The sequence below is a fragment of the Schistosoma haematobium genome, chromosome ZW, assembly GCF_000699445.3.
Source record: "Schistosoma haematobium chromosome ZW, whole genome shotgun sequence".
NCBI lineage: Eukaryota > Metazoa > Platyhelminthes > Trematoda > Strigeidida > Schistosomatidae > Schistosoma > Schistosoma haematobium.
Window position 1 is genome coordinate 63795897 of NC_067195.1, and position 72089 is coordinate 63867985.

Here is a 72089-nt window from a genome sequence, read left to right on the forward strand (position 1 = left end):
CATTAAATAAAGTGTTCAAAAGCCTTAAAAAATAATATACAAATGTATAAAGTTAATTGGCAAACATAGAGGCATATTCCATAACCTATTGTCAAGGAAGTATAGTCAATTAACTAATCTCATAAAGATGATAGAATAATATAAGTGATAAACTGTACCATCTAAATGCATTTCATGATATAAATTTAGGATTCCTAACTTTATTACTGTCTCACACTTTTAAATAACCATTCATTTTATCATTGATCTGTTGTCATAGTAACCACCGATATTTCGGTTAAACCCTTCATTTTTCCATTAGGCAATATAATTAGTAAATAGAGAAAATTTTTAAAATTTTATCAATTTTTGATTATGTAACTCATACATAAAAGATAAATGATTTGCTTTGTAACTAAAAATCGATTTCACTCAAATAATATTGAGTTATTGAATAGAATGTATACTTATAGAATAGATTTTGACAAGTCAGTAACCTAAAAATGGAGTCCGTCGTCTAAGTGAATTAATGCATATCTTAAATGTTGGTTTAATCACTGACATGAAGAAATCTAAGCACATTCAATTATTCATTCTAAAAAAAATAAACGAAGGGTTAAAAAGGTTTTTGAATGTAACAAGTTTAAAAAAGACTTACACATTTATATTATTACCGTTTTCCAAAATATGTATGTGTGTATTTGTATTTGGAATGTACTTGAAAATCATTTACGACTTTGCCTTTACGATTTAATCAATGAAATGTAGTTAACAGCGAGAATTCAGAACACGTATTCTGTCCTATTTCACACTCATCAGTTGAATGTAACTATATCCAAGAGTTGATATTTACTGGAGGATTTAAATACAGACCCTTCGATTTCAATAGAAAACATTTACAATGCTGATAATTCAATTCATTACAAAATGGATTGAAATTTATACGCCTCCTAGAAATTAACAGCTATCTGAATTCAACTTATAACGAGTTGGAAACGAAACGAACTAAGTTAACAGCAATTCTGAAATATAGGTGTATCCAGTTGATGAGTCCTAAATAGGATAGAACGGCTACATTGGATCCTACTGCTAGCCACTTTCCATCTATTTTATAAAAAAACTTGTGAAACAGTGACTGCTGCATATATACCAACTAAGACGGATCAAAATTTGGTCCAAAATACCAACAACGAAATAGTCCACAATATTTGAAATTAAATGAATCACTTCTAGATTTATATTGAAGATGCATAATTGCTTTATTGTGAAACACCGGCAAACGAAATTCTATGTGAAGAATTATGGATAATAGTTTTTAAATAGGTTACGTTAATACAGCACAAAAAGCAATATTGATTACAGTCTTAATAAACCGAAAATCCATATCACTAGTTGTATAGTTCCTTAAGCACAAATAGGTTTTGACAGAATGTTTTTTGGTTGTCAGTTTATGACATTGCAGTGATTTACCTTCATAGTTTAAACAATAAATGTTCAAATAGACATATACAAAATACTTACCAAAGTAACATAATCAAAAATAAAAAGATGAAGTTTTACATTGACTTATATGCTCTGTAGGAGAATCATTTTCTAATAATAAGGGATCAACTGTCAAATTTTATTAAGATGGATGTATATACATACAATAACTTGTGATTATACAGGTTATCAATTTTCTTTTGAAACTGATGTCAAACAATCATAATCTGAAAAGTGTGTCGTCGACCGTATAATATTCGAAGTTACTCTGAATAAATCTAATATTATTTTCAAAATTTTAAGACACAATGGTGCATTATATACAGTATCAATATTTAACTTTCAAAACTAAGTATGGAACACACAAACCACTTTATATACGTCACAAGTCATTATACATCGTTCATTTTAAATATAACATATCCTCTTTTCATAACTTTACTTTTTAAAAGGTAAGAGTAGTGAAAATGAATGCAGTTGTCATCTTTCTGTAACAATAATCTTACTTAGAAAAGCCAGGACGATCTAGATAGTTGTTTTTTCTTAAGATTTTCATTCACGATCTCACCTAAAATGGAACCGAGTATATGTACATCTCACAGCGAGTGCTTAATCTTCAGATTACTGAGTTAGTATACATTGGTTTACATTTCTAGTTTCAGTCTATTAGCGATACTGGATGATTCTGATTCGTGATGTCAAACTACGAAATTCAATCATCCTCAAATTGTCAATATTGTAAACAATCAGCTGACTTGATAGCGAATCTTATGGATTCTGTACTAAAACTACTTTAAAGCTCATAGATGTATAAACTTTCCAAGGTTATGCAAATAATGGTATGAGTATTGATAATCCAATATTGAGGTGGAAATTTTAAACTCTCAATCCACTTTCTATATGATTTAATTCAAAAATTTGAAACAGATTATCACAATCTATCGACGAAGCTAGTTCACTATCAATTTATATTTGATTATATATAAATGGGTTCAAGAGTGAATTGTGAACTCAACACCTTCAATTGCTGTTCATAACTTGAAACTCAATAATGTTACGACAGCTCTATTTTTCTGCTTCTGAATAATACCTGTTCATATTTAGACGTCTACATCGTTAGTACTAACCTAAGAAAATCAACCTATCGGATTCAGACATTTAAATTTAAACAAGAATTTAATAACAGACATTTACATGGGAAAAATATAAAAAATTAAGTTTATTTCCTGAATTCCATTAACTGTTCCAACCAAACAAATGTTAACATTTATCAGAACAATTGTTCAATCAGTGTACCATATTATTAATACATCTTTTTTATGTCTTCTTTCATCATTAACTGGGTTATATACATTTTAACGTCAATAAAATGTTACAATTCATAACTGTAATTTAATTTTATATTTAATTCTATTTGGCTATAGTTTAGGTTAAACCAATATTATTTTGTTGTTGTTGTTCTAGGAAGTTTGCTTTATTATTTAAATGCTTTTCATCTTTTTAAAAACATTGTTACATTAAAGATAAAACTGTTAGAATTTACATAATACTAATTTATTCCTTCTTCCTCTCCTTCTTCTTCTTGTTGTTCTACTTTGTTCCTTTCAATCTATCATAATCTCAAAGAAGAAAAACACCATTAAATTGAGTCAGGATAAACTAAATAAAATGGTATTCATAATATTCACCTTAATTAATCATTTTTATAGACAAATGATCAATATATTAATAATGACATATTAACTAGTCACGATAGTTACTATTAACCAAAATTCACTTTAAAATTATAAAAATATTTTAATTTCATAAAAGTTTGTTTTATTTGTTTTTTTTTGTTTTTTTTTGGTCAATTTTCAATTTTCTTCTAGATGACAATGTAGAAAAAGTATATATAATTGAGGAAAAATTACTTTGCTTTATAAGAATGAAACAATCGTTTACTATCAAATGCTTTTTTTAAAGTTTGTTTATATGAAAACATTTTGAAAAAAAGTTTTCTGGTTAGCGTTTTTTTAGTGAGTTAGTTTCCTACGGGATGGGTTCGCTAACCCCATGCCCAACCCTGCTCCTTTATCCGGGCTTGGGACCGGCAGTAGCTACCGAAGGGACTCCAGGCAGAGTTATGAAAACATTTAGTTACATTAATCAACAAACAAACAAACAGAAAGTTATGTGGTTTTGTCACTGACTTAAGATTATTTCATTTGAATAGAATATTTAAATGAGCTAATTATTCTTAGAAATTGATATAAAGTAGAAAGATAACTTTATAGAATGAATAATTAGACATTTAAATTATATTCAATCTATAGGTATTTTTATTGATTTTCATTGATAATTTTTTTATAAGAAGTAAAATTATATATCTTTAAAGTTTTCATGCAAGAAAGTAAGGTGTTATCTCAGTATGTCATAATGATATACACTTCTGTCTATAGTAAAGATGATTGAAATACAAATCTTAATGCGTACTACATTCAGTTGTTGAAATCATGAGTCAATTGAAGTCAGACCACCATAGGAAACTTGAAAGCACCGGATGGCCATTTCGTTCTATTGTGGGACTCCTTAACAGTGCGTATTCACGATCCCGACTTGCGGGATTCGAACCTAGGACCAATTGGTCTCATGCCTTAGCACTTAACGACTAGACCATTGAGCCGGCATCCAACGGTGTTAATATCTAACTTCAGCCAAAACAAGAAGTTGCGCCACCGTATACCATTGTCTTCAGTGAGTTGATATCTCACAACAGACCTGGTTTAGTATTACTTATAAAACATAATAACGATTTCTTTAAAATAATTCTCATTTCCATTCACAATCAAATTCATTTATCATAATGAATTGCATATATTATACATTAATTCCATCATTAATTTCTTAGACATTTTTTTTTAATTTTCAAACTATTTTAATGAATAATCTTTTAATCTATTTTATCCATTAATATAATTTGGTTAAATCATAAATTTACTCATTATAATCATGTAAATTAATATATAACGTATATTCAATACATTAATCATTTTTATCTAAATACTATTGTACAATAATTTATAATGAAAAAATAGAAAAGAAAAAAAAAGAAAAAAGATTTTTCTCCAGTTTATTTGTTTCCTGAATGTTTTTCTTCTTTTTTATGTTTTTTCTCTTTTTTTTCTTTCAAACGAATAAAATTTAAATTTTTCTACTGGTCAATTCATTTTTCTTATTATTACAATTAAATATTATGAAAAAGAAAAGAATGTTTTTTATTTTAATTGAGCGTAAATAAATTTAATAAATCTTCAATAATTATAGTTAGAATAAAAAGAATTTTTATTTTGGTTAATAAAGAAAATTACATAAAATGTTGATTTACAAAAAGAAAAAAGAAAAAAAAAGAAAATCGAATTTTTCTTTTTTGTTTTTAATTAATTTGTTTAAATGGTTGTTTTAGTTGTGTGTGTTTTTTTGATTTAGTTAAATTTCAATGAAAAAAAAATTGAATCAATTTATATCCGGTCAAAATTCTAAAAAGATTCCTATTGAATGTAAGTAAATGAGTAGATTGTTAGATGTGATTCTTATTTTTTCTGTTTGTGTGTATGTGTGTGCGTGCGGGCGGACATGCAAAATTTCATTTCTACTGTAAAATAAATACATTTTCTGAATTGGCCAGTTACTATTAAGTTTCAGTCTTTATGTAGATTTGATTTTTTTTAAAAACACTACGAAGATATCAACACTACATGGGTTCCTTTTTAACATGTCTGATCATTTTGAAAGTTTATATTATGTTTAAGACCATTTGAATTGTGAATCACTAGGTAACATGTTATGAAGATATACAAAATATTAAGATAGGGTTATTAGTCTAGATGATGAATTGGTTTTGATATATTTTACACCACAGACTAATTTTATTCATACAACTTTAAAAATCATTTAGGATTAGATAGTTATATTGTTCAAGTTTAATATTCCCCTGTTACATGCCCCTTAAATTGTACTAGGTATCAAACTTTCAGTCTTTACGGAAAGTATTTGGTTTACTATTAGCTTAGTGTATAATAATTTAGATTGTTAACTTGATGTTGGGTTATTAGTAACATGTGACACTTTACATTGTTGTATTACCTTTAATGTAATAATTTTTCTAAAACACTTAAAATGTGATAAAGGGGTTATTGATAAAGTAATATAATATATTATGTTCTTGATTGCTCAAGCATAAATATGTTAATATGCTTAATTCAATAGACAGACAAAAAAATAATTTAATTTAACGCATAATATGTTCATAATACGTTTAGCAGTATCAGAATCAGTCATTAATAAAAAGCATTGTTTCTGTATCATTGTTTTGATTATTTATATACAAGTAATTTGCTAAACTATTTCAGGCATTCTATGATATGCTGTTTTCAAGGTTGTCATAAGTAATTTGTCAGACTGCTCATAATGATAAACAATGATATATGTCAGGTAATACATATCCAAACATTTCAATTGTGGCTCAAATATGTAAATGTAGAATAAACTGAATGAATCATAAAGAAAACTTTTCATGTTTTTTTTATACAACAACTTGTAAAACATTTAAGAATAACTGTCATACGTGTTTTGAAGTGAATTGTTGACCTTGCTTTGACAGCACAACGTTTCTACAGTTGAAAATTAACTAAGATCCAAAATAACTGTCAGTCAACACCAAAGTCAGAATTTTTATTATAAACGTCGAGAATGTTCTGTCGTACAAAGCTGAAGCTTGGTGGATGACTATAATCATCAAAAAGTTAGTTATTAGCAAATACCTATCTACGTAAGATACTCTGTATACGTTGATCAGACACTATCAGCAACAATCTACTGTGGGACAAAATAAACCAGCTTCCAATTTAAGAGGAAATTAGGAAGGGATACTGAATGTGTATAGGACATATACTACGGAAACCATCAAATTACATCACGAAGCGAGCTCTAACTTGAAATCCTTAAGGGAGATGATACGAAGGCAGACCATAGAATACATTAAACCAGGAACCGGAGACAGACATGGAAAGAATAAATAACTCTTGGGAAGAACTGTAAAGAAGAGCCCAATACACTATTGATTTGGGAAAGTTGGTGTGAGACTTTTGTTACACTTGGGGTAGATAAATCAAAAATCAACAGGTATAATTTAAAATGCATTAAACATTTCATAACAGTTTTCTGCGACACTATAACGTAGTTACTAGTTGCTATTTACAATGGTAGATAGTATAACGTTAAGTGCTCAGACGTTTTCTACAACATTGATTACATATTTATATGAATTTAATTGACACTTATTCTTACAGTACAAACCATTTATGATTCGTGAATTGCCTAAGCATTCACTTTCAAAGTAAATCGTTTTAGATGTTTGGTATTTTCAGTAAATCTGTCAAGGTATGTTTTTTTCAAAAAGAGCTTAGAATTTTTTAATAATTGATTAATCATTTAACAAATTCTAATTATCACTTGATAGAACCATAAATATTTCAATTTGCTTTACACTCTTCTTCAATCCCCTTCTATCTAATAATTCGGACGTTTTCAGCCGTGGCAATAACTATCTCGTAACAAAGATCCAATTATATTTTTGAATTGATACAAAGGCATATGGACTTATACTGCTGTAAATGATAAACTTAAATAGCGGTTAAGACAATTTTTTAACAATGAAACCGCTTCTATACATGTTCACACCTCAAAAAAGCACAATTTACGCTATTTATTTGGTACCCAGCTCATGAAGATGGAAAGGTATAAGGAATTCTTGAATTGTTTAACTTTATGTTTACCTGACATCGAAATAATCAACAACAACAAATCTTGAGTTTTTATATACTGTGATTGTAATTAACAATTGTACACGTATTTATGGAAATAAAAGACATTCTTTAGTGTTTCTAATATTAACTCAGTAGAAAGATATACTAAGTTATTTGTTAGTTATAAAACTCATTCGTTTTAGGATTCAATTAGTAGAACACAATTCAAACCGTTAAAAATATAGCTTAAATGATAATTCTTCTTTATGAAATACATAAAAGTTGAAATAATAACCCATATAGATGATAGGTTTACTTTCATATTTAAATGAAAGAAACAATAATATTCATCTTTATAACATAAAGCATTTTTCACATAGTAATAGAAACCTCTGAACTCATAAATAATTGAACATACAAAAGACATAAAGAATTACAAGAACAAAATTTGTACAATATGTATCCATATACAATTATCATCATGACTCAAATCATCATATAATATATTGATGTATGATGTATTTTTATGAGTTTATTGAGATAGCATTTTGTTCAGTGTCTAAAATACGACTTATTCTAGTTAGTTGATGAGTAGATTTTGATGTTTGACAACAAATTAAACGATTACGATATTGTATACATTCATTTCGAGCAATTTTACGAAATAAAGGATTAGATGCCATATAAATGAATGCATTCAATGTAGAATCTAAATAAATTAATAAATTTGCAATAACTGATAATGTTAAATCAATTAATGGATAATCTTGTTCCAAATAAGGATTTAATATTTTACTGAAAAATGCTGGAGTTTCTAAAATAAAAAATGTTATACAAACAGCAAACATTAATTTATCACCTGATGGAGCTGGTCTTTCAGTTAATTCTTTTGTCAAACCATTTGAATTACGTTGTAAAAGATTATTATTATCAATAATGATATTGTTTTTTAAATTTGATTGATTATTTTCTATTTCCATTGTTTGACGTCTTAATAAATTTCTAGCTGAACGTTGCTCTTTTTCTCGATGAAATTTTCGACGTTTTGCTATAATTCTTATTACAAATGCACTTAATACACATACACATATAACCGGACCACCAGATTGTACAATAAACATAACTAAACCTAAATATAAAATTTGATATAATTTATAATTAATTAATAAAGGATAATCTTTAGATACATTTCCTGATATATAACATACAACTATACCACTTTCAAATATTCTTGGTATAACAATTAAACAAGCTAAAAAAAATATAATGATTAATATATAACGTATACGTTCACGTGAAAATGCACTAGATGTACCAATAGGTCGACATATTTGATCATAACGATATGCTGCCAATAATACAACAGACCAATTACGTGATATTTGAAATGCTACTAAAAATCTACTAGATATAGTTGTAATAAAAAATGAGCATATTGTTTTAATATAAGCATTTGTATGAATAGAATCTTGTTGAAATTGATTTAAATGATTTATATGTATATCATAATTAGGATATATATTATTAATTGTATTATTTATATTGAATAAATTTTGATTAGAATGAGATGATGTGGAATTTTGTGAAAATATTAATGCATGAATAAATAAACTTAATCCCATACCAAGTTCAATAATAGATAATCCTTTTAATATTCTACTCATTATTGATTTTTTCCATAAATGATGATTAAATATATGAACGCATAAACCATTTAATATAGTATTTAATGGACCTAATAATAAACCTATAGCACGATAAAAACTGAACAAACCGGAAACCGGTAATGATTCCATTTGAGTACATGTTGAACTTTTATTGATTATAAATAAATTTAAAATAAAAGGATTTAATACATCTTCAGTATGTTCAGTAATATTCATTATAATCTGATAGAATTTACAAATGTGGTAAGATAAGTCGTTCAATTCGTATGTGAATATGGTATATTACGGTATGGTTGTCTTTTTGAATTGTTATTAAATTTCATATTTCCATAACACACTTGTTAGATAAATCCAGTATCTGAAATTAAATAAAATAAAAGTTTAATGTAATTTTTTCTTCATCATTACAAGAAGATATAGTGTTGGTTGTTATGTTAAGCCTACACAGCTTATTCTAGCTTGTGAACAGTCTAATCTTGATGGGGTTTTGTTCTCTGAACTGGATAATTTGGTCGCGAGGCTTCCATCGTTCTTCTGAACGACATCATCTATCTGAAGTTTGTGCTGATGATGTCGTTCAGAAGAACGATGAAGCTTCACAACCAAACCATCCAGTTTAGAGAACAAAACTCCATCAAAATCATCCACCTGAGCTGCAAATCTTCACCATCTCACAGTCTAATCTACTCATTCTTTGTGAGTTACATTTTGACTTTGTTAATTACTCACTTATCAACCTTGACTATTTTTATATGGATGTATGTGTGTGCACTTCTTATCTTACTCATCACATGTTTGTAACTTATTTTTGTTCTGACTATAAATATCGATGCATGTTTGGTTTAATCGAGTTGGCTCACACATCACTAAGCGTCATTTCGCTTTTCTCTCATCTCTTTGCTTCGTACCTCTGATCCTCTGTCCAGATGAATGAGTGTACAGAATATACATAATCAAACATCCATTGTCGTATTGAACTTATTTGATTTAAGTTGATGATTATATAAGAGGGTTTGAGACATATATATTTCAATAACAATCAATCACATGATTTAACTGGAGTCAGATAAAGGGCCACTAAAAATATTTTTAAGAGCATAAACAAGCTGTTGAATCGAAATATTATTTGTAAGAGGATTCAAAGTAAATTTAGTCACAAATCATTATTATCTCGCTCAAATATCTGATTCTTGATTCAGTATACTGAAGGTTCCCCATTGAAATCAATTCTTAGTTTATATGGAACAAAAACGTGGTGGACAACCACATTGTAAAGTATTCAGTGCTAACCACTGAAGTTATATTCTAATGGTGAATATTTCTCATTTAACAAAGCTTGTTTTCTTGGCAACGTATTTTTTTAATTATGTCGCATCTACGTTACCATAAAAGGTTTATGTAATTTGGGGTTCTATTTAATCAATATGATACTTTATGTACACATTTCTGTCAAGTATAAAAACTCATCACAATATTTACTTAATTATCATCGAACCTTTTGTAAAAATTCATTTGGAACAATCATAAAATGTGTATTGTGTTAATTGATGATACTCATATTGAAAAATGCAGCCAATTTTCTCAATATATCTGACTTGTTTAGATAAAGATACTCAATGTTATTTATTGGAAGAAGAATTCCTATACTCATTGATTTATACAATGAGAGATTTACATTAGTTACTCGTCATATATATAAAAAAATTTAAGAATTCGAACAGTTTATTAAAGTTTATAGTATCATATTGTCTGCTCTGTAATGTAACGAATTGAAATTAGATATACAACTACTCTAATGGACAATAATTTCACGTTAATGGTCAAATATCAATTTTAATAATAGGAATCAATTCAGTAGTTTGAATGAATTGGGTAAAAAATTGGGCGAAACTCTAATTTATGGACGAGCCAATCAGAAGCGTTTTAGGGGTTTCAAGGTTACAGAGTCAACTTCAGTGCTCAATGCTAACGTACGCTCGGTTCACAAGGAATTTTGTACAAAAAGTGATAATTGGGCGGCTATAATAAATAAGACGGCGAGACTATAATTTTTGAACGAATCAATCTGGTATACGATAACAGATCTCGGATTTTAACGCGAAAGCCTTTCATGCATTCGTCTAAGTAAATTTCTGGCGTTATAGCTGGTGTCAGTTCGTGATGAAAACCCCATATATAATTCCTAACTAAGGCAATTTTTAACAATTATCGAGAACCGGATAATAAACGCACCATTAACACTGGCTGCAGCCAGGTGCTACAATATATTTGGATGTTTGGAGAGCGTACAGACTCCTACATAGGCTTGGTTATGTGTATCGTGTCGTTATCCACAAGTAGCATTTTGTGTACTCAACAACCGAAGTGCACATAAACAATATTGAAACTATGTGGTCCAAGTTGAAAGAGTTCTTGAGACTTCATCATGGCTCCAGAGGCCGACTATTCTGTAGCTGTATGGATGATTTCCTCTACTACATGCATTACAATTTTAGAACCTCCAAACCTCTTTCTAACCTTGACAAGTTTTTGAACCACGTATAAGAAGTGTATCCACTTTATTTCCTTGTTTTTTCATTATATATTTTTACTCTATACTGACTGTTTGCTGATTGGCTAATATTTCTCAAGGTCACTTGAGATTCGTTCAAAGGTTGTTCATAAATTAGAGTCTCGCCAAAAATTGTTCTATTTTATTTTGAACCATGTTAACTTGATTAAGTTTTAAATCAAAACACTTCAAACTATAATTATTTAAGGCTAAAATAATAAATACAGATTCGAACAATAAATGGTATGAATCATAATTCACTTTAAATCAAAGAGGTTTTTTGTTTTGTAGCTATTTAATTCATCATAGTTTCATTATTGTGAAAAGATTTCAACGATAATAATATAATTAAGCTAATAACTTTATACATTTGTTTTAATGTATTAATTTTTTTTTATGACATTTCTTATAGATGACTGATTTGAAAACACATAAACTTGTGTTTATATTCATTTCATAGTTAAATATGAATTAGATTGATAGAGATTAGAATCAATCATTCATAAAAGAAATTGTTTATGATGAGATTATCAATCTTAAATTTATCAATATAAAAATATAAAAAAAGAAATATTCTAAATTATTTGAAAAAGTAAGAAAAACATTTTATCCAAATATCTATCTTAACTTGTTGTGACACGTAAGTATAAATGTAACATACAACAAAAAAAGACTGGTTAAATGAACATCACCAAAAAAAAGGGTAAACAAACATTATGTAAGTTAGATCAAGTAAATAGTATTATTCAGTTAAATAAATCAAAAAACATCCAAGTACCCGAATACTAATTAGAAAGAATAGTCAGTGATGAAATTAAGTATCTAATAGTAGTGTGGTGTGTGCTACTTATATTGACAGAAGTAGTATATGATGTTAGTCGTAAACAGAAGGTCTGAAAGCAGAGAGACAAGAGGATCGAACAGTAAAGAATGGAAACAGGATGCGATTTTTATGAAAATGCAAGAACAATGAAGTCTGAGTCATTTTGAGACGATCGATGGACATTTCGCAAATTAAGCATTTACTTTATGATTGTTAGATTTTATTAACAAGTCTTGTAATTTTGTGTTAAATACATTCGATTATCCCCCCCCTGTTCTGTTCACTGCAGTAGGGACATTTAACAAATATATTACGATTCTTTACGAAACTTTATTTCAAGTTTGAACTGAATGAATAATATAATGTAGAAAAACAATTCGTGAATTGGTTGAAGTTAGACATTAACACCGTTGGATACTGGCCAGGTCAGTGGTCCAGAATTTAAGTGTTCATGTGAGAAACCAAAGATCCTGAATTCAAGTCCCGCATTCTCGATTGTGGATGTGCACTGCTAGAGGGTCCCGTACTAGGATGAAATGGCCATCCAGTGGTTCCAGGTTTTCCATAGTGGTTTAACTTTAATGGACTCATGATTTCAACCATTAAAATAATATTTGTTAAAGATGATATACGATATTTCAATGAAACATCAATCGATAAACAGGAATATATCATCTGTTAATCTTTTATTGAATACTGTTTAATTCATATGTATCAGCTTAGTATTGAACTAAGACATGAATAATCATTATATTGATTCGATGATACAGCTTTAGAATTACGACTTATGTAATCAGTTTCTATTTTTATAAATCCATTTTCCTATAACAACATTCCTACTTGTTTAAACTCTAAAGATCAGCAACTACTCAATATTTGACTGAGATATTTGCTTTCTTTATTCACTAACCAGTTTGAAAAAAAAAACATTGAAAGTATTTCATGATAATACTAGCACAGCGAATTAGTGTAAGATCTCTCATTAGTATTACAATGAAGTATAACTAACAAACAATGTAATTTCTAATATTTTAGCTTGACAGTGTTTAATACAAATAACGGAGTGAGATTTATCAATTGTTAAATGATAGGAATACGTATTTTAAGATATTTTTAAACGTCAACGGGATGACTTTGAAAGGATGTTAAACAAAAACATCAAGTTTCGACAACCTGTACTTATCTTTTGCTGGTATGGCTTTAACATTATTGATAATGGTTTCAGTATAATTTGACAATCGTGTTCAGTGGACCTTATTGTTAGTATGTCAGAAAATTCTTCATAGTGCATCTAGCGTCTGTCCAGAGTTTACTCTAAAGAGATTTCTATGGCCTTAATACCGGGTAAATAAGTTGGAAGGTTAATGTAAATGAACTCTATGAATGATGTACAGATAATGGCTAACGCTTTTACATATAACTTAAAGCAAAAAGGCCACTTGCTATTGTTAGTCTGTACTAACTAAACTGTGTACAGACATTTTTTTGATAAAGTTTCTTTAGTAATCATTTTTGGACTGAATGGCTTTCGATTAAAGAAAAAGGAATTGAAACAAATTAGTTGAATCTAAAGGAATGCTATGTTGTAAACTAGTTTTGTATGGATGACCTTAACTCTGCAGGATATAATATTGAACTGATCACATGAAGAAAGGAACATACACGGCACAAAAATAGGTCAAATAACATAGTATTAGGATGAATGGTACTGTTTGATACATTTTAATTAAACTTTCAATATATTTTTTTTAATGTTATAATTTATTAACCTATTCGAATAGTTAGCTGTACTGTCAATCATTTTCACTGACTAGAGAATATAATTGCGGTATTTTGTTTAATGCTTTTATTGAAAGTCTTTCTAAATAACATGTAGATTTATTCTATTTTACCGGTTATATTTTTATAACAAAGTTAACCTAAATCTACTTATTGCATGTACTTGTAACTGATTTTCAACCTGATACAAAATTAAACTATTATACCTGACGTTGATAGTTAACTCACTCATTATAGTATTATGTTGAAGAGCTAGTTATATGAAAAATCCTACTAGGTTTATTGACTAAATGGTTTGGATATTATTTATGTAGAGTATTATTTCTTGTTAAGGATTGAGACAAAATGATCCTATAAAGAGAAAGTATATACTTCTTACATGCATGTTTATATGCAGTAAATTAAACAACAGGAAACTATTCATGTTTTATTCATTTTTTGATACAGATTAATGTATTCATATCAATCAGTCATTTTTATATACTCGGAAGATTACGTGTGAAATAATAAAATGTATAGAAGAAAGAAACATGAACTATTCAAAATACTGGTTTTATTTAACGAAACAAAGAAATTACAGGATTTTGTTTATTACATACAAGTATGTTTATTCATCGATGCTCATTTTAACTTTACTCTTTTCGAATTTCACTCAACTTAAATGAGTATGCTGAAGTATATATTACCTAGCTAACAAATATTATAGTAGTCCGTACTTTCAAATATATAAGATAATAGAGATGGATTTTGTTCACAATGAGCTACTTATTAACACTTAACAGCTGACTATGAAGAAAACAATCTTTTGTTAAGTTTGCGTTTAAATATTTATGAGTTTTAACAATGTTTCTACCGTCCTGATTGTTTAAACTTATTCTATGTATTATAAGTATCATGCTCTATTGTTTATTGTCAATGATTTAAATACAAATATAGGTCATAAATAAAATTATTTTTCACGAAATTCGGCAAGACTATAATTTATGGACAAACCAATCAGATATAACTGAGTCTCGACGTTTTGCACGAAATTCATCCATACATTTGGCTAAATAAAGTTTTGGCGTTATAACTGATGTCAGTTCATGATAAAAACCCTAAATCTAGTTTTTAACCCTAACCATCAACTCTAAATGAGAATTCTAACTGTTCTAAAACCTTCAGTGGGCGTCCATTCTCAAGGTCACTTCAGTGTCGCTCATAGGTCGTCAATAAATGATAGTCTCACCGATTTTCTTAGAAAGTACATTGTACAATAAACCGCTACATTTAAATAGTTAATAAACTTTGACTGAATCTTTTATGTAGTCTGGTTATAACTTATGGTTAATTTAAAAGAAATATGCATTTGATTATCTGTTTAAGAATTATTTTGTAAACGATATGTTCTAAATTACAGAAGCTTCATACGTTTTAAGCAAAAGTTGAATTCCTTTTTTCTCAATCAATGCTTAAATAAAATCAACAAGAACAATGTATTTCTCACACGACTAAGTAGAAAATTTCATATTTTGCCTATTTCAGTAAACCATAGATAAATACCTGTCACAGAAACAAATATGGAAATTTTTACCTGGATAAAACTTTATGCTAGGACTGGTGATACTATTAAGGTTGTTAAGCTAGAATTCATGAATCATTATTTGAATGTGTTGCTCAGTGTTTAAGTGTCATTCACTTTAGACATTACATCACTGCTTAATATTTGAAATATGCTTAATGATCAGTTGTGACTATCATTTTAAAAGTCTAGTCAATGTATATGAAATTCATTCATTCATGAACAATGATAACAGATAAAACTACACAAAATAATAAATGTACTTTTTAATGTTTTCATAGGATTATTGAAAAGTGTTATGTTTAAATGAAGAGTTAATATTACGCTAGAATTATTTGGGGAAATAGAGTAAATTACTTTTAATGCTCCTGATTTATCTACCATTCTATTAGATTGGATTAAATGTGATAAGAAAGTACTATGTTACGACTTAGTATCGTCTTTCTGAACTCTGGAGAGTGGTCCTTATTAAGTAGCCGGTTAATTTGACTAGTATTATTTCTAATATCACAATCTACATCGGAATATTTATATCAATTAGTTCACATTGATTTATGAAAGCTTTGTAATTCATTATTTACTCGGGTAAATGTAACAAATCGACTAAGAATGATATACCTTAATTGCATCAAGTTTTCTCATCACGAATGTGCTTAATCTATAATGATTTTTAAGCCAGATAAAGTAGCATAAAACGTCCTGTTAACATCTCTAAGTTTATGTTCGTATAACTTTTTGAAATAGAGGTTGTTTCGAAAGATCCCTTACACTAGAAGCCAATAGATTCTAATGGAATGACATGATTTTAAAAGCATTAGAGTTTATTGAAATATATCATCTTGAGAACGTTTGTGAATAAATATATTTATGTAATGAACACGAAATCACAGACAGTGAAGATTCGTAGAGAACTTCATAATCGTATACCGAAGAAAAAAAATATAAATCAAAAGAATAATGAGCACAACTTCGTATCAGTGCTTATACTGAAGTTAGATCTTTCTCATTGAAAAAGGTGACTAAATTGAATTTTCATCCAGCAGTAGAATAAACTTATTTCCATCCAAATTTACTTGTCATGGTTCAGTAGTCGTTAATTTATTTAACAACAACAACAGAAAAGGACTGTACAAGTTATTACGTAAAACCGACTAACACATTAATTAGTTATGTTATTTTTTATATTCACGAGTGAAATTTATGCCGAACACTTTCACAATATTTAAACAAATAATATGTTTTTTTTTAGAAATTTAAATCCAGTAGTCAACAACTATTATGTCATAGATATTATTGTAAAGCAATAAATCATAAATTCTTTTCCTATATACCTTATTATTTTATAAATATTGTTACAACTGAATAAATTCTACACTCAATGGTAAATCTTTCAACAAAAAAGACATTTTTTTCTAGTTTGTTGTTATGTAACAGTTAGCTAGAATAGATTTTCCATGGAAATAATTTTCACCTATAATCTTGTAAAATTTTGATGATGATATGTTATAGATGTCAATGAATGATTGGATGAATGGTTATTTCTACATTCATTTTCATGTTATCTAAACATAAAAATAATTGTGCTTGTTATAGATTAAAAGATTTTGAAGCATGTGATTGAATGTTATGAAGAATATCCATGTTTATAAAATCGGATCATAATAAAATTTATTCATTATTTTCATTTCAGATCTTAACCAACTTAATCCTTTACATCTTTTATACACTTGAAAAGAAAATAGTTCATGGATTAGTTGAAGTTAGACATTAACATCGTTGGATACCAGCTGACTCATTGGTCTAGTGATTAAGCGCTCGCGCGCGAAACGGATAGGTTCTGAGTTCGAATTCTGCGAGGTGGGATCGTAAATACCCACTGCTGAGAGGTACCAAAATAGGACAAAACGGCCGTCTAATGTTTCCAGGTGGCCTGACTTCAAGTGACCCATGATCTCAACTATTAAAAATACTTTTATTTATAAACTTAGTCATTAATAGTGGGATGGCTTCTACTATTTTTATTTCTAGTCTAATATCTTAATAGAGTATTCTTTAGCACAAATTGAAATTAACAAAATAACTAGGTATGTATTACTTTGTTTTTCTATTGCTTCTTACACAGAGAGCAATCAATAAGATTCATCAAATAAACTAATATAAGGTGATTAAATGATACCCTTTATGAACTGTCACTATGTCCAAAGATGTTTACACATTAAGGTGATTTAATTAAACAGTATATTTGTTTAATAAAACATATGATTCTTAAGAGTTAAAACATTTACTCATAATTTATTTAGATAACTTAAATCATATTTGGTTTATTTCTGTCAACTTCGAAACTATATTTAAGGTTTTATGTGTTCGAATAGTTTGAAAAGCAAGTTTTTTCTCTAACTGTTATGTTAGTTCAATTAATTTGATTGAATTAATAATAAACTATGGTATTTGTTATGTGATTTTGTGGTGCAAAGAAGTTTGTTATCTTTTATACTTCAGACAGTATATAAGTTGTTTTAGTGGCCCGAGATATATTGCATGAATAATTACTGTCGAAATATACACATCGTCAATTCTCGTTTATAATCATCAACTTAAATCGTGTTAGTGAATAACGGAATTAAATAAGTCCAATACGAGCATGGATTTTGAATATGTATATTTTGTACATCCTTTGATCTGGACAGACAGAGGTACGAAGCGAAGGAAGCAAAGCGGAGCGAAATAACGCACAGTGGAGAAGGCGTGTGAACCAACTTCATTTAATTAAGCGTTAATCAATATTTATAGTCATACAAAAATAAGTCACAGACATTTAATGAGCAGGATAACATGTACACACACGTTCATATAAAATCAGTCAGGGTTAATAAATGAATAATTAACCAAGTCAAAACGTGACTCAAGAAGAATGAATAAATTGGTTTGTCCACTAGTTAGAATAAATAATGTAGGCTTAAATATAGTAACTGACACTAAATTGTTTTCATATAGGAAATTTTAAAATGTCCTTATTGAGATATAAAATACGGTATACAAATGCTGTAGGTTTGGACATACAAACATAGATCTACAAATAACAGACAAAAAACTATTCATCAAATATGTACTTATTTTTTGACGTCATTTAGTATATGATCAAATAATAACTATTTAAAACAATTCAACGTTGTTTTATTTAGTTACTACACTGTCAAATTTCTATATTCCTTTATAGAAGTATTGGATACAGAGCACAGAGCACGAAAATTAATGTGGTAAAAAATCTAATGAACAGAAGTACTAAGATTGTTACAGACAAGGAAGACCAACGAACCGAATTAAATAAAGTATTTTCTACTCTTAGGGATAACAACTACCCAAAAAGGTTTTTAAAAAAGATTATTAAAAATGAAAGAAAAACTAAACTAGAAAGTATACGAAAAGAATGGAAGTACACCGTAGTCATACCTTACCGGAGTGAAACATCAGAAGAAATCAAACGGATTCTAAACAAACATGATATAAGAGTGTATTTTAGAGCAAATAACACATTAAGATCGACATTAGTGAAAGTTAAGGACAAGTTAGCAAAGGAAGAACAACAGAACATTGTGTATGAGATTCACTGTCATGACTGTAATGCTACCTATGTTGGAGTAACATCCAGGCAATTAAATGTAAGATTGAAGGAACACAAACAATGCTTGAAAAATGTTCCAAAATCCTCGGTAGATTTAAAGAAACTTGAAAATAAGTCAGCGATAGCGTTACATGCGTTAGAAACAGGACACAAGATTAATTTTGAAGGGACCAAAATACTTCAGAAAGGTTTTAACACCCATAAAGAAAGATTGACAGCAGAAGCTCTGCATATATGGGCGAACAAGAACAGCCTGAACCGAAAAGATGGTATTCAAATGGCAACTACCTGGCAAATTTCGTTTGACAAGTAAATTTGGAACCTATATCTTGTTTAAACCTGTTTTTGATATCACATGCATCGTTATTATTATTGAAAGAACTGAATGAGTTTTTAAACAATACAATTTATGTTTTGACATGTACATCGATGTTTCATTATCAATTTTTCATCCTTGAACTTGAACTTTATTTATTCCTTCATATCAATCTCTCACACATACATACATACACACACACTCACACACATACGATTTGTTACTCAGTTAAGTATTTCCATGTAGTTGAGTTCATCACATGATTTGTAGTCAACTGACTCATTTTATCCTAATTTACAGAAAATCAACACCCAAATATGATTGGTTTAACACAGTATAATCCTGATTGTTAAAAGCTATATATTTCTTTGATAATTTTGATTTTGATTATTACCCTGAAGAAGTCCAGACAAGTTAGCTGGACGAGACGTTGGAATTAGTTAAATTTCAATCGCTGAGAATATTTCAAATATAATTTTCACATATAATGACTTCTCTATACTCGGCGCTCAATTACTGTCAAACTATTCGTTCTAATCTTGACGAATATTCGTATAAAGTATTGGATACTGTTTTTGATCAGCAACTAATTGAAAAAAATGTCTTTAAATGATTTCATGTTGTGTGGTCCTTTCATTTTAGACTAACAAAATATATATACAAATAGTGTATGTTCATCAACAAGTTGGATATTGATTGGCTGTTTCAGGTTGATCACCAAATGTATAGCAAAACACCATACTGTATATATACTGATTCTAGTGGAGATTGTCTACAAAATCATACATTTTTATTAATTAGTAAGTTAATGGTAAGTGATATTTTGATTGCCAAGTGAATTATTGATTATTTTCATATTCAAATGTACTATGGAATCAACCATTAGAATAGACATCAATAGGATATCATATGGATAGGTGACTTCAATGTACCAATTCTTTAAGACACTTACATATGTATACATTAGTGCAGTATTTCGTTGTGTTTTTTTTTAATTGATAAAATCTGTTATCAACTAGTTTATTTCACTACTTATTTAATGCATAATACGTTCCAGTAATATGGAATAAATCATTGCCTGCTGTTTCTGTTTACATACAGTCCGTCATTTTCAAATTCAATTTCTTTAGAAAGCAAACTTGTTAAGTCAATGTAAATAGTCATTCAGATGATTACTATGCACATTATACCTGTTGTTATCGGCTTTTGTCATTGAAAGCATGCAATAGTAAACTGTAGATAAGCATTACATTCTATTAGAATACAATCAACTGAATATGTCAGCACTTTAGTATTATTGAAGATTTCGATAAAAAATTAATAAACCGTTCATCGCTTTATAATAGGAGTGCTATTCAACAGGTTACTAAATTCTCATGTCAAAATGTAGATTTATTGAGCACTAAATCAACAGTGACTTATCAATTTAATTTAAATATTAACAAAAGGAAAGCGCAACCGGCCAAAGGAACAGACAGTTTGGTCTTTAACTATCAATAACAAAATTTGGGTACATAATTTCAAACATATTGAACATTAAATGGATTGTTTATGTTAATTTAAAAAATACTGTTTTTGTTGTCATAGGACGTGGTTGATTGTGTAACGGTAACAGAATGAAATCAAATGAAAAGCTAACTAACAACATTAAAGAAGTTTTACATTGTAGGGGCTACTACTATGTCAAGTCCACGTAGGTTACTCTAGCCTTTGGACAGATCAATTCATTGGTTCTTCTCAAGCCACATTTTTACCCTGTCGCTTATTCACTTATTAATAATGACTGACTTTAATTTGATCGTATGTATGCTAATTACTTGCCCTAATCATTGTGTGTCTGTAACTTATTTTTGTTTGACTATAAATATCAATTCACGCTTGGCTAAATTGGGTTGTTTCGCTTGCCTTTTCCGCCACACGTTATTTTGGTTCGTTTCGCTTTCTGATCAACAATTTTACGAAGTATACGTATTTAAAAATTCATTCTCGTATTTAACATATTTAATTTAGTTATTCACTAACTCAAGTTAAGTCAACAATTACATGCAAAGATTGGCGATATATATTTCAATAACCAGCAGTAAACCATCTACCTGAAGTCATATCCAGGGCCACGATTAACATTACTACTTCTTAAATGATTGTTAGAAAACTTTCACAGACAACACTGAATTCAAAACCTAGTGATTGAATATAAACGCTTCTTATCAGTATAGGGGTTGTGGAGATTGTTAAGTTTTGATTGAGATCATGAACCGATTGAGACTAAAGTCCCTGGGTTCGAATCTGTGAGCGGGACCGTGGATGCGCACTGCTGAGGAGTCCCACAATAGGACGAAACAGTCGTCCAGTGCTTCCGGGTTTTCAATAGTGGTCTAACATCAATCGGTTCATGATCTCAATCAAAATAAACGCTTCTTTTTGAAACTAAAAAGTTAATTATTAATTGGATAATGTTTAGAATGAAATAAATAGTTTAGTAGGAAAACCAACTTAAATATGTGAAAAATTTTAATAAAATTAAATTTAAAAAAGTATCATTCATTGAATTTTAGCCTAAAATATGTAAATTACATGTATACTATGGAATGTGAAGTATTCGGTTAGATATAATCAAAAAGAAAATATCTCAGCAGTAATTTAATTAGTTCCATAATTAACAAAAAAATACTGGAAATACTGCAATTTCTAAAAAGTTTTTAACTAATTCACAAATCGGAAGGAAAAAAACAAGTTTCCAATGTTACCTAGTAACTTTGATGAATCTCATTGATTTTGAGAATTCGGTTTTATTTACTTAAATTCTGAAGTTCTATCATTATACTATAACCTGTTTATATATTTTACTACTTTTAATGGTTGAGATCAAGAGTCAGTTGAATCTATAACACCATGGAAAACCTTAAAGCACTGGTTAGCCGTTTTGTCCTACTATGGGACTCCTCAACATTGAGGATCCACAATCCCACCTGGCGAGATTCAAACACTGACTACCAACAGACAAAAATCCATTTATAAAAGAATCAAAAACATATATTGACCAGTAGGTCTTGGTCTTAAATACTGTTGGAAGTCTGATCAGTCCCAATGGGTTGGTGTCTGACGAAATCTCAGCACGGATTCGAAAAGCTCGTTTGGCTTTTGCCAACTTACGCCACCTATGGCGAAGGCAAGATATCCGTCTCTCAATAAAAGGATGAGTTTACCGGGTGGTAGTTTGTTCTGTTTTACTTTGAGGCTGCGAATCAAAGCCATTAAGAGTAGAAGATATTCGTAAGTTACTAGAATTTGATCACACATGCCTTAGAAGTATTGCTCGCATCTACTGGGATTACGGGGTAAGTAATAGTGAGGATAGACGCAAGGTATTAGGGAATGATGGTAAGTCAGTTGATGAGGTTGTGAATCTTCATGAACTGAGATGGTTGGGCCACGTGTTGCATGTGCCTAAACACCGATTACCACGACGCACAATGCTGACTAGTGTAGGGGATGGCTGGAAGAAAGTTAAGGGAGGCCAAACCAAAACGTAGCATCAGTCTGTAAAGTCACTAACTTCTGGTCTAAGCCATGTTGGTAGATGCAGACTACTTGGTTGGGGTCTATGTGACTATAGTAACCAATGGTTGGAGACTCTTGGTGACATGGCTCAAAATCGATCACAATGGCGTCGGTGTATACACTCTTTGTCTTCCATTAAACTATGAGATTAAAATCGCTTCATATCTTTCTTTCTACAAACTAATTCTTTCTCCGTTTATTATATCCTTATACACGATCTTTCTTTTATATATTAATATCATTGAAGTAACCACTCCTGCCAATTTGGTGTTCATCTTGTTGTGCTAACAAGGTATGGCAACTAGAACCGATGCATTTATGTACCTGGTCCTACGTTGTAGCTGACTGACTGATAAGTCTTGGGTTCGAATCCCACGAGGCGGGATTGTGGATATGCAGTGCTGAGGAGTTCCATACTAGGAAGAAACAGTCGTCCAATGTCTCTAGGTTTTCCATGATAGTCTTACTTCAATTTACTCATGAATTCAACTATTAAATAAGTAACAATTATTCATTTTTCTCAATCGGTTCATGATCTCAATCAAAAGCAATAAATTTATATTTTATACTCAATAACTATTTCCCAATAGATATAACTAATAATTCAAAGAAACATAATTGTTTTGATGTAAATTGTGAGTGTATAAATATCTAATTAATAAATATAAAATAATAGAGAGATGGTCACATTAATTCACTTTTACTTAGATACTAAATTCTGTTTATTCTAAATATTTTGTTAATTTTAAAATTAGTTGTTTAATAAATCTAGTCATATACAGATAGAGAACTTAGTAACTTACTTTTCTATCTAAAACATAATTTAAGTATAAAAAGGGGGGAGAGAAAAAAAATTTCAAAAAAAAATGGGACAATTTCTTGTTTAATATTAAAAAAACCTGTGTAAATCTACTTTCTTTTTCATTTTAGATTAAATACAGATTAAAATAAATGACTTCCTGTCAGTAATAAAAGAACTAATTATACATAATTTCAATGTTAAAATAGTACAAATAGAATTTGCAAAAACAAAGTAAAAAAAAAATAATGTTTTATAACTATGAAGAACTCAATGGAAAAGATAGTGAAATTTCATGGGATATGACTGAATTTTATTTTTCACAGACTGATACCATTCGAAGTACAACTAAGTATACAAATATGTTGAACAACTAATTTGTTTTAGTATAGGATTTCATGACAGTGAGAAATGATGATTTTTTTCAAGGGACCAAATGAAGAATCTTCCTTTTATTGAGGTGAAAATGCTATATTTAGATGACTGATTTGAAATTCAAAGGATCACACTTCTAATCTATATCTCTCAGCGAAATAACACCATGAATATGTATTGCCAATAATTATACTTCCAACAAGGCTGAACTCTGTTATATAACATTTCTTTTTAAAAAACTTGAGAACTTATCAAAAGTCACGAAACTACAGATTACTTGATTATTTTATTGTTACGAGTTTTGTTAAGTCCAATTCAAGGGTAAAAAAAGATCCTTAGTTCTCACATTATTATTCGTTATTAGTTTTTTTAACTAACTCGGTGAACTGTAACCACATCCAGGAGACATTACATTAATTGAAAACTTATGAAAATGTGATAATTACAAGACACAACTTCATCTACTCTGATAGAAAAATGTCCTGACTTTAAAAGAGGATTTTAAATTATGGTGATAGGTCAATATATTTAAAAGCCTCCTCATAGTGCTTATCTGTAGCCTAACTATAATTTAATTGCACCAATTAAAATTAAATCCAGTTTTTTTGAGGTTATATACCGATGTTCTTTTTAATTTTCAGGTGGTTATGTCAGCAAGCCTATTAGAATGGTAGACAGATTGGTTTTACAAGAGTTTTCTAGTACATTTGTGTAATCTCATTCCAAAAGAAGACCATATTTACACAGTTCCAGTAGCTATATTCATAATATCTAGTGAGAATAAATGGTATGCCGTTATGAAGTTCAAGCAGTAATAAAACGAGGAATATAGCTCTCAGTTCATTTTGCAGAAACCATTTCCATCAAAAGTTTCTAACCTGATGTGCGTGTATAAAGGCAAAAAAGTGTTTAGTCTCTACTTGCTCTTATGTAGATAATTATATTAGGATTATTTCACCAATTACGCAAATTTAGTTTTTTTCAGTCACTGATGTCGACTTATCATGTCCATCTAACCTTTAACATGTTTCATATTATGTAACCAATGTTTCTTTTAGTGGTGAATTTTGATCATAAACGTATCTCACCTACTTCATTTGACTAGTTGTTTAGTATTCAAGATATTTATTTTATTAACTCCATTACAAATAGATGAATGATACTCAGAAAATATCAGAAGGGGTTTTGTGGAGATTGTAGTAAGTTAAACAGTTGCGATCATGAGTTAATTGAAGCTAGACCACTATGGAAAACCTGGAAGCACTGGACGGCCGTTTCGTTCTACTGCGGGACTCCTCGGCAGTGCGCATTCACGACCCCGCCTCGTGGGATTATAGTGAGAAGCAGTGACCAGTGGAGTTCAACTGTGTCAGTTGTGAGGTAGTAACTCACTGATGACAATGGTGGATGTGTCGTTCAATTCTGTGGATTAGTTGAAGTTATACATTAACACCGTTGGATGCCGGCTCAGTGGTCTAGTTGGTTAAGCGCCTGGCGCGAGACTGATAGCTCCTGGGTTTGAGTGCCGCGAGGCGGGTCGTGGATGCGCACTGCTGAGGAGTCCCACAAAGGGACAAAACGACCGTACAGTGTTCCCAATTTTTCCATGGTGGTCTGACTTCAATTGACTCATGACCTCAACTCAAAAAATAATTAGCCTGGCACGACTCATGTCAAACGGCTTAAAAATGAAACAGATTTCAGATAGTTAATAGGTCAATTAAATTTAGATTGAAACTAAACCTTTTTTTAAGACTAATAGATTGACAACAGTTAACAGAAACAATACTTAATTATTCAGTTAAATATACATTTGACTTCATTATACTCCATATATATAAGCAGACAGACTACGTGTTGACTATGTAAATGCATTCATTAAAAATCATTTGTTAGTTTTTCTTGCACAAGTTTTTGAAGTATTACAATCCAACTAATGTCAACAATAATTTCAACTACCCAATATACATGCTGTGCAATAAAACATCGAAAAACAACTTATTTGTCATATTCAGTCTATAAGACAGTAAGCATGATTCTGGCTTACACATGGCCATTTACAGTAATAAGTCTTAGATAGATCTTTGAACGAAGATCTTGATTAATTCTATTGACACTATTCCCTTTGATTTTAAAGGTTTTGAAAAATCAGAAAACCTAACTTCACAAAATCTATCCAATCACATTCAACTCGAGGACAGTAAATAACATTCAATGTATGATAAAATTAATTTCTCAAAAGTTTGAAATAAATCATTCCATGTATAAATTAACAAGGAAAATAGGCAGAAACTTTGTCACGATAATGTAGTACTCAAGTTTATTTGGCGTGACTATAATTTGTGGACAAACCAATCAGATATAAGATAACAGGTCTCGAAGTTCAGCGCGAAATTCATCCATGCATTTGACCAAATGAAGTTTTGGCATTATAGCTGATGTCAGTTCATGACGAAAACCCTAAATCTAATTTTCAACTCTAACCATCAACTGTTAATCATAATTCTAATCCCTCACACTAGACTATAAAATTTATTTGATCTTCGTTATTAGGTGAACACTCTCAAGGTCACTTTAACGTCGCTCAAAGGTCATCCCTAAATTATAGTCTCACCGTTTATTTAGCGAATTCCTGATTGAAAAAAAATTACTTATGTCATCTTTAAAGCATCTATAACCAACTATATGACATTTATCAGGATTCAGTAATAACGGCGATATACATCTGTAATATCAAAACTATATTGCTTACAAGTGAAGAAAAAACTACTTCTCTCTTATATTTAACTGAAATATTTAGCTCAAAAACACAATAATAATAATAAAACCTTTAGTATGATCATAATAAGTAGATTGTAAGTAATCGTGTATGTCTTAAGAATTTTGTACACATTAAGCCTTATCAGCTCATATATGCATATATTTAGATATCATTTAAATCTCAATAAGTTTCATATTTATTGTTCTAAGGTTAAGTATTATACTACTTACTTTTAATGGTTCTTTCTTCCGGAATACCATCTGAAAAAATAATGTCTAACTTGGCTTACCTTAATATTAACCATTAACAAATTGACGAACTCAGGTATAACACTTTTCAAAGGGAGAGAAAGTTCATTTACGCACCATTCTTACATTAGTTTCTAGTTTATATTTTCTACTGCACATATTTAATAACAAATTACTTTAAAATCCTTACATATTATCTTCATTTTAAGTCATATAATGTAATAGATTTAATTACGTAATATGCTAAAAGCGTTAGTTTGTTTTGCATTAATCTAGAACGAATTTTAACTAGATTCTAATTTTGGCATCAATGCTTATTATGAAATTTCGGTAGTAAAAGTAAATTTCGAAGTATGAACAATAAGGTAATATTCTGTTTTTAAGACGTTTAGTTATATTATGGAGTGTGTTACTTATATTGATATAAGTAGTATATGACGCGAGTTAGAAACGTAATGTCTAGCAGCAGAAGATGGGAGAAGATCAAGAAAGGAAGAGCGGGAACACAATGAAATTTGTAAGAAAACGCATGAACAATGAAATGTGAGACAATAGATTGATGTTTGCAACGGCAACAGTCCGGTTTGATAAGATGGATTGACATTTTGCAAATTAACGATTCACTATATGGTTTTTTTTCTATTTTACCGAGTAACTGTAATTTTGTGCTAAATACAATCCGATTGTCCCCACCCGTGTTCTGTTCACTACAATATGACAAGCTGGAATTAAACCTTATAGTCCGATCTAACATTCATTAATGAACAAGTGATTCCCCACTTTTCCTAAATAAAAAATACCAATGTTTATTCTAGTACCGAACGTTATACAAACAAATCTGTTATAATACTAGTGAAATTAAATTTTCTAACTGGTTAGTTGCTTTGAGATATTGGTTTTCGTAAAAACCAATCAATCAGTTATCATGCATTATTGTGTGTTATTTATTGATCAATATTGAACCCATTAATTCAAAATATTCATAATGTACTTTATACCATGTTTGGTAACATTAAAGGAACAACTAAATAAAATGTAATGAAATAAATTTCCTAAAGCTTTTAGATATATCTGTAAATGGAATCTGTGATAGAATTCTTTATAACTATTCAATATAGTTTTAACATTATTGAATTACTAATATGATGAGTATAGAGAACATGGAATATAGATAGTCAGAAATAACTTCTGAATTTGACTAAAACAAAAGAGAATGATATTTGCAATTTCTTTTTAAGTTTTGATAGAACAATGAGAAGACAGAGTTGATTTGAAGAATATTAAGTATTTGCGCCATAAATACTTTATATGAAAACTAATAAATTTCAGTTAAATGAAAGTTTAATTAATGTAAGTGATAACTGTAAATAGAGGAGAAAGAAAATTAGCATGATAAGTAAAGAATACAAAATTGTCTCATTGCCTTAAACTATAAAATAATCTTTAGATTACTAGTAAATCTAAGGTTACAACAAATTATTTCTAATCCATATGAGGAAAATTCAAATTTGTGAATAGTCAAGGCTTCTAATAATCTTAAAATTTGTCCTTGACAATCTCTACACAACATTTTAAAATTATTATCGATGTCAATTCTATGCCTCGTTCTAATTATATATTTACTTTACCCTTAAAATAACACTGAAGCCTTTTTAAAATAATCAAAGGATATTTCTATGTTAAAATAAAGATCACACAAATTTATATCCTTTTTTTATCCTAAAATTCTGTATACTCCATTGATTTTTCTATTTTCTGATTTTTACATTTCAAAAAAGAATGGTGAGTATAAAAATAAACTAATCATAGCAACAAAGGATTAAAAGGGTAATATTTGTCAACATAGATTAAATATGTAAAGACAGAGTTATGTTGACTAACCTTCACAAATATTGGTGATAATCTATTATAGTTATTTTAACAAACATATTGATAATATTACAGAAGAAATTCTTTATTTTCGAGTGTATAATAAGTTTAATTGTATATAATTATAAGTAAAGTGACAATTGAAATTTAATGAACACACTTTTAAGTAGTATCTACTGCATATTAATGTTTTATTCGAATACGATGTAGTAATCACAATTGATTGATCACTACTCAGTGATCAATCAATAGTGATTACATCTCAGTCCTACAGGAGGTCAGTCGCGGCACGGATAGATCAGTGGTAACGTCTCTGACTGTGAAGCTGGGTGACACGGGACCGAATCAGCCATGTAGCACCAGTTCCCTCAAGATTACAGGTACACCTTGCTGACGAGTACCAAGTAGCACGAAACCCGGATCCAGGGTATCCTGTTGACTACCTCCAACCACCATCTAACCTCACGATGTAATAATCTTTAAATCTACCGATGATATTCACTCGTTCATTGTCATATATATACACTTCTTAAACAAAGATGAAATTAAGAATGGATTTTGTCATAGACTATTTAAGTTTACATTCACAAATCATTTTTCTTTAAATGGTTAGTTAGATAGAATAATTAAAGTGAGAACAATTTCTATATTTAATAAATAAGCCAACAATTTGATCAAATTAGAAATTCAACCATGAATTTATTCAAAAAAAAAACGGTAGCCGTCGTTTAAATTTGATCGAATAATTTCACAATATTTGGGTGCCAAATTGATATGAGACATAAAAGAAGAAGAATGTATTTGTAAAATCTCAGCAAATAAATTTGAAGGTAACGGATAACTAAAAAATTTTGTGCAACTACATAATCATTGTTTTAATGAAACAACATTAACATAAAACCTATAGCTGACTATGTATAATGTATGGCTTTTCATAGTTCACAATCATCTTTTGAACAAAACTAATACTACTACTAATAATAGTAATAATAATAGGGAATACATTTAGAAATAATGCAAACACAGAAGATTTCATCTTTAAAAGAAACGATTAGCGAATCAAGAGAATTCTGGAAAGGTTGGGTAATATATACATTTTTCTTCAAAATAATTCCTTTATATTCTGTTATTAGTCAAAAAACAATGAAAATATATTACAAGCTGATAACATGATTTAATTTGATTGATAAACGTTGTAAATTCAATAACTTTCATTAAACTACAACGTTTCCGATTTCATTAGATAGTAGATTGATGTCTACTGATTTGAAATTCAAACCTACATTTAGACCAGTTAGCAATTAATAAACAATTTCTTGGGATTGAATAAGATCCGCCTATATATCATGCATAAAAATGTTTAAAAATTCTTTGTTTTAGTGTACTTTCTCTCCGTCGGAAACTGATATCATAGTGATTTTCCGGTCATTATACTGAACTATGCCATACTGCCTATTTTATGTACCAGTTGTATACATTTCTACGATTCTAAACCGGTAAATATTGTAAGTTTGCTTCACGACACGACAAACTTCGATGGCCATCGAGGTATCATGCAAACGACACAGAGAACAAAAAAGAAACTAGTCATGATCTCAAAATTCACATGATAAACTTGTATTGAATTCACTACGTAATTTATAATTCCAACCAAAATATGAATTCAAAAATTGTTGGATTATTTCGTTAAACGTTATTGTTTCAATGAAATAACAATTTTCAGTTGTACGAAACTAGTTAGGTCAAGAAAAATTACGCTTGAATAATCTTCAAATAGTGTCTTAGCGAATAGTGGTAAAAAAAACTCCGATTAGTTTATGAATACAAAGAATTTCCAAATAATTATTAATATATATTATACATATTTAACTGTTGACCTATTTCATTGCTATTCGACAATATCTTCCCAAAGTTTATTTCATTCATTATACATTCTTAAAATGGGGAAAAACTTTCATAGTTGACTTCATACCTATTGTTAAATATCTCAAAAGTAAAAAAAAATGGCCGTGTTTTATATTATTACACTTTCATAAATAAACTGAATTCAAATCTTCTTGTTGGTTATTATACAGTATTTTTTATGTTCTATTGAACTATCAGATTGAAAATACCCGCTATCAATTCTACATCACTACATAGTGTTCAACTTAGAAAAGGGTAAGAAGTATGTTCGATGTGCTTTTCTGGACTATACTTCAGCTTTTGATTCCATACCAAGATCACGTATACTAAACAAGTTAATCAGCGTCAACACTGACAGCTGGATAACCAACTGGCTATGTTCCTACATCTCTGGAAGGGAACAGTACACTGTGTTTGGAGGAAAGTGTTCAGAGTCTCTACTGTCTCATGGACGTGTACCACAAGGAGCTGTTCTTTCACCTCTTCTTTTCTCTTTTTTTCTGCATGATCTGCCATCTTCCACAGAAAACACTTTCGTGAAATATGCGGATGATCTCACTGTATGTATGCCTATCTCTTCCTCTTTACATCCCATAGAAATGAATGAGTTTTTGTCTCGTATTGATTGTTATTCTGTTGGTAATTGTCTCATACTTAATCCGTCTAAATGTCAAGCTGTTAACTTTAGCATGAGACATGAACGGCATCTAAACACTATTTTGAGATCCCATAATGCTTGTGTCATTGGAGACTCTTTGATAAACACAGTGTCGAATGTCAAGTATCTTGGTGTCACCTTTTTCTCTGATCTGTCTTGGTCTTCCCACGTTTTATTGTTGTCAAAGAAGGTTTTCCGTCTGACCTACTACATAAAGAGATTGCATGCTCTTGGGATTACTCGTCATTTACTCTTACAATTTGTCAATTCTTGCATATTACCTATTATTGTTTACTGTTCTCCATTATTCTTTCCCGGACTTTTGAGAAAAGACTTTTCTGTGTTGCAGAGAGTGCTGAAGGCAGTTATCAAGGTATTTGGTTAATCTTTTGAGGTCATTATTAATATGGTTGTGGATAGACATCTAAAGTCTTGCAAACTTCTGTCAGGTGTTATCTTATCAGATACTAACTATCTTCATTCATATCTTTCGCCGTGTATATCTTCTGGTAGAACGAGACGTAATTACATTAAAATCCAAGCACGCAAGCAAAAGCATAAAAGTTCTATATTACCTTACCTAGCAAATATACTCTGTGACGAACAGGTTGTTAGAGTTAACCTAGTCAATAACCCGCATTCTTAACATGTCTCTAATTTGAAAAGTTGTACAGTTTTTCAGGTTTTTTTAAAACATTTTTTTGTATTTGTTACTGCTTTTTTGCGTAAGTAACTTGTTGAAATACCCTGTGCTGAGAATTCTATATTGTACCAAAATATAATATTGAATAAAGCCATTAATAATAATAATAATAAATTATATATCTTTGTGTTGAAAAATATTGGGAACAGTTTCCCAACCGGTTTTTTTTAAATTTCATAAAGCAGATAGAGTTAAACTATAATTTCCCTATTTCTGATCACATTCAAAACAATGTTCTTTAATCTTCGTCAAGGCGTTTTTTTCTCTATTTATTATAAACGATAAACATTTGAACTGCTTTTACCAAGTAACTAGTTACGTTAAGATTTATCGATTTCGAGAATAAAATATTAATATTCTTAAATTTGTATGATTATTATTATTACCACAGAGTATGAAAGGTCCCTAGAGAGATTCCCTTTAGAAGAACTACGTATTGAATAGATGGAAATTGTTAAATTTTTAAATTGTACTCCGAAATGATTAAATATTATATCAGTACATTGTAAATTGAATAAAATGTATTTGTTGGGGAGAATGAAAAAAATACAGTTATACTGTGATAGAAAGAGTAAATAAAAAAGCTATTTGTATTAATGCAAAATCCATAATTGATTTTTGTCTAAATTCTTGTTACTCTGTATATATTTGTTTACTCTGAAGAAGTCGGTTACATTAGGTCATGAAACATCAAAAACACAATTCTTCCATCCATTGGGATAGAACAAAAAAATTACATTTCTTATTATCCTGTGTATGTTGTTAAGAAGGAAAGCTATTTAAATTTTAATTAATTCTTAACATGCATATTTACTAAGGTTTCATTGAATTTATAACGCTACTTACAAATTTCAGCAAATTATGTCAGTGTTGCGTTTACATCACTTTAACACACGTGATATCTGCCATTTAAGAGAAATATATAATTTTCTAATTGTGGGAGATGAATAGAAAATAGGAATTTGAAATGTTCATTAAGAAAACATTAAATATAAGCACAAACCATTTTAAAAAGATTTATTTCTATCAATATTCAATTAATTTGCATTATTGACAATACTTTGATTCACTTTTCTCCATCCAAAATCATTTACAGTTACCACTTTCTGTATTGCTTATTACTATATATGACGAAAGATACGTATTGTGCACTGACAAAATGTCACCATAAGTCTACAGAAGCTAAACGCATCTTACATACTTAAAAGAAGTTTTTTATAATTTCTGAGTAGTTTTGCATTTCATATAAGCAATTAGTTAACAAAAAAACTTTTTAACGTGAGGCTTGATAAACTTAATAAATATAACAGTTGAATTCACAAGTCAATGAAAACTAAACCATAATGGAAAATGTGGAAGCAGTGGACGGCCATTTCATCCAATTATGAGACTACTCAGCAGTGCGCATACACAATCCCGCTCGTGGGCTTCGAACCCAGGACCTGTTAGTCTCACGCGCAAACGCTTAACCTGTACACCACTGAGTTGACATCTCACACTATTAATGTCTAACTTAAACCAATTCACGAAAGTGTCCCACTGCCCATCATTGTTTTCAGTGAATTCCTATCTACATTATTAAATATAATCATATTTTGTTATATCTTGAGATCACTTATTGCTAATCATACTTTTCTGAAATTTACAGAATACAATTAAACTGAAACATGAACAAATACTCTGGACACTTGAATTTCAATTCAAACTAATAATGAATAGTAGACTTATGCAAACCAACTAATAAAGATCAATAGTTCAATGAGTCCGTACCACAAATTCGGATACTAATACCAAATCAATATTACATATGTCATATTTTATACCTTAATTGAATCTAAACAGTCAACAGTAAATTCACAATAAAATCTTTACAATAAATAAATAATCTCAGGCTTTTTTCTCCTAAAACAAAAAACAACATTATTTTATATGATTTTCTTCATTATGATCGAATTTCAAATGATTTGTTATCTGAAATTATTGATTAATTATCAAACCAGGAAGCTTAACTTAATATCCTGTTGGGGTATCCATATTTTATTACCATCAATATGAAAACATTTTCGTTTTCAATAACCATTTCACTAGTAATTACATGAATATAATTATTGATAATGTAATCTATAAATACTACTTAATATTGACAAAATATATACATTTATTACATAAACCATAATTAAGATAATGAGAACTGATATACAATATCATTAACATATTAAATAACATATCATTAGAAGAAGAAAAAAAGAACAAACGCTTACTTCTAATAAAAACAAAGAATATATCATAACAACAATGTTATTCATTTTATATTTACATGACAACAATCAAATAAACAAATAAATATTTTTTATTTATCAAAATCCTAGATTTCAACCAATCACTATTTAGAAAAATAAAATAGAAATTAACCAATCAGAAAATATGTATTTTGTTGTTGTTGTTATTTTTATGATCATAACAAATAACATTTATTTATGATTTGATTTTGAACATTGACATGGAATAAATAAGGGACTCCTTTGTGTTTAACATACAGTATATATATAGAAAACAAACATTGAAATAATATGACTTATAGAAAAACAACTGATAAAGATATCACATCATTAGAATAAAACCTTAGTCAGAAAGGTATTAACATGAATGAGTTTTGTTTAATAAAGACTATTTAATTGTGAATGTAAAGCATATACAGGAAAATAAATACTGAGATTGTTAATGTGTTTGGTTTAGACAGACAAACGATTTCAAACCTATGAATTATTAGTATTTGATTGTCAATTATAATGCAATGAAACTGTCATTCCTGTAGTGCGATTAATCTAGTTTTTAATGGTACATTTGAATTGAATGTAATAAATAAAAAGGCATAAATTAACAACTATGGATAGGACAGTTATGATTGCCAAAGTGGTATGTTAAAATAAACCTTGAACTATGTGCCACAGAGCATTTCTTTTGATATTCTGAGATGCTGTACAAAAACCTCACGCATGTAAAATGTTATGCACTCATCAGAAACCAGCAATATTGACTGAACAGCCTCCAAGCGAACATAAATTGTGAGATCTGTACTTTTCAGAGAACCCAGATTAAAATTACCACATGAGATTTGATTCACATAGAAGCTATCATGCAAATGAAAATCGTCCAAGCGACTGTGAATTAAGTATAAACACTGTGATTTCTTCTCACCCTGAGAAAACCAATAACTTGATTGATAAACATCTATAAAAACTCTACTGTCAGTGTTTGATATCAATTTGATAATGATTGAAGATCATAAAGCGTTAAATGTGTTTTATTCTGGCTTGAATATTTTTATCAATGCGCACCTGCGACTAAAGATAGGTAGTTTAACCCACAACGTTGACATTGTATTCTTGAAATAATATTACCAACTTGCTAAGTCGGGAAACAACGCTTAAAGTTTTTATGACTAAGTAGCGAACAATGTATGGGGCGTGCTATCATCAAATATATATATATATAACCTATTGTCTTGGATGGTCTTCAATGATTCACTGAATCTTTATACATGGTCTAAACCTGAATTCGCCTTACAAACACTTAAAATGCCTTAGGTAATTTCAAAAAGCACTTAAATACAATCAGTTACACTTAAAATTTAAAGCATTTAAATAAATTGGGGAACTATTGACAGTTCAGCACAGATTTTTATCAGTGAGTTCCCGAATAGTCTGTCATATGCACTTATATCCTGCTATTTTGTAGTGCTAACTAAAAGTGGCTGTTTAATTTTGAGCAAATGAGAAATGGGTCATACCATCGTACTCATCGACATTTATCTTTAGACAGATTAACTAAAAAAAGATAAGTACAATTTATTTATTCAAATATCTGATAATTAATAAATTCTTATTTTCCTATCTTTTTCTGATTTTACTTTGAGATGACGAAGCACTAAAGCTTAATCCAAGTTTGTAAATGTTATGTACAATATTTTCATTCTCCACCGTTTCCGAAAAATATCTTTTTATATATTTGAATAGCCAATTTTTATAGATTCGTCTATGATGTTAACTTATCTTAGAAGTTTAATATATTGATCCTTCAAATAACAAATAATTGACAAGAAAACATCCAGAACTTACTAACAGTGAAAAACGTATTAGCAGTTTACCATATTTTACCAACTCCATTTCTTTTATGATAATCTGTATGATCATTGATGTAAGTAACTACATCTTCTAGAACTTGACTATGTGTTTTTCACTTTAACATATAAAAAGGTATGAAAGAAAAAGAAACAGATATAGCATGAAAAAGAGAAACAATATATTCCCTAAATATAAACCCATTATATTAATTAGGTCTAATAATAAAATTTCCTGTCAAACTGTCATTTTATGCTTTTACATTACTCACAGTATAAATAACAAATTTCTTATGTCATACTTGGTTAACTATAAATTTTAACTTAATTATATAATTCACCTCATTAATATAGTGGTATACATTGAAGAGCAGATAATTAAAATAATAAATCCCTTCTATAAATAACATTAATTATACCCGATTTTAAACATAACCTTTACCTTCTTACGAAATGTAATTTACCCTATGAATATATTCTTTATTTTTTTAATTAAACAAAAGATTCATTTAAAGATATTACGTCAATGAAAGCGAAAGATTTTCTTGTTTTTAAACGGGAGTTTGTCATAGTAACAAAAAAGCACCTTAATTTGACTTTTTTTCTGCATGAAACCAGGAGATACCAAAATGAAAATCAATATTTTAGTGGTACAAAATAAAATGACAGTTATCATTATCTATAATATGATCTGTGATGTATTTAAATCTTTGATTACATATAATAAAAATTAATATAATCAGGTTATTAACAGATAAATAGATCACTTGTATACATTCTTTGAATAAATAATTTTATAGAATAGTTTTCTAAGGTATCAGTAACCAATATAATAATTTAATAAATAGAATATGGTTAGAATTGATTTCATGGATGAGAATGAGGTAAGATTTTACAATAAAGTTCAATACTTCAATGAATAAAAGTGAAACTGAATCTTTGAGATTCTGCATATAGTTCTGATTTATAATTTTAACATATATATATATATATATATATATATATATATATATGTCAAGTTTGACATTAACTTCATTATTTATCATTGATCAATTTAAGGAAAGAAGAAGCTATATACAAAAATCAAATTGAAAATAAGATTAGCCACTGCAATTTGAGCAGTTCCGCAGCTTCATCTAGTAGTGTGATCCGAGACTGTTCAGGTGAATAATCCAAATTATCAAAGATAAATACGATTTAAAACAAGTTTTCACTAAAAGCTTATCTGGTTAATATCAGATATTGATTTTGTGTATATTAATAATAATAACCTGTTGATTAATGAAATCTTAAACTTTCAAATATATAGGAATTACTGTCATCTTAGCATTAAATCTGTATTGAATCTCCATGAATCTATCAATTCATCAAGTGAAAGGATACTTTTGACAATTTCATGTACAAAACTTTATGTATATGTCTCTTTACGTGAATCAAGAAATAAATTATATGTTTTAATTCATTTTGTATTGGTTAATTGAATCTTCCCATTGATATTTAGGACTGCAGTTAACTAGTCTGTTATTGTCATATGTGCATCCTGTGAGGACTGCCTCGATATGGTATCAAGTCACAAGCATTATAAATAAAAATGGCTAGTAGTAGAACCTAGAATCCGGCTGACGAATCCCAAATAAGACGAAACGTGCAACCTGGATTTCCACTGCTAGTCACTATCCATTTTTTCTTAAAACTATGTTTTTTTTAATATAAGTAGCACAATTTTTTTTAAAAAAGAAATCGTCAGAGAGAAATCTTTTTCCTTTATTAGTTATTTTATAAATTTATTGGTATATTTAAATTAAGTTACTAATTCATTTCTCAATAAATTTATGATTTTCATATTTTGTTTCCATGTTCCATTTTTCGGAAAAAACATTTATTCACTTTATTTTATTACATCATGCAACTTTTTAAGTTGATATTATATTATTTTGAAAACGGTAATTACAGATACTGGTGAATTTAATAAATACGAAGATCAGAGAGGGATTTTGTGGACAGTATAGTAATTGAATAGTTGAATTCATGAGTCAATTGGAGCTGGATCACCATGGAAAACATGGAAGTACTGAATGGCCGTGTCGTCTTATTGTGGGTCTCCTCAGTAGTGCGCATCCACGATCTCGCCCCGCTAGATTTAAACCCAGGACCTATCGGTCTCGCGCGCGAGTGCTTAACCATCCGATGGCGTTTAATTTCAAACAATCCACAAAGTTGAGCCACCGTCCAGCATTTGCTTTTCATGCTGGTCTAGCTTCAATGGACTCGTGATTAACCTATTCAATTAAATACGAAGATGATCTCCAAGCATATCAATACCTGTAATACATTTAATTTTAAAATATTATTAGGTTGTAAGCAACTCGTGAGAACCTAGAGAAATAAAATGAATTCATATTATTCTGTACTAATCTTACTGTTTTTAAGATAATAAAAGGGGCTATGCGTGTAAATAAGAACTTTCGTCTAAATTTGATCGAAAAGTTTCACAGTATTCGATCGGTGAATATAAAGAAAACATATAATTTTTATATATGATATGAATCCAAAATATCACAGCATGCATTAAATGAAGATAAATAAACAAGATAAAAGAATGAATTCAACGTGGAAGAACGTATTTGTAATTGAAAGTTTGTGTTCTTTTAATGTCCCAGTCAATTGTTTAACATATCCAGATAAGATAACTAATTAGAACCGTTGAATGTAATTTCTGTTAATCAAATAACACGATACAGATAAACTGGAATAAAGAGTTCAGGTTTACTTATTAATTATTAGTTGCCATAGGACAGCTAGTTGTATTCCATTTCTTTTATGAATACTGTTTGGATTTGTCCATATATGTAAGGCTTCGACTGTTAGTTTCTCTTAGTAAGAATTATAACCTTTTCGAGGGATTATTGTGCCATTGAAATCAATTGTATGATCCGATTCTATCGAGTGTAATTCTATCATTGATTTGTTCTCGAGTTTTCTTACATCTATTGAAGATTTAGGAATGTACTTTAAGCATAATTTGTGTGTATGATATATTATATTACCCTGATATTTAAAAAAACAGTAGGGACCTATTCATCTACTATTTAAAATAGGTTACATTGTTTTTCTCTATTTTTAACTTCAAAATAATTATTTTTGAATGTTATGTAATTGTTTAAATTTGAACGAATAGTTTCACAATATTTAGGCGCCGAGTTAATGTGAGACATTAAAGAGGAAGAATGTATTTGAACCAGATTGCCAGGCGAAACGTTGGATTTACTTCAAATTCTTTCGCTGAGATTTTACAAATACATTCTTCCTTGTTATGTAATTGTTGCTTTAAAAAATATTGGAACTTTAGTACAATCATTTTAGATTTATGATGAATAAAACGAAACTGAAAGAAAGAAATAAAGAAGGAAAGAAAACAAAATATAATTTGACTTTACAGACATACGTACAATTACATATTGAAATCGTATACAAAATCATTGATTTTCTTTTCAATTAGCATAATCTGATAAATACGATCATATTAATTCATATGACATATACTGAAATCAATGTTGCTAGGTAGATAATTATTTGATAATGTAGTAAAACCAATAAATGTATGTTAGAACCACTGATTCTATGGATTTAAAATAGTGTTCTAAATAACTCAGTGTGCTTAACCTTAATTGATTTCTTTTTCTTAGGTAATCCTAGAGTACTTTTGTTCTAAAAAGAGTGTTTAATTAATATAATCCTATTATTGTTCTAAACAATAACATAAGTAATCAGTACTCAATCCTTTAATTTAAAGGTATATGGCATCTGCCCCCAAATGCCCTGGTACGGCCGAGAGTGGGGAGAGTCCGCTCTCCCTCTCGAAATGTTCTCACATGGCCACGCGTATATAGCCTCTGCCAGGGAAGTCCTACTCACTGCCTTCTCGTGGCGGGGGTGTTGTTTACGAAAATGAGAAAACGAAAAGCGAATGTCCGGCGCTTTAACCGGATTCCAAACCAATGGTGCACATGGTCTCCAGTATCCTGTGGGAACAAATGGCGTATGAACCAATCGTTGATCACCGGCTTCCATGAGAATGCATCTCCTTACGATGCTCCACTGTCTTGTGGATCAGGTCTTCAGGTCAAAGGCTCGGGGTGTGGCTCCCTAAGAAAACCACCTGCTTCGGTTTGTGCACCCGGGCAGTATCACAGCCCTCACACATATCGAATGAGATTTGTGTGGCACATATATATTTGGTGCCTCCTTGTACCAATATCTATGTGTTAAAATAAATAAATAAATAAATATAGCATCACCTAAAGCAACAACCCTGGCTGTAAATCATTTATGTCTTGTCAATGTTAATTTCGTTTGACAAGTTTACACTGTAAACAAGAAAGTAATTCTGTCTATAAAATAAAAAGTAATATACATATAAAAATTTTCATATCATAATCACTGTTAGTTGAACATAATTTTTAGCTAGTTCTATACACAAAGTTCTTAATAATTAACAATGCAATCCATCAAAAAAAAACTAAGACTTGCATGGCGATCCTACTATATAAATTACAATGTCTTTTTCACAATGTGATTACCTGTCCCATTTTGATGGTTATAGAATACAAAACACTCTCCTGTAATATGCTGCAAAATTATTCAAGAATTCTACCATGTTGGTAAGGTAAATTGCAGTCCAATAAGCATCGTATGACAATAAATACGGAGTGTGTTGAAGTTAATCTAATCAATGAACGTTTCCCTTTGAATAAAATTATCTGTCATGTCAGTTTGCTAAAAACCGACTACTGTAAATGGCCCCTAATGTTATATCTTAGCGAAGATTAAATTACGAGTAACTTCTGAGAACTATTAATGGGCTAGTATTATATATATTCCTTTTGTATAACTGTTTAGTGACTAGACTGTGTATATCTATATTCCTCTTATAATAAGCTTCATTTCTACCTATAGATTATTATTATTATACGATTACTGTTTTTAAGTTATGTTCATTTTATTGATTACAGTCTCTCACGTTTATAGCCACTTTTTGGCTTGATCTTGTATGAATGTTATTTCCTATTTTATGGTGTCATGAGGTTTGTTTGGCTGGTATATAAACCAAGTATCTTTGAAATAAGTGATTCGCATAGTAGAAGCCGTTATTGACGTTCGTAACTCAAGCTGGACGGGCTACACGAACAAAGGACATATAAGGACGCTAGGGTGCTCATACCGGTTGAACGTCATTGGTTTGGCACAGTGCTAAGATTGTACAAGTCGTATTTTAATCGGCGTATGAATCACGTAATAACTAGCCGGCCTCAAAGACACAATACATAAGCACTTCATAAATTACATTATTCTACTCATTAAAAATTTAAGTTACGTAAAAGTAACTTTTTACTCTTCACATAGTAAGGCTTGACTACAATTAATATTTCAATTTCAATTGTCTGAGATTAGTCTATATTTTAATTTCCTACTTGGTTAAGCTTAACTATTCGCATAATTACTTGTGTATGTGTGTGTGTGAGAGGAATGATAAGAAACATTAAGAAATGACTTAACTGCACTTTATTTTTATATGTGCATCTTCTGTGTTTCTGTATTGTATGCTTTACACTTATCTGACGATCTCAGAATAACAAATCATACGGTAGCAAGAAAGAACAAAAAGCAATTGACAGATTGCGTATCATGTAAAATAAAACTCTTCTATCGACAATTGTCTAATAACACTCACATAGTGGATATGAACAATCACAATTGATTGATCACTGGATGGTGATCAATGTCATGTGTGTCAAGTCCTTATTCAATGCAGATCGAATGCTATCGACCATGTTGCAATGTGGCTACCAGTCTACGTGACTCGACACTGCGTGCACTATATATCGAGGTTAGATGGTGGTTGGAGGTAGTCGACAGGATACCCTGGGCCCGGGTTTCGTGCTACTTGGTACTCGTCAGCAAGGTGTACCTGTAATCTTGAGGGAACTGGCGCTACATGGCTGATTCGGTCCCGTGTCACCCAGCTTCACAGTCAGAGACGTTACCACTGATCTATCCGTGCCGCGACTGACCTCCTGTAGGACCGAGATGTACTATATAAACTATGCATACTAAAATCATACTTAACTAGATAAATTATTAAATAAAAAGGGAAATAAATCAAACGGTTTAAAACTTTTATCAATGTGGTAATTATTTTGATGTTAAGCAATCTGCAATTCTGTTATAGTTTTTTTTACTTAGTATAATTTATTTCTGTAGTATTCATGCTTTACAGTAGTTTTTTCTAGCAGATCCATTTTCTATTAGATTACATTATAGGGAATAATTTTCTTGTAGTTTGAATATTATTATTGCTTTTTGTTATATCTTGAGGCCTTGTGCCCCTATCAATATATGATGTAATGATATAGTGATTTATCGACCGGACCAATGACGAATACAACCCATACGATCAATCTAGAGTCATTATCGGTACTTCTTCCTGCCTAAGTCCGAAACACGAATCTTAGCCTCCGCGATATGAATCATGTATTTTAAACATACTGGATTTATATACAAACCAAACAGACCACATTGTACAAGATCTAGACAACAGTGGCTATGAATGTGAGAGACTGTAATTAATAGACTAGGCATAACTCAAGAACAGTAAATCGCATAATAATAATCTATGCGTCAAAATAAAGCTTATAATAGGAGGAACGTGAATATGCATAGTTTATTTACTTAACAATTATACAACAAGAATATATGCATAGCATTTGTCCATGAATGGATTCTAAGAGTTACCATTCAATATTCTCGTCGGGATATAACATTTTTTATAATCGTTAATATTTTAATATAGATGAAATATAAAATTGACAGTTGATAGATAAATGAGATATAATGTACTTAAGTAATTAATTCCAGATTGGTTCTCATAACTGGATATTCTTTCTATTAAATAATCATAACCGAATCAAATGTAATCACCTTTCTGATGATTTTATTTATGAGAATAGTATAGTATTTCTATCACTCATAATATAATCATGTTTGTGATTGTAAAAGTTGAAATCAAACAATTTAGTTATGATGTAACTTAGAAGTTAAAACAAGTTAAGTTCTAGTTAGTTTTGATATTTCGATCTACTACTAAATGAATAAAAACATTAACTCAAAATTTATCATATCAACTAATGTTTACCCGACCTACATACAATTTGAAGGGGTGATCAATATTATTTTGGATGATAGATATGATTCACATATATGAAAATAGCATCTATAAAGGTTTTTTAAATTAGTTTTGATGAGTACCATAAATACATGAAATCAAACATACAAATGAACTTAGTTCACACTATTAAAGATGTGACTGTTATTTAATTTGTAGACAACTTTCCACTCTCTTTGAGTTGTACAAGTAGGATTGCATCTTTAAAATTTTTTATAAAGTTGACACTAATTAGGATTTATTTAAATTCATTTTTACACATACACAGTCAAATTCTTATATGTACATTTACTGAATGGAAAAAAGTATCTACACATTTGTATCAAGTGTATTTCAAATAACATAATCTAGAACAAGGATTGTACGACCGTTTCGTCCCAGTACGGGACTATTCAGGAGTGCGCACACATGATCTCATAGAACGATCTTTTTACTTACTCAAACCATTAAACTGTTTCTCAATACAAAGTTGGCTGTTTATTCATAGTGAGAAATGAGATTTTTATATACAAACCATGAAATCAAATAATATTTTTTTACACAAACCTTGATCAACTGTTTCCTATTATCCATAAATTATTAAATGACATAAACTAAATTCTTTTTCAGTGTTTTTAATTTGCTTCAGAAATGTAGAAACTTCCAGAATGAATTGGGTAGCTTTTTAACATTTTCGTCAACAATAATAAATGAATAACATGTGATCTACTTAATTCTTACGTAATATTCTTGATAATTCTTAAGAGTAAAAATAATGATACCAATCATGTTTTTAGCCGAAGCTTATTTGTTTATACCATTTACAATCATTTCATTCTTTACAAAAGTACACTCTGTTATTTTTTTTAAATTTAGAAACGCCTTGCTCATGGTTAATTTATAGTCTGTAAGAAAAAGTCATAATTTTGCAAGATTTTATAGATAAACTTTGTCATAATCAGATAAATGGATGAATAATAAATCAAGACTTTCCACTTTAACACTAAACAATATATGATTACGTTGTTGCTAGATGAATAAAAGAGTTAGTAAATAGTTCATTCATAGCTTATAAGATGAATAGGATTTCGATAAATCAAAGCAGTTCCGTTTGATCGTTCAGGTTAGATTATGTCTGTTATAACTTGTGAACTTGTGTGCCCTCTTTATTGTATAACGCAACGATACCGCCAATCAGAGAGCATCGAATTATTGATCGAACCCGTGACGCATAAAACACGTGCGAGCAGCCTACAGTCCTGATTGGTCTCTTTACCGAGTGATTACATAACTGAGAGACGGATCAAACCGTATATGTTTGTTATAACTTGTGACCTGTGTGCCATGCGAATGTATAATGTAACGATACCACCAATTAGAGAGCAGCGACTTATCGATCGAACCCGTGACGCATAAAACACGTGCGATCAGTCGAGAGTCCTGATTGGTCTCGTTTCCCGCCTAACCCAGCCAGTTAAGTCCACAACACCAATCTCAGCCTCTGCAATATGAATCCTTATATTTCAAACATACTGAGGTTATATACCAATCAAACAGACCACAACGTACCATAAAATAGAAAATAACATTTGTACAAAATATGGCCAAATGTGGCTGTGAATGTGTGAGGCAGTACTAATAGACAGTGAATAATTCAAGAATGGTAAAACATATAATAATGGTTCATAGGTCAAAATAAAGTTTATAATAAGAGGAATATGAATATGTATAGTTTAGTTATTTAACAATTATACGATAAAAATATACTCATAGCATTGGTCCATAAATGGATCCCAAAAGTTACCATTCATTATTCTTATCGGGATATAACAATGTCATAAATTGTTAGCTACTTTACCTTAATTCCTCTTATACTCGTATATTTAGTAATAATGATTTTAATTCAAGATAGATAGTAACAAAACAAAATCTACGTTCGTTAAGCAACTGACTCAGTAGAAAGTGAAAATAATCACATTTAATTTATGTAAATTGAGAATTCTGTGTATGAAGTATATTTAAAATGATCACACTACTGGGGATATTGAATCTCCATAAAAGTGTTAACTTATTATTTCATTCCATGTATCCTTAAGTTAATATTTATACATCAAAATTCTCCATAAAAAAACTATTTTTACTTCAGTTAAAGATATTATTTTCTAACTAATCTGTAATTTAGTAGTTGAATTCATGAGTCAATTGAAGCTAGACCATCATAGGAAACCTGAAAGCACTGTATTGCCGTTCCATCCTAGTATGAGACTTCTCAGTCGCGCGCATCCACTATCCCGTTTCATAAGATAATAACCCAAAATCTATCGGTCTCACGCGCGAACGCTTAACCTCTAGACCACTAAACTGGCCGGCATCCAATAGTGTTAATGTATAACTTCAACCAGTCCACGAAATCGAGTGATACGTCCACCATTGTCTTCAGCGAGTTACTATCTCATAACAGACCCGGTTGAACTCCATTGACCACGGCTTTATATTAGAACTCCAGGAAAAACCTCTTAGAGACCGTCATATTATAATTCTAGTCAGAAAGGGCTTTTGTCGATCTTATAGTAATTTAATAGTTGAATTTATGAGTTAATCGATGTTAGACCACCATGGAAAACCGTCCAGTGCTTCCAGGTTTTACATGGTGGTCTAACATCGATTAACTCATAAATTCAACTATTAAATTACTATAATATCCACAAAACTTGTCACTGATTATAATCTATCGTTTATTTGTTACGTTAATTTTTTTTACTTATTTTGAAGTTAAGATCTTTATAAATATAATTTTACTCAAATTCATTTTTGCTGAAATCAATATTTCTATTCTGTACCAATATATTTTTCTAGCTCAATGCTTTTTTGAGTTGCTAGCAACTCAATTAAATAAAAGTAATATTGTTATATTTTGTGCAACAGTTCCACCATTTGACACCATCTAATACTAGATAATATCATGCACAAACGTAAAATGTTACATTTCTTAATGTATATAAATAGCATATTTCTTACATTTATGGTTCGAATCTGACAGCCATAAAGCAAATGAATGTGGACGACTACAATTTATATCCAATAGTTTACGAATAAATATATACCTCCGTTTATAAAACAGTGCAAATTTTACAGATATTAGCTAAGCATTTAATATCCATTCTAAAATTAGGTTAATAATAAAGCTAATATAGGGAAATGTATTATCAAAATAATTGATTTTTTTCAGTTACTATACAAAAATAAAAACGAAGGGGAACCATTTTTTAAAACCTCTTAAGTAAAGTATACAGTTTGTTCTCATATTGTCTTTTTTGAAAGAAAAAAAGTAGGTCTCTGATATCACAACAAGTGGTAAAGTATCAAAGTGTTAACACTAATGAACCTGTCGGTTAGTAAGACAAAAACCAAACGAATCACACCACACAAATGATTGGACAAAGCAATTTCAGTTTTTCTTAATTATGAAATAAAAATTATGTTTTAGATATAAATGTGTATGTATGTATGGATGGATGGATGGATTCTTGAAATGATAGATCGCCTAATTAGCTTAATTTCCTGTCGACCTAATAATAAAAGAATTAAATTAAATATCCATTTCGATTTTGTTGTTGTTGAGGTGTTTAGATTATGTAACATAAACTAATGAAGTTAGAAAATTCTTTCTGGCTAGTCACGTACATCATCTGTTTTCATTTAGTTCATTTTAATATCCGTTCAATGTAAATGGGTAAACATGATTTTGTTTTTTTTCTGAATATGTAATTACTCAAAATATGAAAGCACCAGCATAAAGCAATCGTAATGGTTTGTAGATTGCTATGATATTTGCGAATTAGTTTTAACCTAATATGAACAATATACAAAGATAATAATTATCTCAGGCTGCCATCAAAATTCAAATTTTTGGTAAGCCATGATAAACTATGCAGGATACTTTTTGAATTTTGACTTTTCCGTTAACGAAATTGGTGTTAATAATTATCATCGAGATCAGAATATCTACTCTTTGCGATGAGTGAAATGCTTTTTAACAGATGGATTACGACCAACCTGAAAATTGTATATGTTTATAATGCACTGTGGCTATTGTCACAAATAAACTGTCTTCAAGCCATGGTTATTAAACTCTTATGACATGCGTTCTATATTAAATCGATGACATTCACGTATTTCATAACTTAACCTAGCCGGCGAGCTCAGTAGTCTAAAGGCAAAGCGTTTACCCGCGAGACCGAATGTCCTTTGATTGAGTTCCGCATGCGAAATGGTGGGTGTAGACTGCTACGGAGACTCATACTAAAACAAAATGGCTCTCCGGTGCTTTCAAGTTCTCATTGGTGGTTTAGTACCAATCGATTCATAATTTCAATCAAAATAGAAGGATGTTTGTTAGGATCAAATTTTATGGTTCCGAACTATGGTATCTAGGATAGTTTTAAATCAATGAAATTATTTTTCGATTTCTGTTTATTTACAGAATAAATGTATGAACTGATGACTGAGAAAGACGACAATAAGTAATAAGCTAAACAGTCTCTCCAAATACATTCGCTGGTTCTGTCAACCAACTTGTAATAGGATTGTTAATTAAAATACCTTGACATTATTGTACCTTTAGCTAAGATGTATTTCGTTTATTTATAAGAAATTTCAATTAGGTATGAGTTTATTAACGTTTCTAAACACCTTTTGGTTATAAATGCTAAGAAGTATGTAACATAAACTTAAATGTTTTCTGATAACTTTTTTTCAACACCCAACACTAGCTTATTAAAAGTCAAGATTATCTACTTAAGGAAAATTGATGTCTAACATTTTGCAGGAAAACCATCCAAATAATTCATAGAAGAAACATAAATCTCTGATATCGGAGATTTTCTGTTAATCATGATATAGACCTAACAAAATTGATGTGATTATGTTAATTAATGATAAGTGAAAAAAAAGAATTAATTTCATACTGACCACTACTATTACCTAAAAAAAATGAATAAATATACAATTATCAGAAGGGGTTTTGTGAAGATTTTCGCATTTTCATTGGTTGAAATCTGCTCACTAGTGAGTGACTTCAAGAGGCATTTCCTGGAGTTCTAGTGAGAAGCCGTAACCAGTGGAGTTCAACCCGGTCTGTTGTGAGATATCGGCTAATTGAAGACAATGGTGAATGTATTGCTCAATTTCGTGGATTGGTTGAAGTTATACATTAACACCATTGGATGCCGGCTCAGTAGTCTAATGGTTAAGCGCTCACGCACGAGATTGATAGGTCCTGAATTCAAATCTCGCGGAAGTCGGGATCTTAGATGTGAACTGCTAGAGAGTTCCATACTAAGACGAAACAGCCATTCAATGCTTCCAGGTTTTTCACAATGGTCTAGCTTGAATTGACTCGTGATTTCAACTATCGAAATATGCAATTGACTTTCTACATAGAACCAATTGCTTCCAACTTGAAATATTAACCAAAAACGTTTTTAAAAAACACCCCGGTAATTTGTATAATAAATAAAGATTTGTTTCTATAGGCAAAGTAGAACTAAATTGTTCTTTCATATTGATTAATAGCCAAATTAGAAATAAAACAAATTTCACTTATTATTATTATTATATCATCAATAATTCATTTTACCAATACAACCAATGAAAGAAAACAGCATAATATTACCATTATATAACAAACAATAAATAATTAGCTTAATATTTCATATACTTGCTTTTCCTTGTTATACTTTTTTTTATTCTTCTCAATTGAATACATGTGAATAAGTTAGTTGTTAATTTGATTGCTTGTTTGTTTGTTTTTTTCTAGTATCTACGTCAACTACCGTTGTCATTAAATCACAATAATAATGAAATAATTAAATGAAAAATCATTTTTATATAATATACTCTTACTCAAAAAGAACATTCCTTTAAATAAACTCCATTACTTGTATTATTCTTTCATTGGAAATCTTTAACAAATAAATTATATTAATAATAATAATAATAATAATATAATTTATTTGTTAGAGTTAGAGTTAGACAGTCGATAAAGTCATTTGAAAACTTAAAACATACAAACAAAGATCGACACCAGTTTATGTTTACAAACGTAGCTACACCGCCACCACACCTCTTTTTATTGTTCGATTGATCCTGACGATAAATTTTAAAATCACGTAGTGATACAAGGCAGTCATCCTGTAAATCATTCAACCAAGATTCTTGAATTGTGATGACACCACAATTACGATACGTATTTTGACCAAGTAGTAATTGCAGATAGTCCGCTTTGTTGATTAGTGATCGGCAGTTAGAATTTAGTAGCTCGGGAATTGACATACGATTAATGTTCATTCTCTTTAACGCATATTGCCAACCACCACGATCCCTTTTATAGTACTTTTTCGTAACTTGTGCAGCGAAAGGTCGTAGGCTTTTCATAAAAGCGCCTGGATAGGTTATGCGATTAATGGACATAATTATAAATTAAAACAAATGAAAACAGATAACTTGTTGAAATAATCAGATGGCAGAAACAGGTAGCCCAGATATTCAAGCAGGCCGCCGAATAGTAGTGTTTGTATAAAAGTACAAAGAACAAATTCATGTTTTGTTTTGTTTATTGATTATTATTAAAATATAAAAATAATTACTTAGTGATTTTGATGTTTTTCTTTTCTTTTCTTTTCTATGATTATAGTTTGTTTGTTTTTATTTTGTCTTATGAATTATCAAACGGAATAACTAACTACTACTTCAAAATTAATTATCATTATAATCTAATGTGTAATTTAACTTTTATTCAAGTATCCGATTATTTATTATTTATATTAATATTTTATTAGTATCTAAACGAATTATATAATAAATTATTTACAAATTACTATCAAGTTAGATAGAAATCATTATGTAATAGAATACAAACAAAAAATATTTTTAAAAAAAAAAAATAAATAGTAATCATGACAGTGAACTCAGTCACCCCTCTCTTTCTCCCCCCTCTCTCTCCATATATATATTAAATGTTCGTTTTCAATTTAATCCTTAAATATAAAGGAGATCGAACGAGTAACTTTTTCTTTTAAATTGACACTTATTACTGAGTTGATCTGTTTAAAGACAAAATTAGAATATTTTGAAAAGTTAATATAAGTATAAATGTGAGTACTAACTTGAAATTATTATGTTTGAAGAGATTAAGAGTTTACTTAATCTGTGAATTTAACGAAAATCCAGTAACACAATGATCAAATCAGCTAACTGTTTCAATACGTCTCAACCCCGCTAACTAGAAAGTGAAATCCAAGTTCAAATAGGGAAATATATCCCATAAATAGCTAGAAGCACGAACAACAACAATAAGCACAACTAAAGCGTATATATACAGCTTAACAATGTCCTTGGGAAACGTTACAAAATAACATACTAAAAGAGACAACAAACCAATAGTATTTGAGGTCTTCCTAAGTGAGAAATACGAGATGAAGGTGAAAATGGGTGCTCTTGGCGCAAAAACAAGAAATTCAATTTTTTTAAAGGATTACAAAAATAAAGCATGTACCAAGTGAGTTCTGGGAATCGAACATCCTCAACAGGAATCTGAGAGTTTAAATGTTATACCATAGTCATAATAAAATAATGCATCGTAGTCGATGATATTAGTCTCATTATCGATATGGTTGAAATTAATCAGTAGAAATTTAAAACTATAACTAGTATCGCCACTACTGAGCTTACCAATTTTTTATTTGGATTTTTACAGAGACTAATTCAATCTTTAGATTCATTTTGAGATGGTGGAGATTAGATTCATTTTCTCATTCACCAACTATCAGAAGTAAGACAGTCATTATCAACAATATTTGTTCATTATCAAACTATGAAGCAAATTATTGAGGTTGAAAATGTGGACTATTATAATACAAATCAGTAGTCTAAAAATAACAAAGCTGACGTGGCACCGTGTGTCTTGGGTTTAATTTCCAGTAGGGTTAAAAGTAAATGCCTGTGAGGAGTCCCGAATTAAATTATATGGGAATATGACAGAAATTGAAAGAAACATGTGAGTGTATATTTTTTGTTATAAGGCACACTTTACTTACGCAGTAAATTCGGAAGTGTCGGTTAAGTTCAGTTTCAAATCTAAATATAATAGTCTAAGTTAACTTAGTGGTTAACCGTTAAACACATTCTACATATGAGTAAATTAAATTGACTGTTACAAAATTTACTGTAGCTTAATTCGATTTTGAGATTTCCTTGCAAAACACATTTACCGAAAGCATACCTACTAGTAAAGTTATTTAGGTGAAACTGTGGTGTATGCCACTTAGTTTGACATTCTTTATTTATTTATCTGAACACGTGAATACTGGCACAAGGGGGCACCAGTTAAATATGCGCAACACGAGTCTCATTTGATTTGTGCGAGGGATGTGATACTGCCCAGGTGCCCAAACCGAAGCAGGTGGCTTCCTTAAGGGCCACACTCGGAGCCTTTGACCTAAAGGTCTAATTCACAAGGCAGTGGAGCAATGTAAGGAGATGTAGTCCCATAGTGACCAACGATTGTTTCATACGCCATTTGTTCCCTCAGGGTACTGGAGCCCATGTGTACCATTGGTTTGGAATCAGAGTTTTCCTACTTCCCTAGGTGGACTCTTCATGTCCACTGACCCGGTTAAAGCGCCGGACTTTCTCTTTTCTTGTTGTCCATTTCGTAAACAACACCTCCCCCCACGAGAAAGCAGTGAATAGGACTTCTTTGGCAGAGGTTACATGCTGACAGATATAAGTAGTAGTATGACGTAGTAATTGGAAGTGGAGTGCCTGCCATAAGAAGATTGAAAAGACTGAATTGAAAGGAATAGGAAGGAAAACAGAGAAAAATTGTAGTAAAAACAAAACTAACAGAATCATGAAGCATGTGAAGGACAACTGAAGGAAAATTTGCAAATAAAGTATTTAATCTATTGTTTTCATATTTTACGAAAGCACTATTTAATATTGCAAGAACAATCAATTAGTTTAATATATCTAGTTAATAGTTCACTACAAAACTAGTAACTGTAACTTCCACACTAATTACTTACTAAATACGAAACCTCATGAAAAATCAATGTATTGTGTAAGACATTTGTAATGATTGATTCTTAACCGATTGCTTTTAGTGATCAAACCATCTGCGATTGTTGAATTTTATCCTTAATCATTTAAATTTTCGGGAGATACTTGGATTATAAATGATAAAATTTAAAATCATATTACTATCCACTTTTTTGAACACTCAGAAAATAAAATCCATCTAAAAAATTTATCCGAACGTAATGTCACCGTTTCTTTTTTTATAAATTAAACTAAAAAGTTGTTCTGTTACAGGTGATTTTTTAATCCTGTTAAATAAATTGACTCATGATCTCAACTATTGAAATTACTGTAATATCCACAAAAAACCCCTTCTGATACTAATCAACTTATGCTCAATAGTGACGGTCTCCAGGAGGCATTCCTGGAATTCTAGTGAGAAGTAGTGACCAGTAAAGTTCAACCGAATCTGTTATGAGATAGTAACTCACTGAAGACAATCGTGGATGTGTCGCTCAATTTTGTGAATTGGTTGAAGTTATACATTAACACGATTGGATGCCGGCCAATTTAATGGTCCAGAGGTTAAGCGATTGCGCGCGAAACTGATAGGCCATGGGTTTGAATCTCGCGAAGCGGGATCGTGTATTTGTACTGCTGAGGAGGCCCAACAGCAGGTCAAAACTGCTGTCCAATGCTTCCAGGTTTTCTATGATGGTCTAGTTTCAATTGACTCATGATCTTAACTAATAAAAGTACTATATTATCCTTAAAACCCATTCTGAAATAAATTAATGATGTTAGCTTTTTAACTTGATTACAGGTTTTGTTTATTGTCATCCTGAATTCCTTATTATGTTATTCCTAATTCAAAAAAAAGTGGAATTTTTAATCTGCGCTTATGTGTTCCAATTTCGTACATCCTAATTACCATGTTTAGATTTAATTGTCACCGGAAGTATTTTTCTGTTTTTATCATGATTATTGACCTTTGATCGTGTAAATAAATGACTACTGATATATATTAGGCCGGCATTCAAAGATCTAGTGATTTTAAAGGGACCAATAAAGGCTTTACAATTACATTAATAAGTTCAATGTAAACTGCTTCATTAATATCATCCTTCTGAGCTACAAAATCTCAAAACGTTTATAATTCATTATGTTGTATATACAACTAAAGAAAATAAAGTCATTTCATAAATCTATTTTGAACTAGAAGGTAAAATAGTATAAGTTCAAACACCATTCACATCTCATTTACATTTATCAATATATTTATACGTGAAAAACGTAAAATGGAACATTATTTTTATCTAAATCTCAAGAGTTAGAATACTGCATTTGATAAAACATGTAAGATGGTATCATTGTGATTAGGGTAACATTGACTAAATCAAAATGATACAGTTGGATGTAAATTCAGAATGAGAGAATTTTTCGATATTCATTTTAAAGTCAGAAAGATTTATATAATTCTTTTATGATCCAAATTACTCTTTTAATGAACTTAATAACATTGATCAGAGATTGTGATACATAAAACATTGACTTAAAATGAAATTGTAGACTAACATATTCCGTCTCTATGATTTATCATTTTCATCATAGATGCTGAGGATTGTTAGTTGCTTATAGTTTGCATCAAATTAAGTTCTCCTAATTATTATATGAATTTTTTTGTCAAATCATTACATTTCCAACAATATATTTTCTTTGAAATGTACGTTTGTGGGGCCCTTTATTTTGTCGTCGTCTTTCAGATCGGACGATGTTGTCGAAAGGGCTCTCCACTTTAGTGGCTCGTGATCTGACACCAAGGAGATTGTAATGATGATTGTTGTTGAAATATATATGTCGCCTATGGTCGTATATAGTCATCGACTTTAATCGTGTTAGTCAATAACGGAATTAAATAAGTCAAATAACGAGAATGGACTTTTGAATACATATATTTTGTATATAAAGCGAATGGAATAGAGAGAAGAGAAACGACGCAGAGTGGAGATGGCTAGTAAGCCAACTCCCATTTAACCAAGCGTTAATCAATAGTCATAGTTACACAAAAGTAAGTTACAGATATGTGATGAGTAATGGAATAAGAAATGTACACACACCTACGCGCTCATATAAAAACGGTCAAGATTGATAAACGAATAATTAACAAGGTCAAAATGTGATTCGAGTAGAATGAACAGAATGGGCTGTCCGAAAGCTAGAATAAGGTATATGGGTTTAGCATAATAACCGACACTACACGTTGAAAGCATATCTTTAATACCTTTTTATTTAAAAAAACCTGCCGTAAACATACAAGTCATTTATATTTGACAATGTTCTATTTCTATGCCAGAAACTATCAGATTAGTGTATATTAATTATGGTATATATATATATATAACTTAGAACAGTTCTACAACATTCTATATAAACAGAATGAAAGAAAGCTTGAAGAAATCAATTGTCAACAAATATCAAATAGAATAATACCAACAATTTGTGGTAAAAAACCGAATAAAATAAACTTATTCTTCTAAAGAATAAATGAGATCAATGAATGAAATTCATGTATTCATTTTAAAAATGTATGATTATAAAAGTAGATAATAAATTAATTCATTTACATCACTGTGATCAAGTATGAATCACATCGAGATTAGATGGTGGTTAGAGGTAGTCGACAGGATACCCTGGACCCGGGTTTTGTGCTACTTGGCACTCGTCAACAAGTTTTAACTGTAATCTTGAGGAAACTGGTGCTCCCTGGCTGATCCGATCTCGTGTCACCCAGCTTCACAGTCAGAGACGTTACCACTGATCTATCCGTGCCGTGACTGACCTCCTGTAGGACTGAGATGTAATCACAATTGATTGATCACTGGGTGGCGATCAGTGTCATGCGTGTGTGTTGCAACACATTGAAACATGATCGATAGCATTTGATCTGCACTAATAAGGACTAGACACGCATGACATTGAACGCCACCCAGTGATCAATCAATTGTGATGAATCATATCATTTGAACTACTTGGTTGTTTGTTTTTTCTTTTAATTTCTGTCTACGTGAATACTTTCATTTACTTATAATATTTTATGTATTTCTTTATGAAGTATTTCTTTGATCAATTCTTTGTGAGAAATGTGTAAATCCACTTCTTTCAGAGGGAAAAAAACAAACATACAAACTAGTTTATTAGAGAAGAAAAAGAATATGAAGCTCAGTAACTATTCTGGATTTCTTTTTTCTCTCACTTTAATATGCATGTATTCACTAATTCAATTATATCGAGTATACACCCACATGGGAATATTTTCTTTCTTTATGAAATTATTTCTTACTTGGAAAATTCCATGCATATCCATCCATATATATATATATATATATATATATATATATATATATATATATATATATATATATGAATAAACACACTGTGATCATCTTTTCCCTTCATCACAAACGCAAAACGTAATGTATCTTTTTGTTATTTCACGTACTGAAATTTCCTTCGTGTCTTTCTTCGATTTTAATAGCGAGGAGTTATTGAAATATTTTATACACTACTGAAAAAGTTATATGGCCCAAATATTTGGCGCATTTGGAATATAAGAATGTGGAACATTTTTAAAAATTGTATTGGTAATACTAAAATCTGTTCAAAACATAGATCCTTAAAACGGCAAGCCTTTTTTTTTAACTTCAAGAATAAAAACTAAAACCCGTAATCTGGTTATTCTAGTAGTTTTAATATGTAATTCTTGAGCTTAAACTCAATAGTTTAGGACTTAATTATCTTCACTGAAAGTCAGTTTTCAAAATTTGAATCGATTTACTGTACCATTTGTGTTATAACACTGTGATAAACGTAATTATCTTTACTTATATTAAATGAGTGCCACATTGAGTATATAAGAGATGGATTTCTATGTTGTACCAAAATATATGGAACAGTCTAAATTATTCACTTATATGCCAATCATGATCCATGCTAACATGTTTTCTATTATTTCGAATGACTATGAATAATAACATGTTTCTTTATAGAAAACATATTTAAAGAGTTGAAGTCATGAGTCGATCTAAGGTAGACCACTATTGATAACCTGGAAGCATTGGACGGCTGTTTCATCCTAGTAAGGGATGCTCACTTCTGAGGAGCTCCATACCAAGACGAAGCAGTTATCAATTGCTCCCAAGTTTTCAATGGTAGTCTACCTTAGATCGACTCATGACTTCAACTGTGAAAATACTACAATCTCTACAAATCCCCATACAGATAATATTTTGATGCAATTTATCTACATATTTTTTTTAATTTGGCTTTTATGCATTAAAAGTGTACGTTATTGTAGTTGGACTGAGTTAAAGATTTAAGCAACAATCTGCGCAACCAAATATTTGTAAAATTTATGTCACCATAATTTTAACTGATTAAATTTCTTGTCTGTTTACATAACTGCCTGCTGAAGAAGCGTGTTTTAATAGTACAAATGAATTTTATTTTATATGAATATAATTGTAATAGCAGGACTAATCTTTTATGAATTACCTTTTTTGCGAGATGCATAGCGAAACTCATAGAAATTATTATTTAGTGAGTAAATAACAAACAGTACATTCCTATTATAGAGTCTTCAAAAAAAGGAAACAAAGTAAAAAAAAAATTTATTTTCCCTTAATATCATTATTATTTGTTTCAGGAAATTAACACTTGTGAAAAACAATATCATTGAATGAATTAATTTTCCACACTTGGTTTATAATCAATAATATACAAAATCATTATCAATGTGTGAGAAGATGGAGACGATTTATAGCTCAGGTAGATGATTTTGATGGAATTTTGTTCCCTAAGCTGAATGGTTTGGTCGTGGAGCTTTCATCGTTGATTTGAATGACATCATCAGCACAAACTTCAAATAGAAGTTCTAAAGGTTCTACCTGAAGTTTGTGCTGATGATATCGTTCAGAAGAACGATGAAAGCTACACGACCAAACCATCCAGCTCAGAGAACAAAGCTTCATCGAAAAATTTATGAGTGTGTAAATATGACTTGAAGTAACTACAGAGATATCTAAATATGCATTTTACGAAAGAACGACTGTTTATCGGATTATTCTTCTCACCCACCATCTGATAAACTTAAATATGTAAAATAAGTTATTTTTTCTAATAATTCTTTTTTCTTGTTCATTTAAACCTTATTTCTAAAATTATTTATGAGTATCTTCCCATTAGGGTAACAGTTTTATTTTGAGACACTACTTACCTATAGATAGAATTAGGTTGTAATGGATTTCTAAGGCTTCGTATATCACTCGTCTTTATAACCGTTATTAGGTACCTTCTAGCAGTGCATAAATTTCAGAAGTAAATATAAAGCTCTGACTACAGTTCATTAATGTACAGCGCAGGCCATAAAGTTACAAACACACAAAGCGAATTCGAGTAGAAATGTGAGCGAACGAATATATAGTTGAACAAAGAGGCGAATTAGGAATGATTCATCAAGCATTTGTTACTGTTCCAATAACACTGCTATATAATTCAATTAAAAGGTTTGAGAAAACTAAACGTAAACAGACTTAAGTATAGGTGAGATGGTTATCACATAATGGGATGATCGCAAATTAAAGTTGTTTGTATCATGTTCGGACTTCTAGATCCAATGCTTCTAGACAATTGTTCAATGTATCTTGGTTTTCAATTATTCTAACTAACTTGATATCAATCGGTGGTAAGAACAACCTTTAATTTTATTCAGTCAACATTAACTCGAGCAAAATAATACTTTATTATCGTAAGATTTATAATTAAAATGTATGTTTACATATTCCACTATAAGTAAATTTAGGGAATACTTACACAATATACAATCCATTTCATAATTTGTGCCAGTATATAGTTTTTGCTAAACACTAATTCGTATATAAAGTTTATATAAGAATAGTGAGATTGACCTTATTTGACCTATGAGAAATAATCTTCTAAATTATACAACGCAATTAATGTTATACATAAATAAGTTCACGTGTGTGTATATTTAATGTATTAAACTGAAAACCATAGGAGAAAATCATTAATTTTTTTTATCTCCCTCATAAAATATAGGATATATGAATATATATATATACATTACTATCTGATCATTAGAAAGGAAACTAACAATGGATATGAGTTCATTATAATAATCACAATTGATTGATCACTGGGTGGTGATGAATGTATGTATGTCAAGTCCTTCTTAGTGCAGATGTAATCCTATCGATCAAGTTGCAATGTGGCTACCAGTCTAAATGACTCAACATTGCGTGCACTACATTGAGATAAAATGGTGGTTGGAAGTAGTCAACAGGAAACTATGGACCCGAGTTTTATGTTACTTGGTACCTGTAATCTTTAGAGAACTGATGCTCCCTGACGGATTCGATCTCATGTGAAAAGACACACGTAATAAGAATTACAAGAGTATTTTTTTGTTTTCCTAATATTCTACTTCATAACAAAAGAATCAAAACTATAATCTACTTGGAGATTTTACATAGAATAGTTAACCAATTAAGACTAGTTATTAATATAAACTAATTAAGGTTTATCAATCATTAAAATTATTATAACATTAGAAAAATATCTAATTATATTTTACAATATACATTTGCTTTTCCCTATCTCTTTCTCTCTCTATTTCCCTCTCATAATAATCTCACTCATAAATTTGTTGTATTGAATTAAAATTTGAAAAAAATTATTTCACAACTTAACGAGAATATGCGTTTCTTTTTCCTTTTTTTCTTTTTCCTTTCTTCTTCTTTTTAAAAATTGTCATTCATATTTTAACAATATTCATTTTTACATTGACTTATCCTATTGGATTATTATATAAAACTAATGAATTCACTATAAGCAAAGATGGATAGTGGCTAGCAGTGGAGTCCAGGACGCGCGTTTCGTCCTGTTTGGGACTCGTCAGCTGGATGTACCTGCATCTCAGAGTTGATGTTCACTCTGGGAATATCGAGGCATACGCACAGTATGCACATATGCCAATAAGAGACTGATCAATTTCAGTCCTAAAACATCAATGGGAAGATTCAAGTAAAACAATATCAAGTGAATTAATGAACTCACTATTGTTGTCGTTGTTGTTTTGTTTTTTTTATATAAAAATTTATCTAAACGACAAAACTAATTATCACATTTATACAAGTTTAGAATATAAATTTATTATTTTACAAATTATATGATTGTACATTTCAATAAAAGTGTTTTTGAATACTTTTATGATCTATTTAAATTTGGATCAATAGTTGAGATCATGAGTCAAAATTGAGTACCATAATAGGACGAAACGGACATCCAATGCTTCCAGGTTCGCCATGGTGGTCTAACTTCAATTGACTCATAAATTCAACTATTGAAATTATTATAATATCTACGAAAACACTTTCTGATATAAGTCAACATATGCTTACTGGTAACGGTTTTTCCTGGGGTTCTAATATGAAGCTGTGATCAATGGAATTCAACCGGGTCTGTTGTGAGATAGTAACTCACTGAAGACAATGGTGGATGTATCGCTCAATTTCGTGGATTGGTTGAAGATAGAAATTGACACCGTTGGGTGCCGGCCAGTTTAGTGGTCTAGTGGTTAAGCGTTTGCGCGCGAAACTGATAGGTCCTGGGTTCGAATCTCGCGAGGTGGGATCGTGGATGTGCACTGATGAGAAGTCTCATACTAGGATGGGACGGCAATCCAGTGCTTCCAGGTTTCCAATTGTCATCTGACTTCAATCGACTAATGAATTCAACTATTAAAAATTTATTCGTTAGGAATAATTCAACAAATTATTTGTATGTTATTTCAAGTCCTAATAAGTTAGTAAATGTAGTTTGAACTTTTTGTGAACTATAACTGATAGAATATCAGTGATTCTATCAATTTTTCCTTCGGTTGGATATTTTATTAGAATTCTGTGCTATTTTCAAAATAATTACTATTTAATATTTCAACAACTAGTGTATCTTTCATTTGAACAATTTCTTCATGATGTTTTCGTAGTTAATAGAAGTTTAAGAATAATTAGTGTTTTTATGCAAAAGCAAAACTATACTGACTTAGTTAATGAATACTTCCACAAACGTTTATCATGCCATATTCATATCTTATAAACTCATTTGCTCGTCTATGTTAATAGTACATTAAGGTTATTAAAGAACACAATGTATAAAATTAAGAATTAAGTTTATTTGAAGGAATGAAATTAGCTAGAGAACTACTAGAAACTAACGGAAACTAGATATGTTGCAATTATTAGAGTCCATTATCAAAACATTATCTGGACTACCTATTCCTGTTACCTGGATATTTTAACAAGTTATCTGTTTTCCTATTTGTTTTAAAAAAATCATTATGTCTATTGAGTGCACAACCTATTCAGGTGCGTTTATGAAAACTGTACAACCTTTCGTTGTACAAGTTACAAAAGGCTTAATCAAAAATATTGTGGTTGTTGGTAATATGCATTGAAAAGAATATACATTAATCAGATATCGATTCTTGAACTGCTAACATCTAACTGAAGACCACTCACTATTTATCGCAAGGGTCGATCAAGAAATAATAAAAAGAAACTAGTTGAAATATTTCGTGTTGAGTACTCTATATTGTACCAAAAATATAATATTGAATGAAGTCACTAATAATAGTAATATAAGATAGAACACGACATCTTAAATTTGTCCTGGAACTTTGCTATCACTGAGTGGAAAAGTAAGATTCCATTAATCATGATCTCTAACTGAACTAAACTTCTGCTATAACGTCATCTTAGTTCAATAGCTTTAATAGTCCACTGTCTATTAGTTAAATGATTGATTCCACATGCCTTGGGTTCTGATAGGGGCTTCAAACAATCAATACAAATGAATAATAATACTTTTTGGTATATCGGTACTATAATTAGAAACAAATCGTACTAAAAGACATTAATCCGTAGTCACCATATAATTTCTACTTTTATGTATCTTATGTTTCGTTTGATGTAGAACTATCAGCAAACAATAGATGCTATGGAATTGTATAGAATTATTATTTATTATAATACAATTTTTTATTTACGTATTTAACTTACCTAAACTTATCATTTAAATATGGTTAATTGTTCTAAACTTGCCTAGTCGAGTACGAACTAAACATTTAGTACACAAAATAAATGGATTAAAATATGAATTGGTGAAAACTCTGTTTCATCAGTCATCAGGATAAGTAACCTACTAACTATTATTTAATAAGTTAGTTCAGTCAGTTATAATGATGTTGACCGAAAAACTTTATATAACTACTCATAAAATCCTTAAAAATCATTCAACATTGTATGCATAATTTATATAGATTAGAATAATTTCTGTTAATGACAAACTGTTTCATAGATGAATCTTTACACTTTTTAATGTAACCACAATAACATCTGACGACTAAATGAAACGTAACATCTTAGAAAACCAAAAAATATATAATTTTATATATGGTTATATTGCTTCTCTAACAAAATATAAACTATAAAAGTGAATATTCTTCAGTAATTATTGTAGAACAACAAATTATAGTTGATCATGACGTAAACATATCTATAGATATATACCCTCTTACACTAAATAATTTCAAAGACATTCACCTAAACTAACTATAATTCCCCAAATATCCATCAATAAATAAACATACAGACATATTTTTATATGTAGTATATGATGTTGTTGTTTTTTTTCATTATTTTTAATTCTATAAACTAAAATTAGTCTGCCCCCAAATGCTCTGGTATGGCCGAGAGTGAAATGAGCCCTCCTTCCCTCTCGAAATGCTCTCACATGGCCACGCATATACAGCCTCTGCCATGGAAGTCCTACATACTGCCTTCTCGTGGCGCGGGTGTTGTTTACGAAAATGAGAGGACGAAAAGCGAATATTCGGCTCTTTAACCGGATCCCAAATCAATGGTACACATGGGCTCCAGTATTCTGCGGGAACAAATGGCGTATGAACCAATTGTTGGTCACCGGCTTCCATGGGAATGCATCTCCTCCCGATGCTCTACTACCTTGTGGATCAGATCTTCAGGTCAAAAGCTCGGGGTGTGGCCCCCCAATAAAACCACCTGCTTCGGTTTGTGCACCCGGGAAGTATCACAGCGCGCACACACAAAGATATGGTGTGGCGCATATATATTTGGTGTTCTCTTGTACCAATATTTATGTGTTCAAATAAAATAAATAAAATAAAATTAGTCTACAATAAAATCTTTAAATAATAGTTAATATTAAGGTTATAAGTGTTTATGGTTGAATAACTAAATGAATAAATGACTTGATAAATAAACAAATGAATGAATGAATGAAATGGTTAGTTAGATAAAGTAATAATATGTAATTATAAATAAAAAAAACACTTGGTATTTCACTTCCATTAAACAGTAAAATTGACCCGATAACATTTATTTTACAGAAATATTTCATCTGTTGTTCTATCTATCTGTCTATTATTATTATTACTATTACTACCATTACTATTGCTACTACTATTATTATTACTATTACTAGTATCACTATTACTACTACTATTATTATCATTACTATTATTATTACTATTGTTATTATTACTATTATGATTATTACTATTTTTACTATTATTATTGCTATTATTATTATTATTATCATTGTTTTTTATCAAATGCTTTCAACAAGTATAATAACCACAAGTTTATTAATGTATCTTCGAATAAAAAATTGATAACATTAATAATTTTCAAGGTAAGGTAAAATAGAAATACAAAATATCAAGTAGGTTAATGGTAAAATTAAGGTCAAAAGAGTAGAAATATTTTGCGTGTATAAGTACTTAATTTTAAACACTGAAAATAAAATAATAAAGAAAAAGAATAGTAATGAAGGATTCATTATTCTTTGATGGCTTAATAAATAATAGAATATTGAGAAGATTAACCTCTAAGTTAAATAATATAAGATATTTTTATTGTATAGTTGACGTAACCAATCAATTCTAGATAGACAACTATTGAAGGACAAAAAAACACACTGTCTAACAGCTGTTTAATTTTAATATGGGGATTTTCATCAGTGAACATTGAAGTTCAAAAGCACTAACTTCATTTCATATTGTAAAATTTTAATCTTCAGACCACTGAACTGGAATCATGTAGTGTGCATTCCTAACTTCACATAACTTGCGGCAGTATGCAATCGTCTTCAGTTGTTAGTACTAAGTAACTGACTCATATTTAACTTGATTGAACGCCACTCTACGAAACCTCACTAAAAATCTGATGATCTTTTCTTAAAACATTTATGTATATATATTGAATAAATTACTATACTTTTAGGTGTAGTTTCGCTCTCTAAGCTAGATAGTTTGATCGTGGAGCTTTCATTTTAGTCTTAAATAACATCAATAGTACAAAATTCAGGTAGAAGTGAAGCGTTCAAATTTTTTCATATATGACTTACAGGTGGTTCTGTCGACCTTGATCTTGACTGATTATTGTTAATATTTAAGCTGTCATTGTAGTGATCATATAAGGAAAACAATGAAAGCTCCACGAACAAACCATCCAACTCAGAGAACGAAACTCCACTAAACCATCTGCTTGAGCTACAAATCTTCCCCGCCATCTCAAATTAATAAACATTGATACTTAAGTTAATATATGATAAGAAATACATATCCGTGTCTAAAAAATTTCAAAATATAATAAATTTAGTGTCTAGAACTTAATCAGAGTTGATAGTTTAAAATATTGTAAATAATGGTTCTATGAAGATTTCGTATAATTTGAAGTTGAATTTCTCAAGAAACTGACATCAATTACAGAACCTATAATAACTTATAAGTATCAAAAGGTTATTTAGACCATGCTAAAACGAAGTATTTTCTGGCTAACTAAACTATACTGTGATACTCGTTCATTAGTAAGTTTTGTATTATTCATTTATCTTTAGTAGGAAATTATCGGTCAATATAAATTCATATTAATATTTTCTGATTATCGTCTAAATAGGATTATATATTAGTACTAATTACAATTTTCTACGTAATGGGATGTAATGAAACATATATTTATTATTAACTTTTTACTCAATACTCAGTTTATTTGAAACTATCAAGATTACATATATATTTTACGTTATAACATCAGTATAGGGCTGTGGAGGTTATTAAGTTTTTGATTTAGATCATGAATTGATTGATGTTAGACCATCATTGAAAACTTGAAAACCAGCGGGATCGTGGGTGCGCTCTGCTGAGGAGTCCCATAGTAATACGAAACGTTTGTCCAGTGCTTCCAGGTTTTCAATGGTGGTCTAACATCAATTGATTCATTATCTCAATTGAAAAAATCTTAAATATTACCAAATTTTATCCAAGATTTATATATTGTTTTATTTATCAAGTCAACAGCATACAGGTCCAGAATAAAATAACTCCCTATCTGATATATGTATAATAGAAATATATATAGAAGAGTAAGAACATTAAAACATGTTTTTATAATTGTGTGAAGTGATTTATACGATTACTGCCGTGTGAAAAATATACTCAACTTTGTCACGTCAACTGAGTATATCGTAGGTCGGAATAATACTCATGTTTACGTTCATGTAGTAAATGAATTTGTCATGTGATGTAATTTCTATTTTTAAAAAAAAACTAGATTATGCTGTGAATTTCGCTATGGCTGTGATATCCTAAGCTATCCTAAGCTTAATAAAACTCGTGACTGTTTTGAAGTAGACCTTCAGTGGAGAAAGAATTGTTGCGCTGTGAGCTATGTTTTGATGTCTAAATAACGGTAGCCTTCAGCCTTGAAACAATATTGTTTGCCCTATTTAGGTAAGTCTTATTAGCTTAGTTTATTTTTAGAGTTTATAGGCCTGATTATCCATGGGCAGTTATTTTAAGTAACATGTCTGTTCAAATGAAACAATAATTGCGACATTTCTTTTGCTTAGTATACTTTTTTGTCTTATAATTCAGTTCAGTCAGTATAGTAATAGTACTTGAAGGAATTGTTGAACTACATAATTTTATTAATTAGATTTGTTTATTTTTCATTTCCGTCGATGTGCTTAAGCGTCGAAATAAAAAAAGACCAGTATGAGATTCTGAAGTCCTTGACGAGGAGTGTTCTACGTCCTAAATTAATGCAACTGATTGTGGATCAACATTAAAAATCTGTTCTACCACTGTTAATGTTATTTTGTCAGACAGCAAATCTCCTTGTATAATTTGTAGTAAGATGAGACGTAAATACATTAGAATACGTAAATGGAAGCAAAGGAATTACTGCTTTACAATTCGATATTAGGGATATACTATGCTTTTCACGGTTTGTAATGGCTGACCTAATATTTAACTGATATTCATGATGTCAGTAAATCGCAGTTGTTTAAATTCTTCGCTTCTTAAAAACATGTAAGATGTTTATTTACTTATTTCATGTTTCTGACCAAATCTAGTGCTATTGTAGTGAACAAGAACACCAGTGAAAACAACCGAATGTATTTAACACAAAATTACAGGACTTGTTAATAAAATCTAACAATCATATAGTAAATACGTAATTTGCAAAACGTCCATTAATTGTCTCAAAATGACTCAGACTTCATTGTTCTTGCATTCTCATACAAATTGCATTCTGTTTCCATTCTTTACTGTTCGATCCTCTTGTCTCTGCTTCCAGACCTTCTGTTCACAAGTAATGTCATATACTACTTATGTCAACATAAGTAACACAAACCACACTATTTGCTAATTTAGAATGGAACAGGTGTGAGCCATCACAAATCGCCTTGCAAACTTATTCGTCGTCAGAATTATGTGGCTCTGGAAACATTTACGGAAGACAGTACCAACAGCACCTTCTCTAAATTTTCTAAAAAGCGTTAACTTTTGTCTCCTAACCACTTACACTATTTACGAGTTACTTGTTTTATCGTTGTTTCTGTCCCTAGAAAAATAACAAGGACTACAGCTTAACATTATTAATGTGAGAAGTGTAAATGAAAACCTGGTGCAAGTATTTTTTAATATTCCATTGTTAATGAAATTGTTCCAGAATAAATTTGTAAATCTGATGCTATTTTGATTTATTAAATTAACCGTCGTAAGAAATCTGTGAATTGCGAGCTTCTAGGCATCGAATTGACATATAATTAGTGACACTTAAAAGTAGTACAGAATATATATTTTTCTTTTTACGAAAAATCTACAGACCCGGGCCTGTGTATACATCATCAAACGAAACAGATCAGTGTGTCCCTAGCCTTCTTACAACCTAAACCAGCCATCATGGCACGTCACGGTAGTCAGTGGATGAATATTCGTAATATATGTTCCAACAATCTCTTCGTCTAATGTTACAGGTGCTAACTCGAATGTCCTATGATATGCGAGAAATGCCTAAAACACGCAGGGTGGAATACTAGAAACATAAGAGCACCCTATTGGTATAGCACATCAATCTACACACTCGACTAGCTTCTTAATGAAAATAAGATGACAGTTCTGTTAAGCGTATTACGACCCCCCTCATCGTCTTCAAAGTAAACAAGTATAATACAATGCTTTTCTTTTTCAAAAGTAGAACATATAAAACTTAAAAATTTAGAGTGAAATAGTAATATACAGCAGATGCACATTGCGTGACTTGTCTTCATTGATTACCTAAAATATAGAATTGGGATATTAGCTTAGCAGGTGCATTCAGTAAAACTTAAATGTCAGTTTGAAAATAAAACGCTAACTTACTATGTGAGAAATAGCTTTAGTGTTACGGTGAATGTCATCAAAATTAACACTGTTTCAGGACACACTAACCACTGTAACTACAAGAATGTTACCCAAAAATATAATTCGGATAGAGGAAAGTCGATATCACTAGGCTTTACGCATCACAGTTACTATTTGTTTGCTATGCTTTAGACAGACTTCCGGAATAAGGGCAATGTTAAAAGTATATAAGTTTCTGTAAATTTAACAATCTGCTCAGCATCACTTGATATAACAACTTGCAACTGATCATTACATAATCTCGTGAACCATACATGATTTGTTAGGTACTTTTTATCTCAAGGATCGTTGTGGATTATCTTGGATGAAGCTATTATGTACTTGTTGAAATCATACCGCAAACAGAACATGGCTTGACAACCCATAAACCTTGATTTACAAAGAAATGGGGATAATACCGGTAATTTACCATGTTGCTCACTGACCATAGCCCTCCGGTTTACTTTTAGGCCAAAACAACAGACATACACAGACATACACCGATAGCGGAATCCCGGCTTTTTATCGTTCGACTTTTTTTACGCACCACGCAGTGAGCACAAGTGATCTAATAATGCTATATATCCAGTAAAAACCTCAAATAGACCAATAACATATCTGACTTCGTCCCAGATTGTCAGGTGCATGGGTCTCATAATCCTTTCGAATATACCACTGGTATCCATGACTGGACACTCAGTATTGGTACGACTCCTTGGCAGAAGAGGGTTATCCATAATACGAAAGAGAATAACGAAACGGTAAGTGTTTTCTCTCATATTCCTCTATTACGACATAAATAACACATAGGAACGAATATACGGACAGTTAGAAAATCCCAAGAAACGCCAATACTGATTTTTGCTATAAAAAACGCTCAAACTGGTGTCTGATATCTACAAAAAATTGCGCAAAACAAAAAGGGTTAACATTTTATCACATAAAGCGCGTAAGCATCTCAGAAACAATACACTAACCTGATTAGCAGTAACACAACACGAGAAAACAAAACTAATCCGATAACATTAATGCCAACATTAAGAGGACCACATAAATTACAGAGTTTCAGCATACTAAAGGATTAAATTTTGCAGCGACACGAAAACGTCAGCGGAAAAACACAGAACTAGACAAGCTGACAGCCATTCCTTATAAAGATGGCGGAAATAATAGTTCCCGCTTCATACTGATTGGTCGCTAAGTAGACTGCCAAAATTACGAACCAGAGTTGAGTTTACTTCTAATCTTACTATCAGTCGATGCTGTACTCATAACAATACATTTTTTAATCAGTAATTTATAAAAAAAATTAAAATTATTACTTCCTTATAATGTACATATTATCCTTATGCTTATTGCTAGTTCATTTTGTTCTTAGTTTTATAATATATACAAAAACAAAATCTTATTTGGTGACGGTTTGACTTTAAATTCTATGGTACAATTTTCGTTATGTTTCACAGCTTTACGTTTTGTATTTCATCGAATATATATCGGTATTTATTAAACGCTATATCGTTTATTGAATTAATAAACGCCCGAAGACGTTTAATTCATATCAAAATTTACCAATTTCTAGTTCAAGATAATTTACTTTGGTGGAGATTTGTTCTCTGAGCTGGATGGTTTGGTCGTGAAGCTTTCGTCGCTCTTCTGAACGACACCATCAGCACAAATTTCAAGAAGTGGTGTTCAAATTTCTTCACATATGGCTCACAGCTTATCCTATAGACATCGATCTTGATTGGTTATTGTTGACCTTTAACCTATCATTGTTCACTTTTTCATTTTGACTGTATCTCCCATTGATTTGATTCTTGGTCCTATAATTTACTAAATATTTCGATCTTTATTCATTTTAGTCAATAAGTTTATTTTTTTGGACCTTATGTGTTGCACTTCTTAATGATATCATATCATACTGAAAGAAAATTTATTATTTGAAGGATTAAAATCTAAGAATGACGGTTCTTGATTAATTTTTAGAGTATACCAACGAGGCAGTAAGATGGTTGAGAAATGATTCATGAATTTTTGTAAGTTTATAGTAAACTTCATAAATTAATGATCATTATAAATATTATATTAAATTAAATGTGATCACAAACAGATAAATAAATTGGTTTATTGACATGTGAAACATATTGATTTGGTCTTGTCTGAACTGTTTTGTTCCTTTGTGAGTGCTTCACTTTTGGGCTTACTGAATTCAATAAAAAGGATAATAGACGATAAACAATCTACAATCTTGTACAGTTACTATAAATGAATTATTTAACTAATTATCAAAACTTTAATATCATCAAACATTTTTCAAATACAAACTGAAAAAACTTTTGTTGTAAATACAAATCATTTAAAATATAAAATTTAATCTTACTTACTTACTCCTGTTACTCCTCGTCAAGGAACATAGGCCGCTCACCAGCATTCTCCATCCAACCTTGTCCTGGGCAATCCTTTCCAGCTCCTTCCAGTTGTTATTCATCCTTTGCATGTTTGCTTCAATTTCTCGACGTAATGTGTTCTTTCGACTTCCTCTTTTCCGCTTCCCTTCAAGATTCCAAGTCAGGGCTGGCCTCGTGATGCAGTTTAATGATTTGCGTAATGTATGTCTTATCCATTTCCATCGTCTTTTCCTAATTTCTTCTTTATCTGGAAGTTGGTTTGTTCTCTCCCACAGAAGGCTATTGCTGATGGTATCCGGCCAATGAATGTTGAGTATCCTGCGTAGACAACCATTTATAAATACTTGTACATTCTTGATGGTGGTTTTGTAGTTCTCCAAGTTTCAACTCTGTACAGTAGAACCGCCTCGACGTTCGTATTGAAGGTTTTGGATTTGATATTGGTTGAAAGTTTTATGAGCTCCATGTGTTCTTTAATAGTAGGGATGCGGCCCATTCTTTGCTAATCCTCGCCTATACGTCTGCATCTGATCCTCCTTGTTCATCGATGATCTTTCTCAGGTACATGAAAGATTCCACATCTTCCAGAGTTCCGCCATCAAGTGTGATTGCGTTGGTGTTTCCCATGTTGTATTTTGGGATCTTGCCTTTTCTTTTGTGGATGTTGAGGCCCACTGATGCAGAGACTGCTGCTACACTATTTGTCTTCATCTGCACTTGTTCGTATGTATGGGATAGGAGGGCTAGGTCATCTGCGAAGTCTAAATCGTCTAATTGGTTCCGAGCTGTTCATTGTATGCCATGTTTTCCCTCAGATGTCGAGGTCTTCATAACCCAGTCGACCACCAGAAGAAAGGATAAGTGGGAGAGTAGACACCCTTGTCTGACTCCAATCCTTACTTGGAATGCATCTGTCAGCCGTCCTCTAGAAACTAAAACTGTCAGTCATAACATAAAATAAACTATGTAAATAGTGAAAAATTACAAAACTCACCTTTTAAAATAGTATGTTTTATGCAATAAAGTTTTAATCTCAACGCTTAACTAAAAAAAATTCTCGTGGTTACGTAATCCATTCTCCTATCAAACAGTAATAATTTACAATTCTAAATGTCATATTAAAATAAAGTCCGTTTGTGCAATTTCTACATGAAAATGATATAAAATATAACCAAACACTTAGAATGAATTAGTTAGTTATAAATTTCCACTAAATTTTCCTAGTCAAAAATAAATATTATTAGAAGGGGTTTTGTGAAGATTTTAGTAGTTTTATAGTTGAATTCATGAGTTAATTAAAACTAGACAACCATGAAAAACTTGAAAGCATTGAGTGACCGTTTCTTCCTAGTATGGAACTTTTCAATAGTGAGCATCAACTGCTGAATACAAACAAAAAATGAAACAATTAAAGTGAAATTAGTAATTAAATTCTAAATTTACAAATCAATTATTACAATCTATTTTGTTTTCGTTGTATTTTATTTCTAAGGTATAACAACAGACTCGACCGTATTTGTACCAATGACGCCATTGATGATGATGTTAAGTTGTTAAATAAAACGTTAATAGAAAATGGCTATCCTCTGAAATTCATAAATAGATGGAAAGTCCATGGTACAGCGAGACCTACTGTAACATCGGTAGAGAAAAAGCCTGTCTACATCACCTTACCATTCAGAGGTGATTCAAATAGCCTTTTATTGAAACAACGACTTAAATAAGTCATCAATAAAACCTACTGCGCAGCGAAGGTCATTATCAAAGAAAGAACAAGGTGCATGCTTCATTCAAAACCTAAAGTACATGGAAGCGATTGCGTCACATCCCACTGTGTTTACCAATTTAAATGTGTGTGTGGTCACACATACATAGGGAGGAGCAATCGTGATCTCAACATTAGGGTGAGTGAACATGTACCCAAATGGCTTCAGAAACAAATACAATCAAGTGACCCAACAAGAGCAGAGGATACACATCCATCATCCTCTATTGCTA

The 72089-nt window shown here is 30.3% G+C and overlaps 1 protein-coding gene across 1 annotated transcript; it reads right to left on the minus strand.

Moving 5' to 3' along the window:
* Positions 1-7095: 7095 nt before the first annotated feature.
* Positions 7096-33418, minus strand: MS3_00004130 (uncharacterized protein). The gene is made up of 2 exons (XM_012942593.2): positions 33289-33418; positions 7096-9269 (listed from the first exon to the last, which is right to left on the minus strand). The coding sequence occupies exon 2, from the start codon at positions 9125-9127 to the stop codon at positions 7769-7771; it is 1359 nt and encodes a 452-aa protein (XP_012798047.1). The 5' UTR covers positions 9128-9269; positions 33289-33418; the 3' UTR covers positions 7096-7768.
* Between the last annotated feature and the right edge of the window lie 38671 nt (positions 33419-72089).

Excerpts from the sequence above, each read along its gene's own strand:
- MS3_00004130 (XM_012942593.2), bottom strand. The coding sequence starts at position 9,127 with ATGAATATTACTGAACATACTGAAGATGTATTAAATCCTTTTATTTTA.